The sequence below is a fragment of the Xenopus laevis genome, chromosome 1L (genome assembly GCF_017654675.1).
Source record: "Xenopus laevis strain J_2021 chromosome 1L, Xenopus_laevis_v10.1, whole genome shotgun sequence".
NCBI lineage: Eukaryota > Metazoa > Chordata > Amphibia > Anura > Pipidae > Xenopus > Xenopus laevis.
In genome coordinates this window covers 158983368-159055456 of record NC_054371.1, presented here as the reverse complement: position 1 = coordinate 159055456, position 72089 = coordinate 158983368, and the positions used below count along the sequence as shown (strand labels likewise).

Here is a 72089-nt window from a genome sequence, read left to right as displayed (position 1 = left end):
ATGTGTCACGCTTAACATCTGAGAGGGCTGCCACTCATTCTAGCTCCATAGTTGTCTTCCTACATAAGTCTACCCTTATTCTTAAACATTCATGAGGAGTGTTAAAATAATGTACAAATACCATTTAATAGAATTTACTGTGCTTCCTGCTGCCCACTTAATGGCTGCTATACCCATACAGACAAAAACTGTCCAAGTGCATGAGTATGTGGTCTCCCTCAACTTCTCTGCTTTACTATGAAAACATTCTAGGTTTTGCAGCTTTTGAGCAATGGTGGGCAGAAAGCTTTCAGTGCACTCCCTATTTAGCGGGGCAGCAGATAAAAGCACAACAGTGTAAATCCAGTCAACTCATACATACAGAAGTACCATGCTTTTAGTAATCAGGGTACTGAAAGGTGCAGCTGCCCTCGGCCTTCTGGGGTCTATAGATCAGTAGATGTAGGTAGGAAGAGCAGGGGTGATAGTATTTATAGTAAAGTGGTTAGTATTACTGGTATGGGACCTGTTATCCAGAATGTTCATGACCTGGGGTTTTCCATAATCATATTTTAAAGTAGAAGGAAAGTCGTCTTGCACATGGGGGTGCCAAATGTTATGCCCCCCAAGTGAATATATTGACTTACCTGAAAGCCCGGGACAGTGCTCCTATCAGCAAAAAACTGCACCGGTCCGGGGGTTATTCCAGTGAGCACCACGGAGCAATCCTCTTCCGGTTTCTTCTTTTTTCAAATTTCTCGGTGCAGACACATGCGCAGTAGAACGAAATAGCTGACTTTTTAGGTAAAGTTCGGGCTTTCAGTATACTGCGCATGTGCAGCCGTGTGAAGAAAGAGGAAGACGGAAGGGGATTGCTCCGTGATGCTCACTGGAATAACCCCTGGCCAGTGCAGTTAGAAGTACCGGCCCAGGGTTTCAGTTAAAGAAATAGAAACACTTGGGGGTGCCTAACATTTGGCACCCCAGAGTCCAAGATGACTTTCCTTCTCCTTAAGTATACTAGAAACATTAATTAAAGCCAATAGAATTGTTTTGCTTCCAATAAGGATTAATTATATCTTACTGGGGATCAAGTACAAGGTACTATTTTATTATTAGAGAGAAAAAGGTAATCATTTAAAAAAAATGGATGAAATGGAGTCAGCCTTTACGTAATTCTGAGCTTTCTGGAAAAATGGCTTTTCGGATAATGGATTCCATACCTGAGTGATATTCTAAAACAATTTACAATTTGCTTTAGTTTTTTATTATTTGTGGTTTTTGAGTTAGTTATCTTTTTATTCAGCAGCTCCCCAGTTTGCAATTCAAGCAATCTGATTGCTAGGGTTCAAATTACCCTAGCAACCATGCATTGATTTGAATAAGAGACTGGAATATGAATAGGAGAGGCCTAAATAGAAAGATGAGTACTAAAAAGTAGCAATAACAATAAATGTGCAGCCTTACAGAGAATTTGTTTTTAGATGGGGTCAGTAAACCCCTCACCCATTTGAAATCTGGAAAGCGTCAGAAGAAGAAGGCAAATAATTAAAAAACTATAAAAAAGAAAGAAATTAAGGCCAATTGAAAAGCGTAGAAAAGTAGATTTACATACTGAAAGTTCAATTTAAAGTAAAACACCCTTTAAACTAGAGGTGAACTATCCCTTTATTGCCCATTGACAGCAAAAGGTTGACCATATACGGACCTAAGTGCTGGGCCAAACCGAGCTGATTTGATTATTTGGTCCCTGAGTAAATAATAATAAGTAACATCCTATGGAGCATGTGTGCAGAGCCATCAGGAGAGGCGTGCATGATATGTCCTTGTCCAATGGAATATTTTATTCTTCCTAATCAATATTTATCCAAGCCCTCACTATATATAGGTCATGGAAGTTAACTTGCCAGCAGCCAATATCAGAGCATATATGGTCAGGTTTAGGATGCTGAAAACTGTAGTTTGACATGATCTGGGCCATAAGTGAGACATTTCTAGTATATATATCTATATATATATATATATATATATATATATATATATATATATATATATATATATATCTATATATATATATATATATATATATATATATATACTGAAACCAGGTAAGGTCATGCGCACACCTTAAAGGTGAAGTAACCAGGTGCCGCCGCTGTATCGAATATCCACTTCTATCTTGTTGTAAGCAGCGCACACTGGATGATTTTTTAAAAGGATTAATTTATTTTTCAAAATATTAAAAGCATAAAGCACAGATCAACGTTTCGGTCCTGGTCTTGGACCGTTGTCAAGATCACACCTGTTATTAAAAACAAAGCTTTATACACACATCAAAGCACTAAACAGGAAATGAAATCATTGACATTCAAATTAAGGATATCCTGTGGATCAAGGCAGTCATAGTGAACCATCATGGCAAATATGTAGTAAATAGCAACAATGTTGTTTTAAGCCAAAACAATTGTAGCACTCAGCAGCTATACAAAATTTTTATATACTATGTAACTATCCTGGATCTGACTACTGTGACCGACATGACTTATATCATTGCTCATCTCAGATTGAGAAAACAAGTAAGGGACAATTGTTCATTGAGACCGTGTGGCATAAGCGTATTTAGTTTTTTTATCCAAAAACACTCCCTTTGTAGGAGCATCTTGGATCGGTCCCCTCCCCTCCTAGGGGGTGGTATATGATCAATACCAATATATTTGAAGGTGGGTAAATGATGACCCTTTTCCAAAAAATGCTTTGCCACCGGTTTCGTAGTATGGTTGTCCCTAAAAGCCGTACTGATTGCCGAGCGATGACCATCCATTCGCTGGCGTAGGGTCAAATCTGTTTTGCCCACATACGACAAACCACACGGACAAGTGATCAGATATATTACGTGGGTGGTTGTACAAGTAATATATATATATATATCTACGTATATATATATCTATATCTATATCTATATATATATATCTATATATATATATATATAGATATATATATATAGTAACTAGACAGACAAAATGCTATTTGCTCATTCGTATTTCTTTAAATTCAATCTCTATGACAAAAGTCATATTCAAATTTCAAATGATTCTTTCTGTTGCAATTCAGACTCCTGTCCAATGTCAGAAGCGTATCAATAAATACTTGTTTCCGACCTGACACAGGCTAACACAGAGGAAGACACAGAATGTGAGAGGTTGCAACAAGCATGACAAGGATTTGCAAAGTAGGCCAAGCAGTTACTCGCCATAATGATGCTGCTTTTCACGCCTTTTGGGGCTTTCATGTCTTCCTTGTACTCCCCAATGGCTGCTCTCAAGGGCTAAATGTTGCATTTATTCTCTCCATTGGTATCCCCACAAGGGCACTTTTATTGTGGATGTTGGAGCAGAATCACTGCATTGTCCCACCTCTCCCCACTGCTCAGTGAAAGGATGTTCATCGTTGAACAGCTGGCTGTGTGGGTGGATAGTGGGCGGTTCGTTGGCCGGAATCTCACCGAGCAAACTTTATGGCAGCAATGCTAAATGTGTGATCAATGACTATGCTGACACAGGCACTCCGTGTGCTGTCATTGTGTGCGTGCTGACAGATGAGAAAATTGTGTTAAATAAGGTTGTCTCCTAGAAAAATCTAATTAACTTCCATTCACCCTCAGCCTGCCCACGAGGGGCTTCACTGACACTGAATGACCCTTCTCCTGGTACCAAAAGATTGCTAGGGTGAGAATAGTCTATTAAATAGCTTTACCTTCTATGTAAGAGGAAAGCAACTTTTTTCAGCCCGCTGTTGCTGGACTACAACTCCCAGCATGCCCCCCTAACATTTTCATTCAATAATCTTCACATATCAGACAGTAAGAGGCAGATTTATCAAGGGTCGAATTTCGAAGTGCAAAAAACTTATAAACTCAGCAATCGAATAGGTTATTTCGACGATCGTACTTCGAATCGAACGATTTAATTGTACGATTGTACGATTTCACTTCGACTTCTAAAAACTTAGCCAAATGTTGGCTATATGTTCTAAGAGGTCCCCATAGGCTAACATAGCAATTCGGCAAGTTTAAGGTGGCAAAGTGTCGAAGTCAAAGTTTTTTAAAGAGACAGTACTTCGATTATCGAATGGTCAAATAGTCAAAGTATTTTCACTTCGAATCTAAGTCGAAGTCGAATTTAGGCCTATTCGATGGTCGAAGTACCCAAAAAATAGTTAGAAATTTAAAGTTTTTAACTTCGAAAAATTTACTTCGACCCTTAGTTAATCTGCCCCTAAGAGTGTTGATACCGCTAGGTCTCTCAATGACATTCTTATTATTTGAAAAAGACTGTATCAATGATAAATATAAAGATACATTCCTTTTACGGGGTCAGATGCTAACATTTGTTTTAAAATAATTGTATTAATCTTTTCAACAGGATTAAGGAGGTGGTTCATCTTTAAGTTAACTTTTAATATTCTATAGAAAGGCCGATTCTAAGTCTTCATTGTTTATTTGTTATAGTTTTTTAACTATTGCCTTCTTCTTCTGACTCTTTCCAGCTTTCAAATGGAAGTCAGTGACCCCCATTTGATTTGTTTAACAAATGTTTTGTAACTCTTACAAATGAATTGTTATGACTACGTTTTATTACACATCCTATTCACATTCTAGTCTCTTAATCGATCAATGCATGGTTGCTAGAGTCATTTGAACCCTAGCAGCCAGATTGCTGAAATTGCAGACTAGAGAGCTGCTGAATAAAATCTAAATAACCCAAAAACCACAAGTAATAAAAAATGAAAACCAATTGCAAATTGTCTCAGCATATCACTCTCTTCTTCATACTAAAAGTTAACTCAAAGATGGACGACCCCTTTAAGGAAAGCAGTGTATTGCCGATCGTACGCTTTGGTCAGACATAACTTTCGTATGATTGCTCTCAGGGTACCATGCGGGTTGCGGGCAGGATTTTCATTACTTAAAAAAAAAAAAAATTAAAGCCTATTTCTACTCTGCTCACGCAGGACTCTACAATAAGCATCTGCACTTGGTTGTTTCATTATATTGTTCTTTATACAATAATTTTCTAGGAAACCTACATAAGATTGGTTCACTATGATGTATGTAGATGGCAGGGCCAGATGGTAGGTAAAAGGTAAAAGTGTTGCACATTCAGAAGGGATTAGAACAGGTTAACCCTACAGACAATATTCATATATTATTTGGCAACCAGGAAATGTGTGTTATTCAATTTTTCAGTGATCTCCTAACCCATCGTTTCAGAAATGGTATCTTACAGCATTTATATTTGCTTCATGTAACCTCGGCAGTACATCAGATCTTTGTTCAGCATTTACCTTCCTCCCTCTTTTACATTTAGTTTACTTTATAAAGCTTTTGCCAGTAATTGCCCATGATCTCATATGATCTCATTGTAATTAATACTCAAATACCAGTACAACTATAAATATCCGCGCAAATGGAAAAATACACGTTTCAACACCTGTGCTTTCCAAGTGCATTTAGAACGTCAATTTAATTTTAACCTTCTAAAATGACCTTAAAATAACTTTTTACATGTATACATATTATGTACATGGTATAGGTATTAATGTATGTACACATGAATAAATATTTTTTTTACTGCATTTATATTAAGTATTAAGTAGGATATATATATATATATATATATATATAATATTATCGATTGGCATGACTTAAGTCTCCTTTTACCCATTCATTTAGTCAAACCAATGCTTTCGAAACAGAAAATAGCATATTTCAAAAATTATTTATGCAAAAAGACAAAAACATGACTATAATCACCCTCTCCAGGTATTTTCTAAATGCGCAACAAAATGAAAATGAACTGTGAGCAATAAGTGACAAACATGCCAACAAGGCTCTCGCTGCTGCTTTGCCCTTGGAACGGACAATGACAGACCTACAGGCAATACAAGAATTACAATCCAGGAAGGCAACGAGCACTTAATCACTTTCCATGCCTCAGAGTTGAATTCCCCTGGAAACCTGCCTGAGACCTGAAAATATGTGACACTTCAAGTATTATTCTGCACCCTTTTAATTAGCTAGCACTGTGCACATTATACAGATCTGACCATACATTGGCCAGTAGTATTATCTGTCTGATTTCCCAGCATCTGAATACTAGTGGAAGTTGAACCCACAAACAGAAGACCCTCTCTTAAATAGAAGGAAAGAGGTTGGACAGTGATCTAATACATCATATAGGTTCAAAGGTACAAACTAATAAGATTATCAGGGGGCTCCACATGGCCCATGGGTCTTACAGTTTGCACTGCATCAAAAATATTTTCACGTGTCAATATATTTGCTGCTCCATAGAATGATGAGTCTGTGATAAAGAGTATTTGGTTAACTTGTTATTGAGTGGCAAATGCCTTCTATGTTCCTATAGAATATAATAAAACATATTGAGCCATCCTCAAGCACTAGCTACTAAACTCACAGAGCCTCATTATGTTTAAAGGAGATCTATACTCAGTCATCATTGGTATTGGAAAACAACTTGTTTTATTTATTGGTAGCATGCTTCTGAGAAGGACAAAGAAAATGACACTGTTGCAAAAAAAAGTACTTCTAAAATGTGATACAACTATAGCTTAATAAACCCCAGACCTTTCAAAGGATTGGATGTTAATCCAACTATAACGTTATTTATGAAAGTAGTCCAGTAAGGGGCAGATTGATTACAAATGAACAGGGGAATCCAGAGGGGAAAATCTCCTGCCAGTCACGAATGTTATCGAACTGTTTATCAAACTGCCACATTCATCAAAGCCTTTTTAAAATGTGCCAGTTTGTCTCACCTACTGGGATGTTAGCTGTGCCTCTGAACTGAATGTGATGGTTAACTTATGGCGAGGCATGGTTCAAAAAGGTGCAAAATAAATAGTTGCAAGTCGCCATGTTTTTCCCACTTTACCCGCTGATAGTATTAAAGAATCATCCAATGTATTCCGATATTCTTGCCGTTTTTGCCTGTTAATAACATTGGCATCAAGCATCATTTTTACCGACCCATTGAAATTGATAAATATAGTACAAGTAACAAGTTATTTTTCATGATTTTATGCAAAATAACTTTTTAATGTTTAGGTTTTTTAATAAATAACAAACATTTGAATTTTTTTTTAAAAAAATGAGATTATTCAAAGTAGAAACCCCCAACATTACACATATCCTAATTTTGATAAATAGGCCTTCCCTTTTCATTTATATTGCTCTCCAGTGGAGTTTGTTATTTTACATGATAGATTGCTATAGAAGTGATGCGTCCAAACCGCTGTTAAGCTGGCCATATCCGTTCAGATTTTATTCGCCTCACGGCAAACATTCAGATATCGATGGTACATTTTAGTGCAATGTTTAGTGCAATGTTCTAAAACATCCAGTTTGAAATTGTAGGATTAAATTAGGAAAAATAACAAATCAGACGGTGTTCTGGCCATTAATTCACAAACAGCAATCTTACAAAAGTCCCGGAAATGGTACTGACAGTCACCCATGGAAACCATCATGGAATGCATGCAAAGATATTTTCAGACAGAAAGGTTCTAACCTGTCTGATTGACTAAATGACCATGGTACAAAGATTGTCAGGAAGATTATTTGAAGCCCACATGGTCCAAAAATCTCCGTATGATTATATCCACACGTGTACGCCCAGCTTTGGATGGAGCATGAAAATACTTTAATTTCACAGGAAATTTTGTGGATTATTGTAATACTGAATTGATAAGTATTTGGTAACTATTTCACTTTCTATGAATATCAGTTCTAATTTGGCCAAATCTATGGAAATGTGTATAAACAGAAAATATAAATAGTACTATGGAGAGAGTGCATGCTAGAAAAGGACAGAGGGAAATAATGAGGCAATGGAAGTAACACATCACAGACATCAATTTATCAAATTCTATTTCCATTTTCAAAAAAAAGTCTGACCAAACTAGAATCCACAATTCAACCTTATTTATTATTAAAAAAGCACAACTGAATCAGGGGAAAACTCGATAAAATTGAGCTAAAACCCGAATCGTACAATTTTTTGGAGGGTTTTTCCCAAATCATACGTTTTTTACTGGTGTTTTCCCGAAAAGCTTGAACTTTTCAGATTTTTGCCTGAAAAGCCCAAAATAGTCTGATTTTTGGGCTAATTCCAGAGCAGACCACAGAAACTTCCAAATAGGATAAGGACCTCTCCCATTGACTTATATACAACCTCGGCAGGTCTGAGATGGCGCATTTTCTTCTGACTTTTTTCAGCCTTGGGGTATAATAACCCTCGAAAAATTCAAGGTTTTTTCCCACCAAAAATTCTGATTTTATAGTAAAAAAAATTAAAATGTTTTGAGTTTTTAGCATTCGGACTTTAATAAATAACCGCCAAGTGTCTGAGCAAGTGCCTCCTGCACAGGTTGCTAAGTACACAAAGTGCACTGACTGCAGCTTCTATCACTGTTTGCTTCCAAACTGTGTAAGTAGAATGGACTGTGTGTGTTCAATCCCATTCAAACACAACCAATCTTCATTCTGCCTGGCAGAGGGGGCAGGGGTGTGTGAAATATGCGTTCGGAGACTGCAGTATATTACCAGTGTCAGACTCTGCTGTATAAAACATGACTGTAGTCGGCTTTTGCACTTACTCACCCCCGCTGCCTCTTTCACTTCACCGATTCTATAAATCACCAAGGAAATTGCAGCCTCTTGTTTCTCCCAACCAGCAGAAAGCAGCTGAAACAGCCTAAGTCAGAATTATATCCTCCACTGCTATGGTCAGAATTATTTCCTCCACTGCTATGGGACTAGTACAAGTGTTGTGTGTTTTCTATACACTATACACCAGAGCTGCCATTGGCTGGAATATCTAACCTGGGCCCTCCAGCTATTTATATGAGATACAGCTCTCAACACCTTCAGCTGTCAGGATCAGCCTTAGTTGTCAATTGATTGTAAGCATGGCATTCGTGGGCCCTCTAATCCTACTGTTCTGTTCTGTAACCCATTTTTCATTTAATATAAGATCATTATTTTTTAAATGATTGTAAAAAGCTGCATACCTTGTTGGAGTTCTCTAAATAAAGAATGAGGCTGATGCTGAGAATGGGATTTCAACAAAGAGCTTAGAGGCTAACAGGCTGGATATTTCTGATACTACTACAAAAATAATGAAGATAATTATTATATACAACATAATATGGGTATTGGACTTGTTATCCAGAATGCTCAGGACTTAGGGCTTTCCAGAATATGGATCCTCAAACCTTGTCTGTTGAAAAAAAAATTATTTAAACATTAATTAAAAGTACTGTTTTTTTATTATAGAGAAAAGGGAAATCATTTTTAAAAATCAGAATTATTTTATTATGGGAGTCTATGGGAGATAGCCTTACCTTAATTTGAAGCTTTCTGGATAATGGATCCAGTATCTTTAATAAGACTATTGCTTGGCCAAGGGGTCCAGGATAGCACATGTGCTGTTGTACTCACGTCCATGCATAGAGATATTAAATATATGAAATAAATATATATATTTTGCATACATCTGCCTGCCAATCATTCCTCCCTCTCTGTCTATGAATGTGGATACCTTTGCAAAACAAACAAACAAACAAAAAATCTGTGCTGATTGTTTGTGCACATTACAGATTAATAATACATACGGCAAGACTGCACAATAAGGAAATTATTCGAGAACTGGAATAAGTACAGCTATAATTGTCAAATCCATTTATGGGCTGAGCAATTGTATTCAATGTTAAAAATAAACTGCATGGATACATTCTTCTTGTATGCTTTCATTATGGAAGCACAATCCAGTTTGCAGAGCTGGAGGTAATAGACAGAGCTGGCAGCGGGGGTCTGCAATATAAAATTAGTGAAGTGATTACATTTTCATTGTTAACAAACAATGCCCTCCCGACTTTATAAGTAAAGACAATAGAGAGGTCAAAGAGAGTTAAAGGTCAACAGAGGTCAGTTGTAAAATAGCGTCTTTTTTCCAAAACTCATACATTTCCATGAATATGTAGGGCAGCGATGGTCGCAGTGTATTTCTATTACTAGAAATGCTGTGGAATGATCATGCTCTGTAGTTAAGGCTGAATTATAATATTGAAAGCAAATTCAGTATATGAAGGATTCATAGACTTCTACCCATTTTCAAGGGCACGTTTCTTAACATTTGAACTGGGGAAACCTGAAGGATCCCCAGCAAATCCGATTGTGCTCACATTTATTAACACTTCATTTTTCTGACAGACAGGAGGAAAGTGTTTAATGAATTAACACATCCATCAAAGTAGATCAGAGTGTCAGGTTGTCAGAATGAAATGAACTTTGAGCAGTTGAATTCATATAAACACTTTTTTGGGGGTAAAATTTGCCCTGACATGCAAATACCGTGCCTGTGCATGTGGCAAATTTGAGTGAATTGGTGTTTTTTCCACTTGCAGAGAAGACCATACACAGGCAGATTTAAGTGGTCGATTTAGGTCTTTGGCAATTTGGCATCTTATTTGCCAGTGTATGAGGCCCTCCGACGGACCTCCCCGATCAATATCTGCCCAAAATTCGGTCAAATTAAATCAGCTAGTTAATGCAGTCCTCATCCCTTCTGCTGGTATTCCCATCATTGTAATCCGATCGTTTGGCCATGGGTGGGCGTATCGGGGGAAGATCCACTCGTTTGTCAACCGTGATCCACTCGTTTGGCAACCTCGCCAAACGAGCTGATCTTATAGTATAGCTTAAAGCTGGGCATAAACGCAAAGATCTCATGGTACGAATCGAACGTGTGTGGAGAGTCCCGTCATTTTTCGTCCAGCAGAGATCGGTCGTTTGGTCGGTCGGACAGGTTAGAAAATTTCTGTCGGCTGCGGGTAAAATCTCTGCGTGTATTGCCGATCGTACGATTTTCAGTGGGAGACTGTCACTAGCTTTGTCTATCGTACGATTGCTGTCAGGGGCAGAACATCGGCTGATCTGTTCTTTAACTACGTTATTTTGTCGGAATGGTAAGACTTTGATCTGAATGGTTAGTGGCAGGTCGGGAGATTCGTAAGATCGGATCTTTGCGTCTGTGGCCAGCTTTAGGCTGTATAGCATTCAGGGCCGCCATTAGAAATCACGGGGCCCCGTACAACAAAATTTTTGGGGCCCCCTGGGCCCCGCCCACACTGACGACCAAGCTCCGCCCCATATCCCACCCACATCGCAGTTAAAAGACCACACAGACATCAGCGCTAAAAAAGTAACCCCCCCCCCACACAAGTTGTAAAAAGCTATTGATGGTCAGGGCCCCCTTATAAAAAAATTGGGGCCCCAAAAAAAAAAAAATTAAATTTTTTTTTTTTTTTTTTAAAAACATTGGTGGCAGGGGCCCCCTTATAAGTTAAAAAAAACTTGGGGCCCCAACAAAAAAAAATGTAAAAAAAACTAAAAAATAAACAAACATTGGTGGCAGGGGCCCCCTTATAAGTTAAAAACAAATTGGGGCCCCAAAAAAAATTTGAAAAAAAATTAATTTTTTTTTTGAAAAAAAAAAAAACATTGGCGGCAGGGGCCCCCTTATAAGTTAAAAACAAATTGGGGCCCCAAAAAAAAAATTTGGAAAAAAAAAATTTTTTTGAAAAAAAAAAAACTGGTGGCAGGGGCCCCCTTACAAGTTAAAAACAAATTGGGGCCCCAAAAAAAAATTTAAAAAAAAAATAATTTTTTTTTGAAAAAAAAAAAAAAAAACTGGTGGCAGGGGCCAAAGTTAAAAAAATTTGGGGCCACCAAAAAGAAAATTATTTTTTTTTTAAAAAAAAAAAACCAAAAAAAAACAATGGTGGCAAGGGGCCCCTTACGAGTTAAAAAAAAAATTGGGGCCCCAAAAACAAAAGTTTTAAAAAAAAGATTGGTGGCAGGGGCCTATAGAATATTAAAATAATACATTGGTGGCCAGGGGATTAAAAAAAAAAAACCACAAACTGGTGTTCAGTAGAATTAAACTCATGGCTTCAGTACTTCAACTTCGCCTCCTTTCGTGACTTCGGGTCTTTTCACCGCTTCAGGACTTCAATTTCGGCTGTTTTCGTGACTTCGGGTCTTTGCGCTGCTTCAGGACTTCGGCTTCGGCTGTTTTCGTGACTTCGGGTCTTTTCGGCGATTCGTGACTTCGGCTTTTTCTGTGACTTCGGGTCTTTTCGGCGCATCGGCTTCGGCTTTTCGGCACTTCCGCATTCGGCACTGAAGAGGAATGACGTACGGCTCGGGCGCTCGTAAGGGGGGCCCGGATCTTCAAAAAAATGCAGCGCTGCCGGGCCCCCCTTCATGCCCGGGCCCGGTACGCTTGTCCCCCCTGTCCCCCCCTGATGGCGGCCCTGATAGCATTAGCCCAGAATTGGAAGATCCTCCTCTCACTGGCATAACTAAAGGGGTAGGAGAAAGAAAATGAAAGAATAGTGAAATAAGAAGTATTCTAAATACAATCAATTAAAAATTCTGTACCTTTTCTGAAATAATCAAGTTTATCTTCACTATTCCCTTTTCCAGCATCTGTTTCGCCTCATTCTGTCTTCATTCAGGAGTTGGGTGTCAGATGAATGATCCTATATATCTTATAGGGGGGCTCCTTTTGCCTAGAAGATGTGTTAGCGCTCACTCTATTAAAATCACCAGAAATCCTGTCTCTCTACATGCAAAAGGCAGTGATTTTGTTTGTACTGGAATCAGTTATTTGAGTGACCTCTAATACATCTACTAGGAAAGGAAGCCCCCCTATAAGATATATTGGATCTAACTGTCAATGACTATCTGACAGGGCCGGAAGTAGGGGTAGGCAGAGTAGGCACGTGCCTAGGGCGCAAAGCTGGGGGGGCGCCAGGCAGCCACATTCTCTGCCTCTCCTTCCCCCTAGTCCAGGCCCCTGATTGCCCCTCTGCCCGACTTGTCCCGTCCTTATTTTTGCGCTGCATCTTTTTTTTTCAATCAGGGGGTTTTGCGCATGCGTGCGCGATTCCTAGTGCGTGCGTTCTTCTGCACGCTCACATGCTCGTTTTTTCACGCATGCGCACCATTGTTGGGCGCTCGTACCGGCCAGGCTGCCTGGGGCGCCTGACTGGGCTGGCATGGCACTGCTATCTGACACCCAACTGTTGCAAGAAGACAGAATGAAGAGAAACAGATGCTAAGAGAGGAATTGTGAAGATAAACGTGATTATTTCAGAAACAATGCAGAATATTTAATTGATTGTATTTAGAAAGTTTCTTATTTCAGTACAATGAAGCGTATATTAAATTTTCATTTTGATGATAAATATGAGCTTGTTTCAGTGTGTATCTCAGTGGAGGGGGCCAATAAATACTTATTTAGAGCCCGGAGCCGTGGAATTACATCTCTGCCTCTTCCAGTGTTTTTGTGCCAACTCTAGTGAAGCCACATTGTCCCTGCCTCCTGCCACAGTTCAATTGAACTGTCTGTCACTGTGCACAAGTATGAATTTTAAACTCCAACTTTCGTGCAGTGTGGTGTTTATACAAATGGCGTGTAGATGTCACTGTGCTCAAGACTTATACTGTGCATACTTCCTATAAGCTTAAAAGTGAAAGTTACTGTTGTATAATGGCTGCATGGGTCTCTGCTAATAAAGCACTGTTATATTCTACTCATCCTCGGCTACCCAAAACATACAGTAACATGCAGCTTAACAGGTGGATCCAATTGAATTAAATGGTCAAATCTGCCATTAATGCTAACACTAACAATTTGCAAAGTGCCTGAAAAAGAACGATAATTGCATTAAATGTGAGGCAATGCCCTTCTATGGGCTTCTTCTCAGTCAATCACTTCATAGTAACACAGAAAACAATTTATAAACATGAGCCACTTATTCTTTACCGCTCATAAAAAAAGAACAAGGGTTCATAAATCAGCCACTAAATGTAGGTTCTTATGAGAAAGGCATTTATTGAGTTTATGACACACACAACAATTTTAGGAATTATGTCTGCTACATTTTTTGTACACAGTAAAAACACAGGTTCCCTGAAGTGGCCCCTATTGCACTCTATGTGAAGTACATACACAACTGTCACACAATTCTCTTTTATAAATGTTTTAAAGGAGTGGTTCACCTTTAAATGAACTTTTAGTATGATGTTAGAGATTGATATTCTGAGACAATTTGCACTTGATTTTCATTATTTGTAGTTTTTGGGTTCTTTAGCTTTTTATTCAGCAGCTTTCCAGTTTTCAGGTTTTCTGCTTGCTAGAGACCAAATTCCCCTAGCAACCATGCATTGATTTGAATAAGAGACTGGAATATGAATAGGAGAGGCCTGAAAAGAAAGAGGAGTCATAAAAAGCAACAATAACATAAATGTGTAGCCTTACAGAGCATTTGTTTTTTAGATTGGGTCAGTGGTCCCCATTTGAAAGCTGAAAAGTGTCAGAAGAAATATAATTTAATTAAAAAAAACGATATAAAAGAAAAAATGAAGGTCAATTGAAAAGTTGCTTACAATTAGCCATTCTATAACATACTTAAGGTTAACTAAAAGGTGAACCACCCCTTTAACACAATTCCCAGTGAGGGATATTTGGGACATTTTGATTCTTTGTTTTGAGCCTATCAAAAACTCATTGCAGAAGTATTTGGCATCATTAATATGGAAAACAGCTTAGCTAGTTCATACAATGCAATGTATGTCGATTATAAAACCACTTTTTAATTTATTACACACAGCAGCCAATGTGTCTAGCCTATATCATAAAGTAACACCTCTTCTTATATTTTATTAGTGGTATGAAAATACATACAGGCAATAGTTTGCTTTCCAGGGCACCACATCTGTGTTTACGGCTCCTGTGAAACTGCACCATGAGGACAAACTGTAGTTCCATCTTGTTTATAACTAGCTAGATACTGCCATCTGATGGTAATGAGGAGAACAACGCTGACATGTCATGCAGTGCTTTACAGAGATCACTGCCCCAGTGGAGCTTACAATCTACATTAATAACATTTGATTTACCCAATGAGAGGAGATTTAGCACAAACCACTTCCAATAAAAAGAATTCATAATGATATTGTCCTTTAAATGTAAAGAACTATAACAGCAATTGCTTAATGTCATCAAAGTAAAACATAACTAGAAAAGCCACATCTTTTTGATTGTAAGTTATTGGCTGCTCTGCATGTTAATCTGTATGTAGAATGTACAGCGCTGTGGAATATCTTGATGCTTTATAAATGCATGATAATACAGGTATTGGATCTGTTGTTCAAAATGCTCGGGACATGGGGTTTTCCGGATAACAGATCTTTCTGTAATTTGGATCTTCACACCTTACGTCTACTAGAAAATCATGTAAACATTAAATAAACCCAATAGGCTGGTTCCAGTTAGGATTAATTATATCTTAGTTTGGATCAGGTAAAATGTACTGTTTTATTATTACAGAGAAAAAGGAAATCTTTTTTAAAAAATTGGATAGTTTGGATAAAATAGCGTCTATGTGAGACTGACTTTCTGAGCCTTCTGGATAACACGTTTCCCATACCTGTATATTCTGGTAAAATAGACCAATGATTTGGGGGCATTAAAATGAATTTGCTGTTGTGCCTAATAATTTAGATCCACCACTACCATTACCCGTGGATAGGGTTGCCACCTTTTCTGGAAAAAAATACCAGCCTTCCTATATATTTATCTTTTTTCCCTATTAATAACATTGGGATCAACCATAATTTTTACCGGCCAGGCCGGTAAAATACCGGCCAGGTGGCAACCCTACCCGTGGAATACATTCATTATTTGTTCCTAACTGTAACCAACATTAAGTGGCAATGGATAAAGAAATCTAAGACCCCATACTGATGATAAAGATGAATATAAAAACGTCATGCTAAATATTGATAAGAATGAGTATGAGACCTTAAAAGAGAGCATTTACCACTGGGAAGACAGTGTGCAAAAAACCCTGCCTTCCTGGATAAATGAATTGCCGCAGGTCTCTGCACACTTTGTTTTGGAGCACTGGTGGGCAGGGGGAGGCATATAGGCATCCCCCTCTACCTGCAAGTTAAAGAGACAGGACAGGCCCTGTACTTACAATTTGTCCTATGACAGGCAGTAAGGAAAGCTGCAGAGCTTACCCTGAGTGATATACACTCCCCTTAACCACAGGGAACATATTTATCAGAGTAACTAGAAATTAATAAACCTATATCTAACTACATCCGGCAAGCAAAGCAATGCTTATATGAGTGGATTATATATTTCATAAATTTAGATGTGAGTAGGAACAAGGTCACAGAGAAAAATGTAAAAAGTTTATGCTGGACATCATTAATTAGTATAATAAAGGGATTGGTCTTATTTTGAGTGCAGATAAACTGCAGTTCTGTCTATAGAAAATAATGGAGAATCAATGCCTAAACACGTCTGCTATGCATCAGTAGAACAAGAGTAAAAGGATAATGTCAAACATTGGGAGAATATTTTATTTCTACATATATGATATTTAAAAAGTAGGGATGAATTGAACCATGCTTTTCAGAGTTCAGCCAAATCCCTGAATCCAGGGGTACAGATTTGGCCAGACACCGAACCAAATCCCTTCTTCTGCACCGGAAAAGCCAGCGCATGGGCGGAAATACCCGATGCAATTTTGTTCAGTCAGGCTCTTGGATTCATCCGAATACTGATAAAAAATACCATGAAACAAATCCGGGATTTGGGGCATACCTGCTGTTACATGTAACTGGGTTATCTAAACAGCATTACTGGCAAACTGTATTTGTATTTTACCAGACTATAGTGCATAAAAATCACAATTATTATTCCGATTATTCCCATTATGTTAATTTGTTTCTCAATCCTGCTCTAAATCCAATGGTATCTTGCATTGTGTTGATATTAAAGGTACCTAGTACAACTAACCAGTATTTCCTTTATACCTAAACAGTTGACAGCACATATCAGCTATGGCCTTTGTATGCCTTATATGTTATTTTCCACTGAAAATCCTAGGTATAATCATTCCTTCAGTTTTTTTTTCATTGAAAAATAAGATAAAGTGGTGGCCCTTAAAATAAGTGGTGGCCCTTATATGGGATATTGGATATCTTCCCAGTGGGTTTACTCTGCAGTGGAAGTCTGGGATGGCAGTAGCCTCAGGGTTGGTATCTGGACTGAGAAAGTGTTATAAGACACAGACTTGAATTTATGCGGGAGCCTATTCAGAAGAGGAATGTTCGGCTATGGTATTTGTGAAGACGGGAGTGACTACAAGGTTTTATATGGCTTTGGAAGATTGTTATTTTTGGTGAAAGACAAGGGTAATTATCTGCAATCCACTAGCAGTTTCAGGCCTAATTTCATTACTGCTGTACAATCCTTCCCAAGTTGCTAGTCTATCAATGTCTCACAGAAAGGATTAGCTGGCATTTTCTTGGTCTTGAAATGAATCTCAGCTGTCATGTCCATGATAGATAGCGCCTGGCTAGAGACAGTCACAGGTAGAGCTATTGCAGCGTTTCTTGTACTTATTAACCCATTCTGCTCTGTTTGTGCAACTCTTTTGATAATTATCTTGTTTTTATGCTGTGCCATACTCTTATAAATAACATACGTCTAACTAGTCTGCTAAGGTGCATTTCATTAAATAGAGCTATATGTAGGTCATTCTAGACATGTGTTCACCCTGGTTTAATTAGCTCTTTGTTAAAGTTTGGAAGAAAGGCAGACAGGAAAAATGAAGGACAGCGAATGTATCGGTGTTGTAGCAGGTGCACAGCGTTGGGGTGCCTCCTCCTCCTTCTCCTTCTTTGTAGGGTGTAACCGATTAAGTAAATGACTATGGAAGTGTCATAAATATTTCTGAAAGTCAACTCCCACGCTATGTTCTGTCACTGATTACTGTCAGCGGAATTTTTAATGCTATTTCAAACCACCATGTAAGATGGAAATTTGCCAGAAGAGTGAATCTTAAGTATTTAAAAAGACTAACATTTCCAGGTTGTCTCTCTAATAGGTCCCTTTTTCAGGCCTTCAAAAGTGCAGGTTTTACCAGCCAAGTGCAGAATTCATCACTTTCCGACCTTAAACAAAAGCTCTGTCCCTTTGTCGGCAGCCTTGTACTCATCACATATGCGCACTTCATTCAGAGACTTCTATCTCATTTCAAGTAATGGCTTTGCTATCAATCAAGCATTCACAGAGCATACAACTAAACACAGGAACCTATTTCACAAACAGTCAAATCATGGGGGTGCTTTAGTGGTCTTTGGTTATAGCATAGTGTTTATTGTGAATAGTATAATAAGGAGTACTAATAATGTCACAACAGTAAGGTTCTGGGACAGATGTCTGCAACCAATGTCTGGGGTCAGTCTGTCTGGGTTGGCCTTTCCACAGCTGTTCTCTGATGGGTGGGAAGTTCACGATAGCTTTGAAAAGAAGCCTATCAGCTTTCATTAGTAGTAGGGCAATCAGACCTTAATGATAGGCAAAGTAGTAATTATCTATTCAGTTGAGTGAGAGAGAAAAAATAAATTGTCTCCTATATGTCCCAGATTAGGAAACACCAATTAGCATCCTATGGTCACATCACACGCAAAACTTTAAGCTGCATTCAGCATTAGGTCCAATATTGGCAGCACATTTCATTATACAGCCATGCATATGTGAAATGTACAGGTTGTGTTGCATGGAACTAAGCACGGGTTGAATCAGTCTAGTGTCAGTTTTGCAGCGTCCTAAACTAATCTTCAGAGGCCAGATGGGTCAGGAAGTGTCGAGGTGATGATGGAAGTAGTTGATATTAATATTAAAAATACATGTGCTGACATATAGGTTTGAGCCAGGCAATCCTGGCTGCTATTTTAAAAATGCTAAATTAATATAATTGTACATGATTATTTTTTTTACAGTCTGGACGTGCAGTTGTAAATGAGCCACATATTAGCCATGATGAATTGGGGGCCTCATTAAATACTGATACTGTAGGTCCTTCTAGTTAGTTAGATGGGCACATTCTTTCCTTTAAACTTTAGGTGCTGCACTTTTTTGTGTCAGGCTGCAGAAAGCAAAGTGCCCCCAGACATCAGGACCTCCTGGGGTCAATTGAAATATGTGAAAAACTGTTATGAAGCCTTTGCCCTTTACATGCTGTTAACTCACCTGCGCCTGACCTGGGTACAGTTTAGAACATAGACATTTAACAGCCTCTATTACTGTGCAAAATTCCCTGTACCTACCACCTGCTTTTTTATTTCTTAATTACACTGTTTACACTGCAAATAATTCACGCTACCATATAAAATCTCTAGTGATGGGCAAATAAATTTTCCAGGCATGGATTCACTGTGAATTTCCACGTTTTCGTCACCTGCCAATAAATTCACGAAACTGCAGCGAAAATTTGTTGGCAAAAAAATTCACCACAATAGTTAAGAGAAACATGGTGCTTCGGAATGATTAGTAAATGACTCACCAAATGGTGAATGTGGTCCGGGTGCTCCAGCCCCCGACCCCCAGATTTAAGGAGCAGTACAGCAAAGGATAAATGAAAGCAGGGCCGACTGGCACTCAAACTAATCCACAGGACCAGAGAGGATATATATATGTTATTTATACAAAGTTGAAAAATGTGTATCATCTCCATCTACCCTACGCGTTTCGCACACACTTAGGGCATGGCCAAAAATTCACGACAACAAAAAAAAAGTGTCGCACGTCAAAATTGTCGTACGCATTAAATTTGGATTAATGCATCTGGACAAAATAGTTGCGCGTATAAAAATTGCCACTCGTGTCAAAATTGTTGCGCATCAACATTATTTTGACGCCCATTGGCCTCATTGCGTTTCGTGAATTTTTCAGAGAAGTGATACAGGACAGATTCACCCATCCCTAAAAATGTAATTTCTGAACCAATAAGTGTATTTTTTTAGTTGTAAAAGAGCCAGCACTTTAAGATGGAACTGCTTTCTGACAGGCTGTCGTTTCTCCTACTGTAACTGAATGTGTTGCAGTGGGCCCTGGATTTTTACTACTAAGTGCTGTTCTTAGATCTACCAGGGAGCTGATATTTTGTTTTAGGGAGCTGCTATCTGGTTACCCATTGTCCTGTTGTTAGGCTGCTGGGGGGGGTTGATATCACTCAGATTTGCAGTACAGCAGGAAAGAGTGACTGAAGATTATCAGAGCACATGACTGGGGGACTTCTGGGAAACTGACAATATGTCCAGCTCCATGTCAGATTTCAAAATTAAATATAAAAAAATCAGTTTGCTCTTTTGAAAAATGTATTTCAGTGCAGAAGTCTGCTGGGAAAACGTGTTTTCCCATGACAGTATCCCTTTAAAGACGCAAGACCAGGGTGCAAATGTATTCTTGTACGCAAGACCTGCTTGAGTGCAGATAATAGTTATAAATAACTATACACTTCAATTTGTGGGGAAAGTGAGGGACGGTGAGTCACTAATCTTTCTTGTGGTGTTAGGTAGCAGATCTCTTGTAAATGAAGATAGTTACATCATGGTATCGTGAGTTATTGAGCCATTCCAGGGAAGGTGTCAGCACTGAAGAGTAATGTTTATGTTTCCTTCACATCTGTAGCTAAAAATGAAAACCTGCTCAGGAACCTAGAGGTCGCCATGCCTGGCACACACCTTTGGAGGTGTTTAATGATCCTTCCAGGCACTAATGAGATTAAAAACGCATTTCCTTTCTACAAGAAGTGGATATCAGCACCTTCATATTTCATATCAGACATCTGCCATTGATTGCATTATATTTAACTAAAATTAGATGATACTCGCCGAATGAACGTGGTCTCTGCCAAATCATCCTCAGCAGATCCTTGCAGGGCTGGTTAAGACCTAATTTGTAATTAGGAGCAATTTTTTAAGCTTAGAAATTAGCTGTTCGTATTAATCATCTAGAGAAACGGGGAATATTGCCAGAGTTTTTCTCCCATTTTTTATGAAATATCAATCAATATAACAGGATTTTTTTTTTTTTTTTAAAAGTATGGATTTTTTCCATAGGCATTTTATGAAGGTTGATGAGAAAAAAGAGTAATTACCATGCTTCTATTACATATTAACAGAACTTCAGATATTTATCATTGTATTTTTATGGATAAAGTAAAATACCGGAGGGAGCTTTTTTTTTGCTACCCATCACTTGCAGGTTCTCCAGAACAGAAAGCTGCTCACAGCATAATATTCAAACTGATAGATACAGTATGGATGTACACCAATGAAACATATATGAAGCCTTAATAAAAGGGGAAATATTTAAGGGGAAATTCATCTAAGGCAACAACCTAATTAGAAAAATTAATTTTCTAATATATTAATTCAAAAATGCATGAAGTTCATATAAGCCATACAAACTGGAAGAACTTATTAAAAACATGAATTCCATCAGCTGGGATGTTATTAAAAACAGTGAAAGTTTATTCTGCATTATGATTGCCAGACAACATTAGCTCATCTCTATCATTACTTTTACCTTCTATCTCATTGCCTTCCCAGAAGCTGCAAACAGGACCTCCCCAGGGACAACAGCCAAGTAACTAGTTCCTTCTTCTGTACAGAAATTAATGTCTGCCCATTCATTCTTTTATATATATATATATATACAAACACCCAGATAAATAAGGCTTCCTGTGTAGGAAACTAGGGAATATAAGAGAGAATACTATATATTCAGACACAATTGTACATACAGTATCTACTAGTGTGAGGACCTTCTCCATACTTTATTTCAGATGACAAACTCTTGTTTTTGCACTCTACAAATCCTAGCATCCTTACCCTCTTATCTTCAGCACTAATATATATATAGTTCAAAAGGACCCGCACTCCAAGGTTAGTGAACCATCAGTGTTTATTTTTCAAACTTGTGTGTCCCAAAAAATAAACACTGATGGTTCACTAACCTTGGCTTGAGGGTCCTTTTGAACTATACATAACGCTTTAACCCTCCACTCTCATTAACAGAAGACTGGCTCAGTGCAAACGTTTGAAAATACACGTATAACTAATGAGGCAGATTTATCAAGGGTCAAAGTGAATTTGAGCGAATTTTCAAAGTAAAAAAATTCGAAATTCAAAGAGATTTTTTGGATACTTCGACCATCGAATAGGATACTACGACTTCGACTCGAAGTAAAATCGTTCGAATATTTGACCATTCGAAGTACTGTCTCTTTAAAAAACTTCGATTTCAATACTTCGCCAAATTAAACCTGCCGAAGTGCTATGTTAGCCTATGGGGACCTTCTAGAGCATTTTTTGGAAGTCGAAGTAAAATCATTCGATCCTTTGAATCGTTTGATTCGAACGATTTAATCGTTTGATCAAACGATTTTACTTCGACCGCAGGATATCCAAATTCAATGAAAAAAACTTCGACTTTGATATTCGAAGTATTTCAATTCGATGGTCGAATTTCGAAGTATTTTTAACTTCGAAATTCGACCCTTGATAAATCTGCCCCCATATGTGTACTTTCAATGTAACCATGTATAATAAATATATTTATTTTTGCAGCTGGGACACTTTGATGAACGACCTTGTACATGGCTGCAAAAGGACAGAATATTAAATAATTGATGAGCGACAGTGTGCTTTAGCAGAGTGCTTGATACATAGCCCATCCTTTGTTTGGTTTAAGATGGTCCTTCGTGCTCCTGGGATGTACAAGCTTCTATAAAGAAGACTGGTTTTCATTTATCCAACAAAGAGTGGCCTTTGTTTCAGCTGAAACATGATTCAATGATAACTCCTTTCCTCTTGAAACCCAAATCCCAGCAGATCAGTCTTGTGCTAGTGTGAGTTCTGAACTGACACTGCAGAGATAATTTAGGAATTTGCAAGCACAAAGCCTGGCTTACTGTGAAACAGTCACTGGGCAGCTTTTTAGTCAGGAACAAAAGCAGGGCTCTGACTTCTGTTTCACACAGGTCTGTTCCTTGTCATTCAAATCAATTGCCTATTTTGGATTCATTATTAGCAATTACTCTATTAAAAGGATTAAGTCTTATTTCCCAAATCTACCCCCAGCTACCTGATTAGGCTGGAGTCACCAGGGGCTTAATGGCAATGGCACACATGGCCATCCTGAGCATTTTGTCACCAGGCAAATTTGAAAACGGCCAGTGGAACTTGAAATTGACCGCACCAATCTTGTGCAAGCGGCAGGTGACCATTACTTAGAAAACGGAGCAGTTGCATGAGAAGAAAAAAAAACACTCCAGCACCCTTGTTCTTTATCATTCAAGTCACTAGTTGGGATTTGTCAAAGTTATAATTTAATGGGCAACAAAAGACTGGGAATTAATTTGTGTACCCAGAAGGGTACTAGCTAACAGGGAAATGTAGTTCCGTATTGTAGAAGTTTTGCAGCAGCTGTGGGGGGCTGTGATATTACTAAATATTTATATTTAATAGTAATATAAGCCCCATTTAAATTTTTTTCTTTTTACAAAGCACTTGTTATTAAATGAAATGCTGCCCTTATACAGCAACTGTATGTCCAACACAATTCTAACTGACCGTTCAGCAGGATTTTCAAAATGATCTAGAAGAGAACAAAAGCCTAACTACTCAGCCACTGCTCCAGGCTGACCAAATGGGTCCAGGTCCACAGTTTAGGAACCATTGGACATTCTTGTAGTGTTGTATAAACGTTTGTACTATCGGTTGCTTTCCATTAACACTAATCGCCATAATTTACAGACCCGTTACAACAAACAGTCACGATCAAGTTTTCAGACTAGTAAAACTGGAAGCTTTGTTTCCATCATCAAGTCGAAGATTCTGCTGGCGAGATGAGATTTTCAGTAATGACATTTTTTTTTATAACTCAAATTTGGATGGTTTCTCCAACTTTAATTTTTTCCAGACTACTTTTCTCAGTAATAATTAACCTGTAATACAGTTTATGTTTACTTACTGCAGACTTTTTATTTATACATATAGGAGGTTATGCTATCAAATATAATCAACGCCCCCTTTTTGAGCCATTTATTGCGAATGAAATCAACCCTGATGAAGTTTGTTGATGTAGATGCAAGTGGTGATAGCTGAACTATATGAGATTTTTGAAGGCTTGACAACTAGTTCTCAGTTTCAATGTAATACTATTACTTGTCTAGTTAAGGGGACACTTTAGTTAATACCTTCTTATCCACAACACCCCAGGCCCAAACATTCTGGATAAAAGATCATATACCTGAATAACTATTTACTAGTGCATCTGTATCTTATATACCTTCTTATCCACAACAGCCCAGGCCCAAGCTTTCCAGATAAAAGATCCTATGGGGTAAATTTACTTACCTCCAAAAATCCGCCAGTGCTGGCTTCGTGCTCATCGCAACACTTCGCCAGGCGTAAATTCACCAGGACAACACTAATTCACGAAGATCCGAAGTTGCGCACAGGGTACTGAATGCTTGCATAGTTGCACTAGCAATAATACGATCAGCAGTTCGAAGTTACGCTAGTGATGGCTAATTTGCATACGGGGTGCAGATAAGGTACAATGGACGTATATGTTGCAGCAAATACATTACACTACAGAAGGCCAGGGAACCTTAATAAAATAAAATAGAGTTGTTATATTGCCCTACTCATATGCCCACTGTATAGTTTATGGGCCATATGTAAGGAAATGTAGGGGGGAAGCTGGGTACCCTAAAAAAATTTATGCACTTTTGCAGGCTATCACCCTGAAAAAAGGAAGACGCCATAGTTTTTTAGGAATTAGAAATTTTTTCAACAAAATTTCAAGTAAGTCCTATCTACTCCATTGCACTTCGCCTGGTCTGAGGTGTCGAAGGCAAGTCTGGCAATAGAGGTAACGGCCAGTAAAATCAAAAACTTAGTGAATTTGCGTAACGCTCTTTCGCCAGAGTGAAAATTCGCCTGGCGTTAAGAGTGCGAAGTTGTGCCAGAGTCTATCTCCTTCACTAGTGAAATTACGCCTGTTAGTAAATCACAGAAGTGCTGAAATGAAGTCATGCTGGCGAGTTAGCCACTTCGCCCCTTTAGTAAATTTGCCCCTATGCCTGTATAACTATTTACTGGCGCACCTGTATCTTCTATAAACATTTATGTAATGTTTGTACATGATTTGATGCACATAGACTGGTCTCAATCAGGACTCTGCTCTGTCCCCTTGTAGCTGCCATGTTCACTGACCAGAGCTTATGCTTTTCCACAGTTTTTACTAACTCCAGCTGAATATATTACGGATTGCCCTTTGTCCCATCCACTGAACAGTTATAGTGGGGCTGCCCACAAACAGATAACTGCTAATACAGAACTGTGGCTTGCACTCCAGATATTGTTTATGGTGCTTTTCATTTAGATTTCAGGTTTATTTTCTGAACAATAAGCTAAAGATGGAGCAGAAGTTATTTCAGCACCAGCCATGATACTGAGTGAATAATTCAATGAAGAATGTCTTGCACACAGTGGATATTGGGGATTGCACTGCTTCCTGCTTGGATAATTATCTATCCCTGCACTGTACGTGCTTGGGGCTGACATGGGAACATTTAGCCATCATTTTCTGATTGTAGAGGGGCTATGGGACAAGCAGTGTTCTGACTAACACTTCAGAGTAGCAGCAAGTTAAGTTTGTCAGTGGTTGCTACCCATCAATGGCAATGTATATACAAATGTGTGTCAGTTCAGCTGCTAATCTAGGCTAGCCCAGACATAAGCAAATAACAGGATAAATACACACACTTAAAGAGGCTTGGTGTTTTTACAACATTCAGCTCTCTCTGTTATAAATGGCATATGCAAATTCATATCACAATAAGCAGGGTCTATGAGAGAAACAAAGAACAATAATAAAACAGCCAAAAGCTGTAGAGCTTACAGAGAAAAGCAGTGTGAGTTTAGTGCAAGGGAAACAATGAAAAGTTTTGTGCTATAAACAAAAGGAACGTGGTGTCTAGACTGGTTTGCTGGGGTTTGTACCTTTCCAGCTTACTGCAAATTCATTTTAGTTCCATGTGACTCCCTTTTTATTTTGTCGTTCTAATTGTCACGTTGTTGTTCTCCGTCATTTCTCTCCCCATTTATCTGCTTCCCCTGACATTTTCCCCCTGGCCCCAGCCCTGCTGCTGTCTATCTTATCTCACATAATGTCACTGCCTCTTTAGAATCAATTCATCAGAGCAGAAATTAACAAGTGCTGACGGCCATGGCAAAAGAAAATATGCCATCTGTGCATAGGCAAAGAAACTGCATTGGTGCAAACAACGGCAGTAGCTGAATCAAACACTAATAAATCCCTGTTAGAAAAAAATAGAATTAGTAGGGCTTTGATGCTTTTTTTTATTCCAAAGATATGCAACAATGGGTTCTTTGTTTTATTTGAAAAAAGCAGGAATAAAAGGAGGATATGGTGCCATAAATGTAGCCATGATGTCATCATGTTTCAATACTCATACTGAAATGTCCATAGTGGATTGGGAAAGTACAGACAGCACATTGCATGTGAGCTCATCCATATCTATTATAAAGCCAATGAGTAACGGGAAATAATGAAGTGCTCCGAACTTCATGTAACACCAGTTATGATGTCAATCGAAATCTGCACCATAACTAATTACATTTTGCATTTGGACCATGCAACAATGAAATTGAATGGGAGCGAAAACAACAGATGGAATGGGAGACTCTACTACAAACCAAAATTCATATATAGACAAAAACAAGAGAGTAAAGGATTTTCATTCTGTATCTATAAACTTTTTAAATTGTGACCCAGCATTATTATTTGCAGTAATGTTCTTGGTTTTCTTCACACTAGTGTTTTTGTCTTTAAATTTAAGAGTGAAATGTTATTCTGTTAAATGTACCACTACCTGTGCAGCGGTGACTGACATTGTTATTAACCAGCTGGCACATCTGTTTTTTGGAAGAACATAAATGACCTTTTAAATCTATGAGGTCAGCAAAAAGAGCCTCATGAATATCCAAGGGCTGAAGTAGCAGCATTTTGTAAATTCTCTTGCAGCAGTCATCTTGTCGATCATAAATTACTGAACGCTTCTCTAACATCCTCAGTCAGAGATGAGGGCAAATGTACAGATACCCCCAGGGCCCCAATACTTGTCTCCCAGCACTGGAATCCATAGTTTGTGAGTTCCTGTTTGACTGTTTCCACCACTGCGTGATCCGTATCTAACGGGGCACAAAAAGGTTAATTGAGTCAGAACATGGAATTTTCCTATTTTCCACTAAGTAGCAAAAAAATGTAATTCTTTAAAAGGGTTGTTCACTTTCCAAGCACTTTTTTTAGTTCTGGTGTTTTCAGATAGTACACCAGAAATAAAGGCTTTTTTTTACAACTGCTTTCTATTTTCTATTTTTACATTTTTGATCTTTAAAATGGTACAATCTAGTGAAATGAACGCACTAAGGGGCAGCTTTATCAAAATGTGAGATTAGAGTTCCCCACAGTAAAGCTCAACCACTCTCTATCCATTCCTATGGGATTTTTAGAAGCTTATGTATCAAATGACGAACTCTAATTTTCACTCATTGATAAATATTCTTCTAAATAGCCCATAGGAATGAATAAATCTGCCACTTAATGTATCAAATGGAAATTATTTAAGGGTCAGGGCACACACTCAGATTTGGGGAGATTAGTCACCCGGAAATCAAATGTCCTCTTCTTCGGGACGACTTATCTCCCTGAACTGCCTCCTGCCGACTAGAATGTAAATCACCGGTGGGATGGCACTTAGAGCTCTTCGTTTTCTGAAGTCGCTTAAAGTTTCCTCGTGAAGCGACTAATCTCCCCGAATCTGCCTGTGTGCCCTGACCCTTATAGTACTTTAACACATCGTATGTGCATTGCGCTACAACAGTGATGTCATAGTTTTACAGTTCAAACCAATTATAAATAGGCTGTAGCTCACCTTTAGTATATGTAGGTGGATTCTCCTGCAAGGTGTCCTGTGTCCACACCCAAATTGATACAGTCAGTATTATAATAGAAAGCAGGACAAATCCAAGGCAGTAGCTATGACTGCAAAGTGTTTTTATTGGGGAAAGGTGCTCCCAATAAAAGCACTTTACAGTTCAAACCCACATTGGAATTCCATTTCTGGGTCAGGGCCCCAATTGGTTCATAACAAGGTTACAGATACAGTATAGGGAGACATTGATTTGACCAGCCATAGTTCCAAGAATATATAGAGCAGCAATTTCCCCCCACTCCCAAATATCACCATTATTGACAGCTGAGCTGGGCTTTTTTTGATGTGAGGGAGCAAAAAGACACACTCACAGTTTCTACCCATAACTGTCATTTAGGCTGAGCACCCCTTGCCACGCCCCCCTCCCACTGCTCTATACCCCCCTCTACATGGAAGACAGACTCTCAGTCTGGGAACCAGTGCACTACAGGGTTTGTAAAGCAAGTTCTATTATTGCAGTTTATATTTCTGGCTTAGTGTGCAGTGAACACAAGTGAATAGCTGTTCAACTTTTCTGATATATACAATTTTGCACTTCAGTGAACAGAACTCTCAGCAATTACCCTGTATAGGACAGTACAGTGCCTGTTTTGCAAAATCTCAGATTTCATTGGTCATTTTATAGTTTTTCAGATTTTCTCTTTTTTTTTATTGCAAATTACAGGATTGGCCTTTACCCTTTTTTCCCCATTTCCAATAGAAATTTCTAGTGCCCTGTTTTGAAATCAAATACTAACATAATACAGCTTCCTTAACCAAAATTGTATACTGCGCTTACCAGTCCGAAGCAAAGTTATTGCACAACCCCCTCCTCCAGCTCCAGTTAATTTACTGTGCAGTCCATGTGATTTTGTTACTTGGCATATCGTCTCCAATGATGAGTGCCCAACACCTATCACATTTAAGTGATGTTGGTTGATATCAATTAGTTCCTGCAGAAGGTAGTAAATGATACTTGTTAAAATAAAAAAATAATTAAAGGTCAAATCCACTCCAAGCAAAACACAAAATGCAGAGAAAAGAGTAACAGAGTACTGGCCCCAAACCATCTTGCAAATATAATGCTACAGTAAATATAATGCTAAAGTAAATATAATGCTAAAGCTAAAGGAGCATTAAAGACATATAATAAACTGCAGAAACATGGCGGTTGACATCAACATGGTGGAGACGACTGAAGGCATAAAAAAATGGGAGTTCTGTTATCACCTCCTGCGTCAATAGAATCCAGCCCACAACATTGTATGTTGAAGGTGATGGGATATAGTGACCTTCTTGGTGGTGATGGGTTTAAAAAGGGTGCTACTAGTGCTTTAATAAGCCAAGTGAATCATGGTTTGTCTTAATATCAATCTAAATTCTGTATCCTAAATTAAATAATAAGATTGGAGGGCAATCATCAAACTGTTGCTGTCCCTGAACAATGGGTGGATGCATGTACTGACCTTAATACAGGATGGTTTAATACAAAAGCAACAGTGAAACACATATAGAAATATGAAAGCAACAGCAGTTCTAGGCAGAACTTTACATATAAGAAATATGCATGGAACAGGCGGGGGCAGAGGCAACTAAATGTACTACCTCTAAAACAGTGTAATGGTCCATTGACAACCCAGCAGTCATCTCTTTCAGAACTCGCTGGCACTCTTGGGAAACAGCATGAATGGATGAGAGGACAGGTTCCATGATATCTGGAAACTGCAAGACAAGAAGGGTTTCACTTCAGCCCACGCAGCTTTTATATTCCTTAGTGTCATTAATTCAAGATGCCAGACCTGCTTTCTGTTTGGAGAAGGAAATGAATGTCATATCTATGTACATAACCCCTGGGCACAGAACTCTGGAACGAATGGCACTTTATACATGAATAGGGAAATTAATCTCAGTGCTTGCCAAGTCACCAGAACACATTAAATGAAATTTAGTGCTTTGCAACACACCCAGAACTGAATAGTAAGAATGAACCAAGTAGAGTCTCTCATTAAAGGGGATGTAAAGGCAAAAAAATAATAATCCCATTCTTATTTTCTTGAAAGGGGTGGTTCACCTTTAAAGTAACTTTTAGTACGTTACAGAATGGCCAATTCTAAGCAACTTTTCAACTGGTTTTAATTATTTATAGTTTTATAATTATTTGCCTTTTTCTTCTGACTTTTTGCAGCTTTCAAACGGGCGTCGCTGACCCCTTCTAAAAAGCAAACGCTCTGTAAGGCTACATATGTATTGTTATTCTTGTTATTCTGAATTTTTATTACTCATCTTTCTATTCTGGCCTCTCCCATTCATATTCCAGTCTCTTATTCAAATCAATGCATGGTTGCTAGGGTAATTTGAATCCTAGCAGCCACATTTGCTGAAATTGCAAACTGGAAAGAGGCTGAAGAAAAAGCTAAATAACTCAAAAACCACAAATAATAAAAAATGAAAACCAATTGCAAATTGTCTACATCATACTAAAAGTTAATTCAAAGGTGAACCACCCCTTTAATGAAAAAAAAAATCTATCTCCAACATACTTTAAAAATGTGTAGGGTTTTTATAATAAACCTGACTGTATGCAGGCGTATTACTTGCTCTGACAGTTGCAGATAGGAAACTTCAGACGGTCCCTAACTGCTCTGTAGGGAAACAATCATACTCTCAAATGGCAGGGGGGAGCCCCCCCACCTTACTTCCCAGAACTCGCGCAGCTTGGTTTGTTTCCCTGTATAGCAGCCTGCGACCTGTAGAGATTCGTACCCACAGACCCAGTGCAGTCTGCATATTCTGTTTATTAATCAGTCTTGCTGTATCGGCTTCTATGGCAGATATGATTTGCCTTGTGCTGTTTTGATAATTTATGATGATCCCTAAGTTTAACATCCTAACTGAAGCCCAGACCACACTCTACATGTGCGTAGTCTTGCAAAGATGTTTAACAAAGTTACAAGATGACAGCCCCCTGCGGCCAACTTTGAAAGCATAAATCATTTGTTTGATTAGGTTTCTGTTACAGTAAGTTCATGTTCATGTTTAGAATACAAAATACAGCATTTCCAGCATTATTCTATTTTAGACTTTAGTTCCCCTTTAATATTAAACCATCATTCTTAAAAGATAATAGGGTAGTAGGGCTTATTAAAGGCAAAGTGTGGACATCTTCCAATCTGCACTTTATGTACAGTAGCTGCTGCACTGCTTGCTCTAATGAGGAATATAAAACCTCATAATCACCAAACAAGCAGTGACTTCCAGTGGTCAAGTCCATGACAAACTGTAGCCTATTTAACTGAGATATAACTTATTTTGAAAGATAATCTATCCATAATAAAAGCTATTCGTAAAGTAATTAAAACTTGTTTTACTCTGCTTAAGCTAACCTTAGGTTGCACACCTGGCAATTTAAAGGCAAAATACACCCCATTTCCATTTGAGGTATTTATTACAGGTCTGACAATGCTTTACATGATTCCCTAGGGGTGCTGTCGTCTGCAGAAGGCATATTATGACATCTCTCACTCCTATATATCAATGCAAAGAGGATCACCTGTGCACACAGTAATACATACATCTATATTCCTTTAATAAAGCATGACTGATATCATTTTGACAGGAAGGAAATAAAGCATTTTAATGACTAACAGGAATTACACTTCTTTGAGCAAGCAGAATAAGTTACTGTGACAGTTACTGTGACTTTAAAGCAATTAAAGCAAACTCCTTTTTAAAGAGCAACTACATTTTCCTTTAGTTGACATAACCACATCCAGTGTTTCCTCGCACCTTAGTACATATCCTTATCATGCTAGAATAGAATAGTGCTAGAATGTATGTATATACATAATAACCACCTTTTATAAACCATTCAAATAATAATAATAATAATGATGATGATGAAATATGGGGAAAAGTGTAACTATCAATGTCATTGTTAAATTTCTCCGAAACATCAAACCTTTAGAAGCTTTTCCTTTACTCCTGCCACAAGTACTTTTGTACTGCGGGGAACCTTTGTGTTGGTGAGCAAGATGTGCAGTACTGGTATCCTATAAGGAAACAACATGTACATGGAGATGAGTGGTTTCTGTAAGTTCATTTCATCAGTAATAAAATTACTAACCAGATAAATGGGCCAAACAAAGTAACATCTAATAATATATTTATATCAAGCATTATAGCTTTTAGATTATGTTAAAATGTTTGGCTATAGGAAAAAGGATATTTTCTATACATTGGCTTTGGATACAAGACCTGTCAAAACAGCAGCCGTGATATATTTCAAGGTGAAACAACTTCATAGGAGGCTCGGTGTTTAGGACAAAATAACAGATATACTTCCCATACTATCTTTCTGATTAACATATTTCTGTATAGGGGATATAATATTGTCTCACTGTCTGACACTATTGCTTAAAGTCTGTTAAGTAAATGCCCCTCCCCCAAGAGTCTGCCTTCAAAGAGATGTACAATATGTAGAGAGATTTCCTAATATGTATTATAACATAGCACACAGTGGGTATCACTGGAAAACCCTGGAGCTACAACCACCTCAAAGTTTGCAATAACTCCAGGGTCTCCACAGCAGATGTAGCATACTTGCCCCTAAAGAATCCTGCATAGATGTAATTTTGTTGTTGAGTGTGAAGATTTATAATAGCACTTGCGGGTGCTGGAACAAATCTTCTTATTCAATTATTCACATAGACCCGCACTCCAAATTTTTTGTGTAAATCACATCTCCTTTATTGCATAAATGTTGTGTGATAAACAAGTGATATAGATTATATATATATATATATTGTAGCATGGTTGGGAAAATCATGGATGGAAAGTATATCCCTCCCAGAATCCTCTATGAAGCAGTGCAGAGGGATGTGAAAATGAGGCTCTGAGTAGCAGGGAGGTGATTAGCCTCACCTGGAGTAAAAAGGTGGGGGCTCAATTAAGGCTGCTCTCTGCCCTGGACAGAGAGAGAAGGGAGAGCTACTGGTGGGCTGTGTTAAAAGTTTGCTTAGTAACTGCATGTTACCTGTGTTTAAAGCATAAGGACTTTTATTGCTGGGCACAAGTTTCCAGAAAGAGACAACTTATCTGCCTTAAGTGTTTGGGGAGCGGCTGCTTCCAGGAGAAAAGCACAACTCACAGTCCTTTGGAGATTCCTTAACAGTTCATTTTGTTTGCTGGACTTATATTGCCCAAGTGGGAGACTGTGGGACCTTTGGGAAAAGGACATTTTCATTTATCAGTACAGCTGGATTATTTTTGTTTACTGCCTTCCCAAAGGGTATGAACTGTTATGTTGGTGTTTAAGCTGCTGTGTTAAATAAATACATACGTGAGATCAGCTGGAAACCTGTGTACTGTCTACTGTCTGTGTGAAAGGAGTTGCTGCTGCTACTACCTAAAGAGCCATTCCCCCACAATATATATACACATACACATATAGTACCTTCAGTTATAAGGGCCAACACTGTTATTCACACATACAATACATATCCATTACCTCTCCATTGGAGTTATGCTTCCAGACTGGTACTGTAAAGCACCACCTTGAAAAAAGCAAATTAAATATTTATTGAGCAAATTAATGTGAAATTAACATTTACCTTTTGCTATTGTACAAAATGTAAATGCTATGAATTTAATGTAAATGAGTCAATGAATTTATGAAAAAAAAAGGAAGATATATTATTTTTTGAAAGACAGAAGTAAAGACCGTGTACATAAACCAGTGCAGACATCCTAATTAGCTAGGCACCAAGAAAAACATTTTAGGAGCTGCAGAAAACTAGCAGTGTGATTGTACTGAAAATGTTGCATGCCTAACCTCCTTATGAATAAGGAACGCCAAAACAAACATTGGGAGGTCCATTAACTAAATGTCAAATAATAGTGATAATTGAGCTGTTTGAAACCACGATTAAACTCTATTTGTGTAAAATCAAGAGTGCCATGAAAGTTATTAAAAGATCCTAAAAAAAAAATGGAAAAAACTCTGACAAATATGGAAAAAAATGTAATATCTTCAATACCTCGAGTTAAATATCAATATCAAATAGCAAAAAAATATCTGAAAACCTCAAAGTCTGAATGGTTAAAAAAAAAAAAAGTCCAATAACAATAGCGCAGCTTACTTCTATGGGAGCTCGACTACTTTTACTTGGGCCGGTTTTCTACTGGAGTTTTTCGTGGTTTTTACACTTAGTAAATATTGAATTTTTAGAGTGTTACCAAAAAAAAAAAACATTTTTAGAGAAAAATAAAATTCATGAAAAAAAGGAACTTCCAATTTTAATAAATTGGCCCCTAACATCAAGTACGGAGCTTAAAAGCTTCCCTGCATTTTGAGGCTACAGAATGTTTTTATACTGTAGGTGTGTATACAGACTGCATGCTTTATAAGGGTAGAACTACAAAGACGTTTTCGGCGCGATCCGACGCACTGCGACAAAACGCATGCAACAAAAATAAGGTAAATTAATGCATTGTAGGATGAAGTCGCTGCATTGTTCCGATGTGACACGACTGTTGGATGCAGACGCTGCGTCTGCATCCGACAGTCGTGTCGCATTGGATCAACGCTGCGACTTCATCCGACAATGCATTCACTTACCTAATTTTTGTCGCAGCACGTCAGATCATGCCGAAAACATCAGTGGAGTCCTACCCTAAAGGGGGAACAACAGGCTTGTAAAAATACAGGTATGGGACCTGTTATCCAAAATGCTAGGGACCTGGTGTTTGCCAGATAACGGATATTTCCTTAATTTGGATATCCATACATTTGGGGGCACATTTACTAAGGGTCGAAGTAAAATCCTTCGAAGGAAAAATCGTTCGATCGAAATTGCTTAGAAAGCTTATGGGGAAGGCCCCCATAGGCTAACATTGGTGCTCGGTAGGTTTTAAGTGGCAAAGTAGGTAGTAGAAGTTTTTTTTAAAGAGACAGTACTTCGACTATCGAATGGTCAAATAGTCGAACGATTTTTAGTTTGAATCGTTCGTTTCGAAGGTCGAAATAGTTTTTTTTACTTCGAATTCTTCACTTGAGCTTAGTAAATGTGCTCCTAAGTCTATTAGAAATTCATGTAAACATTAAATAAACCCAATAATCAAATTTTGCTTCCAATAAGGATTAATTATATCTTAGTTTGAATAAAGTACAAGGTACTGTTTTATTACTACAGAGAAAAAGGTAATAATTTTTACAAATTAATATTATTTGATTATAATGGAATCTGTGGGGGCAGCCTTTCTGTAATGCGGAGCTTTCTGGATAATGGTTTTCCGGATAATGGATCCCATACCTCTATAAACAAGCATAAGTAAATATGCAGAAAGGGCTCCCTGTGTAATTTGGCAATTTGTTTATATTTTTAAATGAGACATATTTGAGAATGGGATCCTTTAAAAGACTATTTTTCTGCCACCTCCTAAAAAAAATCCCTGTGCATCAGAAGTCTCCTTCACAGCTTTTTCAGGTCACTATGATGGGCAACATCTACCCCGGTCCCTCCTTTTTTGTTATTTGTCATTCTTTGCTATTCTCCGCTGTCTTTTTTCTTTAATAGTGCATTATACACATTGTTCAACATGATTACTATAAACAGGGAAGTTGAATCTACTCCATGTTTGGTCCTTGTGAGGTAGATAGATTATGAGAGCACAGATAATCCTCTGTATAATGTACTTCTGTCCACAGTATGCTTTGAATCGAATTATCCACTAAGGACCAAACATGGAGTAGTTTTAATTTCCCCATATGCCCTGTTAAGATCAAGAAATAACAAAAATCATGGAACTATTGGCGAAACTTGTGATCAGCAGAAACCATATTCAGTATACTGAAGTTTTCTTCTCTTTTCTTTTTTCTCTCTTATTATATTATATACAGTATGATTCAATAACCTTCATTTTCTTGTCCTATTATTCATACTCCATTCCTTTTTGTCCTTCTCTCTTTTGCTGCTCAGTTCTTTTTTCCTCTTCCTGTTTTGCTCACCTCTTTGTCTTTCTAATTTTCTTTCCTTTCCTGTATATTATTTCCCTTGTTTATTTTATATTGTGGCCTTTTTTCTGCCCCTTTTCACTCTTCTTTCTGTAATTTAATTGATATATATAAATCGACCTCTTCCTACACCCCTTTTACTCTGCCACAAATGGTTTTCTCGATCACATATTCAAAGAGATATGGCAAAGTGGTGCTATGTGAACAGCACAAAGAGAAGCCAAATTGGCATTGGTCTTTGACAGCCATTTGAATTTCCCACAAGCCCCCCTTGGGTTCTGTTTGCAGAGTATCAATGTGATCTGGCTGTTGTTCCTTACAGAGCAACCTTGAAGGAGGAGTGGAGTGAAGAGATGTTCAGGGCTGTGGGACATCAGTTGGAAAAATGTCACATTGTACAGTTATTTAATGGCTGAATCCTATTTAACTTATAAATAAAAAAAAAAAGTGTTACTTAAAGAATAAAAACATATGTTTTACAAGAAATGTGCCTATAGTTTAATATTAAGTATAGCAGATCACATAACCTCTACAATATGTCAGTGACTTACCCCATGTTCCTACAGCATTATCAACTCCTGATGGGTTTCCATGGATAACCTTTTCACCTTGAAAAGCCAACTGGTTAATGAGGTCAAGTTCTGTTTGGGACCACCTATTAACAACAAAACAACTGCACTTTAATGATGAGAGCAGGGCTGGCCAGAAAACTGTAAATACACTGTACTATGATGGAAAAGAAAGTAGAAGGTTACATAATAAGTCACAAATATCTGACAGATGCCACTATCATTAATATGATATAGTTATACAGTTATAAGATCTATATTATATAGTTATCTATGATATATGATATCTATATGATATAGTTATACAGTTATAGGATCTATTATTTAGAGGCTCCTTTTACAAAAGTTCTGAAAAACATAATTTTGCATTAAGTCCTATTTAAACAAGCAATTCTTAAAGGAGGTAAGCAAACATTTTGACCCCCACTGGTAATTTGCAGCATAGGAAGAACATAAATACTAAACTTTCCTGTTTATCTCCATGTCAGGTGAAAAGTCTTATAATGGCATTCTTGCTCAAGAATATTTTACCTATAATTGTAATACATCAAAAACAAACAGTTTTTCTTTTACAAGTAGTCACAAAAGTCAAGTTATTTTTAAATTGTTTTAATAACTTGCCTTGTAGAGACAACAAAATACTGTAAGTGGCTTAGACTCTGGCTCCTTGGTGAATGCATATAGTAATTTTGGGAAAGAAGGTATGTTGGGGATCTCAGGTAGGATTCCTTCTCAAATAAATAAATATTGCAGTTCAAACTTAGTATATATGAATAATATTAATCTCCATTCCAAACCAAAATATAGTTCTACTGGTAGGTTACCTTAAAATTGTAGTTTCGTCACACATGGGATCGTCAATTCTGCCACAGTATGTTAACAATGCAGCAGCTAGACAGACACAATATGCAGCACTAGATCCTAGACCTGCTCCTGTTGGCAGCTGGGACCAAACAACAATATCCACACTTGGCAAGTCTCTGGAATAAACAACATATTGCAAGCTGTTAGAAAGACATAATAGCACCAAATAATACTGAAAGAAGTATTTATATGACTTAACTCACCAATGCTATTACCAGATACAATATATGGTTCTAAACAAAATAACCAAGAATTGTCTTGATTCTACACCTATAAAAATGTCAGTATTTTGGAACAAGCAAAAAATGAACATGTCAAAATGATAGTCACCACCAAAGTTAATTTTATGGAACTGGACAAGTGACAATTCCTGGTTGCCAATAAAAAACCCCCAAGAAAACAGCACGTGCCACTATTCTCACAAATAGGTCTGAATATTATTAGGGACAAATATTATATGTTGATTTTATCATTTTAAAAAGAAATGTATCTTTTTTAATTGGACAGCTCATTGGTTTTCTCAAAGTACTTGTGAAGAAATTACAGGTCATTTTCCCTAAAGCTCTTAAAATATTTTAAAGGAAAAAAGTTTTATAGATGATACAGGTATGGGACCTGTTATCCAGAATGCTCAGGACCTGGGGTTTTCCGGATAATGGATCTTTCTGTAATTTGAATCATCATCATCATTTATTTATATAGCGCCGTTAAGATATGCAGTGCTTTACCTTTATATAACAAACAGGGAATAAACGGTGGATAACAAACAAGTACAATAGGATTTGAGGGCCCTACAAATTTGAGTTTACAAACTAAAGGTTAGGGTATAATTTAAACATTAGGATTTTAGAAACAATTTTGTGATTTATGATACAGCAATGATTAATTAATTAAGGTACGTTGAATAAGCTTCTTTAAACAGGTGGGTCTTTAGGGGCGTTTGAAAGTTTGGAAAGAAGGAGAAAGTCTGACAGCTCGAAGCAGAGAGTTCCAGGGATAAGTAGAAGCCCGAGAGAAGTCTTGTAGACGAGGATGGACAGAAGTGATGAGAGGAGAAGCGAGGTGAAGAGCAGAAGCAGAGCGAAGGTTGAGTGAATGAGTGTATTTGGAGATTAGAGATGAAATATAGGGAGGGGCTTCATTGTAAAGGGCCATGAATGTGAGTGTAAGTAATTTGAATTTGATTCTAGAGGAGATTGGGAGCCAGTGAAGGGACATGCATATGGGAGCAGCTGATGCTGCGGTGAGATAGATGAATGAGTCTAGCAGCCACATTTAGAACAGATTGGAGTTGTGAAAGGTGACTTGTTGGAATACCTGCGAGGAGTATGTTGCAGTAATCAAGGTGGGAGATAAGAGACTGAATAAGTGTTTTAGTTGATTCTAAATTGAGATATGGTCGTATTCGGACAATGTTGTGCAGTTGAATAAGACAAGATTTTGCAAGTATTTGGATGTGTGGTGAAAAAGACAGATGTGAGTCTCTAGTATAACTTGAAGGCAGCGTGCCTGTGTGGTGGAATGAAAGGTGGTGTTGTTTACTGTGAGTGATAGGGGAAGATCTTGGAGGAAATATGAGTTTTTGAAAGGTTCGGTTTCAGGTGGCGTTGTGACATCCAGGAGGAGACAGCAGAGAGGCAGTCTGTAACAGTCTGACAGAATTAGAAAGATCGGGAGTAGACAAGTAGAGTTGTGTCATCAGCATAAAGGTGATACTGAAGTCCAAACGACTGAATACGTTTTCCTAGCAAAGTAGTATAGAGTGAGAACAGCAGGGGCCTAGAACAGAGCCTTGAGGAACTCCAACAGAGAGAGGGAACGTAGTAGAAGTAGAGTTAGAGAAGGCAACTTCAAAGGAACTATCAGACACATTAGATGTAAACCAAGAGCAGTGTCACGAATGCCAGCTGAGTATAGAATGTCTAGGAGGAGTGGGTGATCAACTGTGTCAAAGGCTGCAGAGAGATCTTCATACCTTAAGTCTACCAGAAAATCGTGACAATTAATAAACCTATTAGGCTGGTTTTGCTTCCAATAAGGATTAATTAAATCTTAGTTAGGATAAAGTACTGTACAAGGTACTTTTTTATTATTACAGGGAAAAAGGAAATCATTTTTCAAAATTCAGATTACTTTAATATAATGGAGTCTATGGGTGATGGCCTTTCCATAATTCAAAGCAATCTGGGTAACGGGTTTCCAGAAAACAGATCTCATACCTTTATATACACACAAGTAGAAATGCAAATAAATTGTGTATTGTTTGTTGCAGGTCTTGTAACCAAAAGCAACTAGTCAGCAATTGTTGTTTACTGGTCAGCTGTTTAGAAGTTTCTTTTACTACTTAACCCCATAAATAAACTTACTATGGTCAGCTTCATAAGGTGACAGTTAATCGGTCAACTGATTATTGAGGGAATGTGGGAAGAAACCAGAGTACCTGAAGACACAAGGAGAACATGCATTCCCCTTGCAGGTAGTATCCACGCTGGAACTGAACCTATGACCCTAGTGCTGTAAGGCAGCAATGCTAACCATTGTAACACTGTGCTAAACATGTCCACTCACCTACCACAGATGGAAAGGTACAGATATAGGAAAGCCAAAACAGCAAGGCTTTCTGTGTCTTTGCACCCCTCTATAATCCCTGCAAAATTCTTCAGAATTTCCAACTTCTGTGGGTCATCTAAAGGCAGAGAAAGTCAGAATGTCACAATGTTAAATTCGTTCATTGTGTCAGCTTCTATAACACCTTAGACAACTACTTATTCTAATACAAAGCCAGAACTGCAAATGTAGACTAAAGACCGCCTTAGAATGCTTTGTCATTCACTGTACCCCTTTCACCAATGACATTTTTTTATTAAAGATTTCAGTCTTGAACATACAGTACATGGTTATTGCAATCTAAGATAGAAAATTGCATATATAAACACACACACACATAAAGTTTACTAGAAAGGTGGACAAAATAATAAAATAAAATTGTGTTGTTTAAATCACAATTACAAAAGCATACAAGCTAATTGCAAATTAGCAGATTGTCAGATATTAAACAGGTGTAACAGTAGTTACAAATAACCATTCACTGCCAGGGATATATAATGGCAATATATATATAGGAACCCCAAAATTTTCAAAAGACCGCCTGTTTCACATACATACTGTATATCTAAATGTCACATCAGTCAGACAGTATTACACTTCTGGATTCCCTAGAGTTGCACAGTTTGCTTCTCCTACATTTATAAAAGCTCACCTTGAAATGAAGGTAGTAAGGTCTGGAGTTGGGCAATATCCCATCTTAGCTTGGTACCAATATTTGGCAAATTTATTAAAACAGTATCGTCCTTACGAGGTCGCATCCTAATAAAGGTTCTTAAATTTAGACCTACTGCCAAAGCCATCTGAACAAAAGCCAAAAAAAAAAAAAAAAAATGATGTTAATACCATACAAAAGCTATAACTTGTTCCATATTATTTGTCAACACAGTGTTTCTTAACCTTTTTCTGAGTTTGGAAGTAAAGGACTGGTACGAAAATGTGTTTTGTATGCATTTGAATATAGCTCTTACCCTGCATGATAAAAATAAATGCATGCCACAAGGTAACCTGAAAGAGGTTTGTTTCTCAGCTACCATATATATCTGACAATGAATACACACTCAAAACTAATTGTTCTTCCTCTGTCTTCATGGGAACTGCTTGATATCACTGGTACAGATAGTTGTTTGGCTGATAATGTTGGAGCATTTTTGTTTTGAATCCTACCTGTACCATGCTGTTTCCATTAAAATTGATTGGAGGTCGTAAAAGCTGTTTTAAAAAATTGCCTCATGTGACATAGACACAGATTTTTAATTTACACAAATTGTAGTCAAAATATCTGAATATATAATACAGCCGACCACTGCTGTCCAGGCATGTGGCAAGTGGTGTCATTTACAACTCATCAGTGATTAGCTTTGTTCAACTAGCCGCAAGTAAAACAATAAAAGCAAACATTTGATTGGTTGCAACTAACCTGATGGGATAACAAACAGAACACTAGCTAATCCATCTTTAAATCCCTTCCCACTCATCTGGAACTTTTTTTGCAATATATGTAATTGGTTTATGAGTGTGTTTTCAGGCAGTGATATGAAAAAAACAGGCTTGGTGATCATGAGCTTATTGACATGGTAAAAATCGCCTTAGTAGCAAAGTTTAGATCTAATAATTTGCATTATAATAAGAAGATGCCCATTTAATACATATGGGTACCTCTATGACAGATATTTTAAGGCAGATATTTTAAGGCATGGGGTGGTTCATTGAAAGCTGCAAAGTTAGGCTGGAGGTATGGATCAGCTTCAACTCACTGAACCATACCTAACTTATATCTAAGTTAAACCTTTAGTTGAAAAAAAGGGTATTACTGCTGGAACTTAGCACTTAGAAAGGTTAAGTCAGTAGTTGTGCTAAAGGGGTGCTTCTATCAGTCAGAGCAAAATAAAACACCCTACCCAGATAATGAAATATTTATGTGCCTCCATGTTTCACAGAAACCCCTGTAAGTGATAAATACTGTATTAGGCAGACAAATGAGGATGATACAAATGTCACCTCCAGCCTGCAGACGGCAGTGTTAGCCAATCCGGTAACAGTAAGGCTGATGCCATGTGACTGTGTAGGGAATGCTGGGAAAGAAGAAGGCAAGGCAGCTAGGCTAGGAGACAGCATGCACAGATTCGGCAGCAGGGAGACAGAGATCCCCTGTTATGTAAAGTTGGTAAAGTGCTGGTAAAGCTGCACCAACTGCAGATTCCACTTAGTGATATTCTTTATATTATTTGCTTGTTCATGGTTCTGATTTACATGTTCTAGTAAAACAGAGTTCAGTATTCACTCTTATTATAAATACAGCAAGTGTGGCATTTTGACTTTGTACCAGGCTGTTAAAGGAACACATACCTTGCCAGGCTACCCAGAAGGTAACAGGTAATTTGATACAATACATAAAAAATAAATACAAATGTAGATTTATTTTTTATTAAACTACATATAAGTATAAACACTGTGTTGATGTGGTAATTATACCTATATTTACACATAATTAGACTATAATGAATCCAGAATATTTAAATAAGGTCCATCTCAAGTGTTTTTACTAAGCTGGGTACTAATGACACAGGTTAGGAACTTACAAGTAAACGTGGCCAATGCCTGCCTTTTTGTTTCTCTTTAAACTGGGAAAAGGCTCTGATCAGAATCTGTTTGGATCTAGCAGATTAAAATGGTTTATTGTTGAAGGGGCCATTTGCCTATTGACTGAATTTCAGGTAAACAACTATTGTCAAAATGATTAACTGACTGCCTTGCCAGCTTGGTAACTGATAAAAGGACAAATGTGTGCCTATATTGGCCATTATCGGCAAGTGTATATGTAGTAAAAGTGGTCAATAATCTATAGTAAGTCTGGCAGGCAGCCTTTGTGTACCCATCTTAACAATTAAGGCAGGAATGTCAAGAAGGGCTGTATTAAGCAGGCTTGACAAAGGGGCGTGACCCCGAAACGTTGCTCACTTCCGCATTAAACGTGCAAGGGGTTCCTTGCTTGCAGCAGCCTGTGTGCCGTGGATTTTTTTCTTTATCGATTCAATTGTGAGGTGGCTGAACCTCTAAGAGATTCCTTTATCCAAAGATAACTGTCCCAAGGCTTTTTTTCAATAAAAAAATGTCATTTTATTTAAATTAGCATTAAAATTCAGTTAAAAACAAACCCCACCAGGCCGAACCTCTACCACTGAGCACCAGACTTCGTATCTTACACTGGGTGTGCGAGAGCCAGCTTTTGTTTTACTGTATTAAGCAGGCGACATTCAGCAAATACCAAGCTGTCTCTCAGTCAGGTACCCAAATACACACTGCATAAGAAATACTAATAGTATACAAAGTAATGGCAAGCCAATTTACTCTCAGTTTAATTTAAAGGGATTCTGTCATGCTTTTTATGGTGTCGTTTTTATTTGTAAAATACACTGTTTACATTGCAAATAACTACCATTTAAAATGTTATTCCTGAACCAACCAGTATATATATTTTTGTATTTGTAATATTGGTGTGTAGATAGCCATATCAGGTCATTTTGTCTGATCCTGTGCTTTTAGAAGGAGCCAGCACTTCATGATGGAACTGCTTTCCGATAAGCTATTGTTTCTCCTACTCAATGTAACTGAAGGGGTTGCAGTGGGACTTGAATTTTTACTATTGAGTGCTATTCTCATATACTGTATACCATGTATTTTGTAATTTAAATCTGTTTTCTGTTCAGCCTAGTTTTGTAGCTTTTCATGAACCCCCCCCGTGCCTTAAAATATCTGTCATAGAGGTACCCATATGTAAGAAATGGGCATAAAAAATACACATGCACACATTAAGATTCTCCTCTTGTTATAATGTTGTTGCAGTGGGACTTGAATTTTAACTCTTGAGTAGTATTCTCATATGTGCCATTTATTTTGTAATTAAAATCTGTTTTCAACAGAGACTGACGTTCATACATACAAAATGTGAGGACTGTACCTTGCCATGTACCACAGCATGTTCTCCGTGCAGAATGACTTTCCCTGGAGCAGACACGAACAGCTCCCGCTCTATAGTCATGCTGTAAGTTAGTTACTCTTAATAACAAAAGAAAATGAGCTGTTTTTTAATATTAGGGCATAGAACAACCTATGAGGAATAAGACAGAGAGCTGGAGAAATGGAAAAAGGAGGTGTATAGACTATAAGAGAGAGGCAGCTACATATTATATCAGATAACTATATAACAAGTGAGTCAAAACGTGTATCTGATGGAAAGCAAAGTTGTCAGAACTGTAACACAACTGGCAGAAAGTACATAACAAGAGAACCCTGCAGAGGTGACTATAATTCACAAGGTGACATTAGAAAAGCCACAGTATACACAAAGGGACTCATTTATTAATGAGGATACAAGAAAGTGATAGTAGGGTATTTTCTGACACAAACAGCAAGCCTGACAGAGCAATTGTGCATTAAATGCAATTAGAGACAAATGAACGCTGGTAGTAGCAGTAGTAGGTGTGACTGAGGGGGTAACAGGACAGGAGAGAACAGAGATAATGCAGCAACGCACTATTATGTTAAGCGGATGAACACTAGTAAGAAGAAACAGGGATACAGTGCCAGGCGCAGGACAGTACAACACTCACCTTCGACTCCCAGTTACTCACTGACAGTTCCATTCAAGCAACCAAACATCACAAAACAAGCTCCAGCAGCCAATTAAATCCGACGAAGCATTCCACCTACTCATTGCTAAAAAGGCGGTAGACTGAGAGAGCTAACCACCAATAGGATGATAGAACGGGAGTCGAACGTTTCCCACCAATTGCGTCGCAGTTCCGCCTACACCTATTCGCCAATCAGCTGGAAGTAGGAGCCCTCATTCCACTGTAAAACAAGACAATAAGCACCGTGGGCGGGGCCTAACTTGGCTCAGCAAACCAATCTCAGGTTGTGATGCAGAGTGGCGAGAGCAGGAGGAGGAAATACTGACTATGGCCTGTTGCCGGCTTTTGGTACAAAGAGCTTTGCGAGCAGTTTCTGCTGGGAGGCGACTGCATAGTGAAAAGTGTACGGAGGGACGGTGAGTACAGAGAGTCACGGGGTCCGCCGCCTAGTGGACAACTGTACCCACACTGTTATACAGTCCTCCGACGTTATAAAGAGCTTTTTCTTATAAAAACTGGTGGTAAATTCCAGTGACTGTATGTGTATTAAGGCCTATGACACACAGGACTTGGAGCTGTATAGAATAGGTTCGCGGGGAGGGTATTAAAAATTAGCCACATGGAAATCACAGGGGGTTTCTTTTTAATTGCAGCTGATCTATTTTATTGAAGAAATAGGACGTTATGTAATAAAGCACTACGTTTGCCCAGGAACAGTAACCCATAGCAACCAATTAACTGGTATCATTTACTGGTCACCTGTTTAAAAGCAAACATTTTATTGGTTGCCATAGGTTACTACTCCTGGGCAAATTAAGTGCCTTATAATACATTTTGGGGGATATACTCTATTATTTGCGCTACTGATCTTGTATGGCTTAAAGGGCACCTATCACTTGAAATTTGCTTCCCCTAGCGGAGTGTGTGGAACACAGTGAAGCCTTGCAGAGCCCACACACATCTGGTAGGGGAAACAATAGTATTTTTGAAGAAATGCTTGTAGTAAGCATTCAGGCACATGTCCTGGAAGGGAACACACACATACACACATGTATCTAATGAGTGAGTCACCCAAATCTGTCTGACATTTGTCTGATGTAAGATCTGTCAATGAATGTGTTTACCCTCCTATGTCTCCAGCATGCCCATCCTGAGCGAGCCAGGGCACTCCTTCATTATGCACATGCGTGTGCCCCAACATGAAAAAAAACAAATTCAAAATATGGGGATGTAGGTATCAGCACTGGCCTAGCCACACACCAGCAATGTACTCGTCAAACAAATGGAGAGCCAATAGCTTTGTCATACAGAAAAATGTGGCGATTCCAACATTATTACTTTATTATCACTGAGGAAGGGACGTGTGGTCCCAAATCTTTTGATCTTGTGTGAAGTTTCTTGAGCACCATGTTATAAAGTTGGGATCACCTTGTTTTTCTGCCTCACAAAGGTATTGGATTTCCATTTGTCTTATGTGCCCCAATAAGGACACTTGTACTGGAAACAACCACCCAGTGTGGAGGCAAGAGCACTTGCTAAGGGCAGTGTCTTACAAAAATATTTTTGTATCCCCATTGAGTGTGGGGTCTGGCTGCACCCCTGGTACCGTCTTGAAGGCATAGGTGTCCTGTAAGACTAAAGTTCACAGGTCTCAGCAAGCAGCTGTTGGTGAGGGTATGCCTGCAAAGCTTTTGGCACATGATCTGTGACCTTTCCTGTGGGAAAATGCATAGCCAATTCATTGAATTAATAAACAAAGAGGTCTGTTTACATAACTTGTCTATAGCATGGCCACCTTTTCCAGAAAAAAATACCAGCTTTCCTATGTGTGCTATATTTCCTCCTGATTTGGCTGGTGAATTAAACGACTTCTCTGAATCAAAGCTCAAGTTAAACTTATTGGGGTTTCTTGGCCTTCAAGCTTGTTACACAGACTTCCTTTACCTGGCATATTAAAGATGATAAAAAAACACTTGTGCAACATTGAATATATTTAAAATAAAACAACATAAGTGTTATGGGGCATTAAATCCAAAGAATTCAGTAATCTTTTTTTCTTCTTTTTTTTTTTTAAGCATCCAAGATGGACCAAAGACGACAAAGGTTCCAAAGATCTATACAAAAACAGGAGACAAAGGTTTGTGAAGTGGTTTAACATGGATGTAGTGGCATCTGCCCCTAATTCTGAAACATTGAGTCAGGCAGTGCAGTAACCTCTTCAATTCTATTTCAGGTTTCTCCAGTACATACACTGGAGAGAGGAGGCCCAAAGATGATCTGCTGTTTAAAGCACTGGGAGATACAGATGAACTAAGCTCAGCTATAGGGTAATTATATTCTGTATAAAAAACACACTATTATAAAGGCTACTATAACCTAAAGTTTACCAGTTATGCTTAACATGGGGGAGTATGTATTTGAACATGGACTTGTGGTTATTGTCTATACTGGCTGAGAAAACTACAGCTATGAGAAAAGCCATTACTCCAGTGACATCACATGCCTGTGGACACAATATGAGACCTAACTGATATGAGAAGGAGCTTGTGACCAGCCTACCAGTAAAGCCATAGATGGGCTGATATAAGCGGCTGCCTCGGCCCCTCCATACTGAGTCAGCAGCTTATTGGCCTGTGTATAAAAGCCTCCTGATGGCCTGCTTGACCAAAATGTGCTCAACTGGATTCACCAGAATCCTAAAACAAATCCTCATCACAGGCAGAATAAATGACGGAGCACATGCAATGTGAACAACAAATATTTTGCATTTTGTAGGGTTTGGATTCAGTTCAGCCAGGCTCTTTGATTCAGCCGAACCCTGCTGAAAAAGGTTCTGATTTATCTGAATCCTGAACCAAATCCTGAATTCGTGCATCCCTAATTGATACCTGGTAAAATATCCGGTTTGCAATTCCAACTAGGTAAGGGGCACATCATTGGACAGGCAGGAATTGTGTGATTATGTGAATCTTACCTAACTCTTGTATTGAATATAGTAGATGCTATTGCAGGTTTTAATTATATAGGTACTGTATATCTGCACATAAAATCACACAAATTCTGTGCTTCCACTTGTAACCTCAGGAGAATGAACCTAAAGGACAATCAATTGTCAAAATACCTGATCACTTTCTCTTTTTATAGGCTTGCAAGAGAATTCAGTCTAGAGGCCAATCACGTATTTGTGTCTGAACTTGAAAAGGTAATTGCTTTAAATCACAGAAATGTTGACTTTTAAAACTGTTGATGTAATGTAATTTCTGAGATCTAAATTGCAGGATCAGTGATAATGTGCATTTTCAGTTACCATTCAGTTTTCAGTATTCTCAGCCAAATTAAGGATAAACACCATCTTAGCTAAAGAAACATCAATATCTACCGTTACAGAGGATGAGCAGACAAACAAACCCTTCTTTCACAGTGTACAACCATTTACAAATAATAAAACCACCTATGAAACTTTCATCATCTAGCTACCCCAACTTTTAGTTTGTTGGTCAGAGAATCTTGCTCTCAATAGTGATGAGAGGTTATTATTGCTTCAACAATTATTTTTTGGCTAAGAAGCTCGTACAATTGCACTGGAAGCCATTTAGGACTCCAAAATCAGAGATTGGTAACAGTCTGTAAATAATTATGTGGTTCACATTAAGGCAGTTTAATGTAGTAGAATGTTGATTAAGTGCCTGGCTTCAGACAATACCCTTATGCAATAATGAATTATGCGCTGTATAATTAATTACCAAGCACAAAATGTTGTAGGTAGAAATTCAAAGGCATACCAGCCCTGTTATTCTGGTACAATACCATTCATTTTATTATTAACTGAATTGGGCTTAGTTTTGTGTGGAGTTGTAGCTTTCACAACACCCCACCCCCAATAACGGATACAGAGCTGAATCATCCTATTCCTACTAAAACTTAATGGCCTCTAGCCATATGCAATGCTGTGGATTTATGGATTCTTTCTGTTGCAAAAAGGTTCCCACATTAGAGCCTACTGTCAGATACTGGAACATGTTCCAATATACTATCCTTCAGCCTCAGTACCTTTTTAATGAGGCAATATCCCAGCAATAGACCTAATGTTTGAGTCAGCTGAGGTATCATACAGGTATTGGATCAATTATCCAGAATGTTTGGGGTTTTCCAGTTAAGGGTTTTTGTACTTTGAGTCACCATACACTTTAATAAAACCAATGGAACGGTTTTGCCACCAATATGGATTTATTCAGCCCAAGTACAAGTTTCTGTTGTATATTACAGTGAAAAAGGATAATAATTTAAAAAAAAATCACTATTTGCTTAAAATTGAGTCATTTAATATTATTCCTATAATTCAGAGATGTCTGCTTAAGAGTTCTCATACCTGTACTACGTCTTTAATTCAGGTTTTATATTGTTTGCAACAGATCCAGTGTATGCTGCAGGATGTTGGATCAAACATTGCAACTCCACTGTCTTCTGCTAGAGAAAGCCACAAAGGTATCCGCCTCATTATAGTGAAACGATATATATATATATATATATATATATATCTATATCTATATATCTATATAGATATATATATCTAGATAGATATATATATCTAGATATATCTATATAGATATATCTATATAGATATATATATATCTATAGATATATATATATATATATACACATACACACACACACACACACACACATACATTACAATGCAGACTAGCTTTTCAAACATTTGTTTTATTCAGAGATGCAGAGTAATGCAGTGATTAAATGTTTTTACATTAAAAATTTGTCCCCAATCAACACATGAAGGCACGTGTAAAGTCCACACCAAGATGCGATGTCTAGGGTTTTTTTTCTCTCTTTCCCAACAGTGAGAACATCATTCAGTGCAGAACCTGTTCGGGAGCTGGAGGAATGGATTGATAAATACTCCTCTCAACTACCTCCACTTACTAACTTTATTTTGCCTGTACGTATAGCATGCTACAAAACTTCAAAACTGTATTCATGTTTCCATTTAATGCTTTGTTGAAAATGTCATTCTAGTTGATCTCAATCAGTCTTAAGCTGGCCATAGATGTGCAGATTTTATTTTTTGTGCAACAAATGTTAGTTTCAGTCTAACCATTAACCATTATTACTATTAAAATAAGTAGGAAAAATAAATCAGACTATGTTCTGGCCATTATTTGACAGGAAGCAATTGAACAAAAGTTATGTCCCACAAATAGTAGTGACAGTCACCCACTGATAGTAGCTGATAAAAATCTTTTAACCTGTCCGATCGACTGAACAAACGATTGCCATTGTACAAAAAACACTCCACACATCGAAATTCATACAAAACTTTGTTTTCTACAACAATATCTTTGTGTCTATGGCCTGCTTTGGTCTCACTGTTTCTAAGATACAGTTTTACTACACTAAAATTAAAATGAGATGCATAATTAATTCTGAACTTAATCCATGTCCCCTGAGAAAAAGGCTTTAAACCCCTGTCCTGTTCAGTTTGGGTCCTAAAGTAGAAGATATACAAATAGTGTTGGTTTTGTAACACACAACACTTTTTTTTTTTTTTTTATTGAACTGCTTGTTCATCCTTGGATGTGTTGTGGTATACGCTGCATGTCAAACCGATCTATGATTGTATATCATGACTGATGAGTGTGAGATTTTATCTGGTTGCATGTGGCCTACATTTTCTTTAAAGAGTTTAAAAGTTATGGTGTAGTTTTTATTTTTAAATTACACTGATACTGCAAATAATTCATTCTGCCACATACAATGTTATTCCTGACCCAACAATTGTATATTTTTTTAGTTGTAATATTGGTGTGTAAGGCAGCCATCTCAGGTCATTTTGCCTGGTCATGTGCTTTCAGAAAGAGCCAGTGCTGCACTTTTGAACTGCTTTCTGACAGGCTATTGTTTCTCCTACTCAATGTAACTGGAGGAGTAGCAGTGGGACTTGGATTTTTGCTATTCTCAAATCTATCAGAGAGCTGTTATCTTGTGTCAGGGACCGGTTATCTTGTTACCTACTCCTTGTTCTGGTGATAGGCTGCTGGGGAAAAAAGAGGCGGGTGGCATCATTCCAACTTGCAGTAAAGAGTGACTGAAGTTTATCAGAACACAAGCCCCATGTCGGGTTTCAAAATTGACAAAAAAAATAGTTTGCTATTTTAGATTCAGTGTATGTAGATTCAAATTTCAGTGCCAAATTCTGCTGAAGCAGCACTATTAACTGATGGGTTTTGGGGAAAAAAACATTTTCCTGGGACAGAATCCCGTTAAGATTCTCTTGTATCCCACTGATTTTTCTTTGAAATGCCAGTATACTTACACTGTACCTGTTGTTAAATGCCCCCAATTTAACCCATTTAATAATTTTTTTGGATTCTGATTTTTTTTTTCCAGTCTGGAGGTAAAACCAGCGCTGCCCTTCATGTTGCCCGAGCAGTGTGTCGCAGAGCAGAAAGGAAGTAAGGATTTACAGTATATGTGTATATATCAAAGCATCGATTCCTGTTCGTGCCATGGTTATGGATGTTCTCATGGGTGATGGTCATCAGCCAATTTAAGCAAGGGCAAATTCCATTGTGAATTTCTCTATTGCAAAAGTAAAAGATTTTGGTAAAAAAAAAAAATCATGGGTTATGCACGGTCATCCGTTATGCAGACTGAAAGAGACAGAGCAGTGTAACCTTCTACTATTTCTTGTGGCTCATCTGTTCCTAAACCATTAACACAGGATTATTCTTAATTGCTGACAATAGTGTTGAAACTATATGCATATAGCATTGATCATGATGCCCTGTGAAAGGAGGGAGGAGCTGCTGTAAAATTCTATATACAGTCGCTATTTGTAGGATGGTGGGGGCTGGCTGGGCCTCTGATCTTGAAATGGCAGTGCCTATTTTGAATTTCAGTCTGGGCTATTCCAGAGTTGGATATATGCATGTTTATTATTTGACTCTTGTTTTGCAGAGTATTTAAAATCATACAGACGGGAGAGGCAGATGAAAATGTTGGAAAATACTTAAACAGGTAAAAGGGTTACATCCAAATAAAAAGTAAACTAGTAATAGTCTTTAGCTTTCATATACTGGATATGAATCCCCCAAAAACTGCCGCAGTGTGCCTAGTAATGAGATAGAACTACCCTTTTTGATGTATGCTCTGAGATGCAAATTACATTCAGGTACTTATTTTAGAGCAGCGATCCCCAACCAATGGCTCCTGAGCATTGTGTTGCTCACCAACCCCTTGGATGTTGCTCCCAGTGGCCTCAAAGCAGAAGTTTATTTTTGAATTCCTGGTTTGTGGCAAGTTTTGGTTGCATACAAAAAACAGTTGTACTGCCAAACAGAGCCTCCTGTAGGCAGCCAGTAAACGTAGGGGCTATTAATAGTCACAACCCCCAGGAACTTTTTGCATGCTTGTGTTGCTCTCCAAATTTTTTTTACATTTGAATGTGGCTCATGGGTAAAAAAGAAAAAATTCTTTCCACATATTAGATTAGATACACAGAGTAATGGGACAGAGCCATACAAAAAAAATTCCCAGAAAGTGTCTGTGGAGCCTATGTAGCGCTACACAATTTTACAGTATAGAACAGCACACACAGGGAGGACAAGCATTGTAATAACATGAGATTGTCTTGTGGTAAGAGACACAGTAGATAGTGGGTCGATACACTTTGAAAAGTTTTGATACTTGTCCTTTTAAGTGGCAATATTGGGTTAGATAATCATACCCTTGAGGGGTTGAATACTGTCTGCTTGCCTAATGTTGGACAGTACTTGCATATAATATCTAAGAAATGCTATATCATTTGTAATCTATTTATCCCTGTTTCAGGCTAAGCGATTGTCTGTTCACATTAGCGAGATATGCCGCACAAGCAGAAGGCAGGAAAGAGACAGTCTATACACGAACACCCTGAAGCTTCCATACCTGTTGTGTAACATCTTCAGGTGCAAATAGCATTGTATTTCAATATTCCATCTGGCAGCTAAAAGTCTGTCTGAGTTTGCCGTATGGACAGCGAGATTGGTACTGATTTGGACTCCCACATCCAAGACCTGCATAACTTATTCTCCACAAGAGAATTCAATGTGCGTGTGACAATGTGACAGCAAATAAAGAAGCAATCATTTTATCTTGTTTAAGTGAATTTGTCACAGAAAAGTAGAAGCTTGTTTGACATTGGGCATCTGGGGCCGAAACATACTGTAGTACCGTATATTTTACTAGGCCTTAATATACCTCTCAGAAGTTCATGTTGATCTAGTTCAGTTCACTGCATGAGGTTAGCTTTTGCTGCCCCAGTGATTTTAAGTGTTTCTTGCCCTTGTATCTGGCATTTGCACCTGTAAGATGATAAACTGGGGCTGGGAGCCCAATTAACCCTGACCTGTCTGTGGCTTCTGCTGTATGACCACCTACCTTTATAATGGACCAACAAATGCATAGGAGGTATGGGCCTCCAGACTTTGACTGTACATTGGCCTTCAGGTGTCGGCAATTCAAAGTGATTTGGTACCGCACTTGATAGCTGGAGGCCCATTCACTATCAAAAAAATGAAAGGCAAAGGTACAATAGCCAGTTCCACAAGCAGTCAAAGTACAAGAGACCCATGCAAAGTCACAAAGGAGCCAAAAACCCAGGCAGAGTAAGGCTTGCGAAAACCAGGAATGCATGCAATCTTGTCCTGCTTGTAATGGAGGTCCAGCACAGTCACATTGTATAGTCTGATATGGTAATATCCAGAGGTCTGTGTACAAAGTCTCCAACTTTAGTCAGTCTGACTGTTGTAATCCCCTCACTGTACATATGCCTCCAACTATAAGCAATTGTGTGGAGCTTTGGATTTAAGCTATCTTAATGGGAATCTGATTTTTATGGTGTACTTTTTATTTCTAAATTACACTGCATATAATTCACTCTACCATATAAAATTTTATTCCTGAGCTAACATGTATTTTGTTTTCACTTGTTTAGTTGTAATATTGGTGTGTAGGCAGTCATCTCAAATCACTGTGCCTGATCATGTGCTTTCAGAAAAAGAGCTAGCACTTAATGATGGAACTGCTTTCAGATAAGCTATTGATTCTCCAAGGCCACACTTGCCTCACGAGGAAACTTCGGAAAATGAATCACCGTGTGTGATTAGAGCCAGCGATTTTTCATTTTAGCCAGCGCAGAGTGAGGGAAGGCGTTTGGGGAGATTGGTCGCCGCAAAGACATCACCAGGCGACTAAATCTCCCCAAAACGCCCAATGTTACTGGAGGAGTTGTGGTGGGGCTTGGGTGTTTTATTATTGCATGCTATTCTATATCTAGCGCTAGGTGGGGGCATGAGAGCATTTTTAGCAATTCAGTTGTTAGGGAGCTGTTATCTGTTTACCTTCCCATTGTTGTGTCGATGGGCTGCTGGGGGGGGGGGGTGATATCACTCCAATTTGCAGTGTAGCAAGGAGTGACTAAAGTTTCAGAGCACATGACTCAGGGCAGCTGGGAAACTAAGAACATCTAGACTGGTCAAGATTTCAGAATGAAATAAGAAATTTGGTTTGTTCTTTTCAAAAGCAGATTCCTGTACAGGATTCTGCTGGAGCAACACCGTTGCTGGTGGCTTATCTTTGTTAGAATGACTAATTCAAAGCAAATATTAAATTGCCCTTCATTTTTTCTTTTTTCATAGTTTTTGAATTATTTGCCTTTTTCTTCTGACCTGTTCCAGCTTCCAAATGGGGGTGACTTGACACCATCTAAAAACAAGTTCTCTACGGCTACACATTTATTTTGCTACTTTTTATTACTTCTCTTTTCTATTCAGACTCTCTTTCATATTTCAGTCTTATTTAAATCAATGCATGGTTGCTAGAATAATTTGGACCCTGGCACCCAGATTGCTGAAAGTGCAAACTGGAGAGCTGCTAAATAACTCAAACTACAAATAAAAAATGAAAACCAGTTGCCTCAGAATGTCACTCTCTACATCATGCCAAAAGTTAACTCAGATGGAAATCAGAAGACCCACCCACATTTAGAGAGTGGCTGATAAAAACAGAGGAAATAAGACAAATGGAGGAGATCACATTGTTAATACACAATCAAAGTGAAAAATATTGGGAAATATGGTCACCTTGGGAGAATTTCATTAAAACATTAATAATTGTAAGGTACAATAAGGTGTATGGAATGATTGTAAACAGAAGAATAGCTTGTTTTTATCTGTATTGTAATTTTGACGATATCTTCAGTTGAATGAGAATTTTCTTCACCTTTTTTTTTTCTGTATCCTTTCTTAAAAAAAAAAAATTATATAAAGAAAGATTTAGAAAAAAAAAAAAAAAAAGTGGTAACTCAGATGAACCACCCTTTTAACTGATTCGGCAACTTATCTGCCCGTGTATGGCAAGTGTTTTCCATTAAATTAACAACAGGCTTTTCAGTCAGGGGCTACTCTACCAGCTGAGAATACACCCCCCATGTGCCTTAGCATAAACATATTCCATTAACTGCCCCCAAAAAACCGAAAGTTCAGCTTTGTTCATATACAAAAACAATACTTTCTAGAAATGATGCTCAACTTTAAAGTGTTCAACACATGCTCATACCTTCAATTTCCTTGTCATTTGCCCTTTCTATAAATGTATTATGAATGATTCTATTTCACAACCCAAAAGGCAGTGCAAGTAATGCATGTATATTATTGACATTTTGCCCATACTGCAAGGTGACAATTAGTGGTGGGTGCAACTAGTTTATTTTATAGATTGAAATACTTTTATTTATAAAAAGAATAAATATACAGTATTAGGGTGTGCAGAAAAAAAGTCAGATCTCAGCTACCAGAAGCTCTCTCTCTAGCTTGAGAATTATGTTGGCAATTTAGAAGAATTCTTAAAAGAACTGGTTGAATTTTGTAGCACTTTGTGTTGAGTTCAGGTTTTAGACGCAATAAGGGTTTTTGAACCCAAAGTTGTTACTAGCCTGTGGGCATCCAGCCATTTTTGTCCTCTCTCTCACAATGCTTGTGGTAATAGCAAAAGGCCACATCATGGAGATCCTGGTTTGAAATGCAAAGATCACCACAAGCATTGCATTAGTTAATCAGTCTTCACTTACCAAGAGTGAGACTTATGTGTAGGCATTCTGGGCGAGCAGGTGAAATACCTGCCGTTTCATTAGGTTTGAGGTTGCTAAACACTTCCTGGCAGAGAAAGTCAAGCTTTTTTAAAAGAAGTCTTATAAGATGTGGCACAACCTTTTCTTCCTTGAGATGGAGCAAGCCCAAAGCAGAAGACTAAGAGGTTTCTCAGCATATGGTGGGTACCGCAGGTAAGTTACACATTCCACAGCAGTGTTGCGAAGAAGACATGCACGACCCTGAGAGAAGGCATCAAAGCTGTGCTTGCCCCTGTAGATTCCTACTCCACTGTTTCCTGCAAGGGGAAGGTTTATAGATTCTTTATTTGAAATATTTCTAAACATACAGAATACAAATTTCACAATACTTGGCAGCATTTCCCTCTAAACGTTCCAATAACTAAGCACAAATCTATAACTTTCTATGGTGTCTCCACCTTTCCTAAAACCACTGGTTTCTGACTGACGTACGCACATATCACCCGAATACCTGTCTTTCCTTTAAATGACAAGTGTTTTTGAATGTATGTGAATCTATATGCTGAGAATTTAAAGCAGAGACACAACTGATAAAAGATAACGGTAAGAAAAGTGCAGTTTAAAGCTGCAAGAGGTGAGAAAGGTGGTTTGAGCTTACCTATACTTCCACAGGGCATGCTAGTATAAATGCTCTGTATCATGCTGTCGTTGGAACAAAAACTCCCACTAGATGTTCTAGACAAGATATCGGATATTACCTAGAATCAAGAGTTTAGTAGACCAAAATTACTTTAATATTTTACACACAAATTGATCATCAAGTGTAATATTTACAGTACCTGTTCGTTTTCAGAGTATACATATACAGCCAGTGGTCTGTCCTTCCTGTTTATGAGTTGTATGGCTTCATCAAGATTTGGTACTGTTAAAATAGGTAAAACTGGCCCCAAAATCTCTGTTTGCATGATAGGATCTGCCTCTTGCACATCAGTCAGTACTGTAGGGGCTGTAAACAAAAAAAATCAAATCTAGAAGCTTGATAATGCAAGCTTGATCATCATTTAACACAAATCAAAGCGAGTCGACACAAATAGAAATGTTTTGTATGTGTAGCCAACTGTCCCTTTATTGCTACTGCACAATAGAACATGTGTTACATTAGTGCTTGCACCCAGTGTTGACCTTTGGAGCTGTATGTTTATTGTCCAAGTGCTGGGCACCCATGGTTTAACAGTGCCCTTTAATTAAAATAGGCAAGTAGTATCTTAGCAATGTTAATTATTGTAATGAATGCAACTTTCAAGTGATTAAAATGTTTTCATTGAGTTTTTCCAGGAGAAAAATCTCAGGTTACACAGCAGATAAGCTCTGTAGAACATAATAGTGTTATCGGTTATCCACTATTTAAGGTATGAAGATACAAAAAGATCCATGATCAGGAAAACCCCAGGTCCCAAGCATTCTGGATACAGGTTCCATACCTGTACTGAAATCCGCTGTACCTCTTTTGGTTTATATCTGCGGTTAGATATAGTGGAGCATCTTTGACGTGGACAGTCATTTCATTAGGTAGAATGGCAGAATAAAATAGCAATGAAAGCAGTTGCAAAATTTTATGAAAATCTATATTCATTAAGGTACCCAACAAAACTTGGTACAAATACATATGGAGCAGAACCCTTTTACCTCTTGTATTTGTTATAAGTTGTATTTTTATATGGTCAAAAATATACCCGTTTACGGTAAGGCCACACGAGGAGATTCGAGGAGATTTTGTTGCCTGGCGACTAATCGCCTCGTCTTTTGAGCGACTATCTCGCCGCGTGTGCATTAGCGCAGGCGACTTTTCATTGTAACCTATGGGGAAAAACGCTGAGTTCGGGGAGATAGTCACTCAAAAGACGAGGCAATTAGTCGCCAGGTGACACAATTTTAATTTTTTTATTGTGCAACGCTGTGACAACAATGAGAGCACTGGACAGAGGCAAAAAATTATTGGCTCAACATATGGTTACGTATTTGCATAAGCAATTAACTTTTAAAACTTAACACAGCTCATGCAAATACATAACACATATACCTTAATGTCTGCCTGTTAAATTCATAGATAGGAAAAAAAAAAAAAAACACACATTTCCCTCTTGCTTTATTTACCCATAATTTCTGTAAAGCGGTACTGCTTCAGCCAGCAGTGTAAGCTTGATGTTGCATGCTAATTTAGCCTATTTTTGTATTACTAAAAAAAAAAAAAAAAAAAAAAAACCTTTATCAACTTTACAAGGGCCAAGCATGGAGTAGCTTCCATCCTAGTTAGTCCTGTTCACCACTAAATTAACTTTTAGTATGATGTAGAGATATTCTTTGTGGTTTTTGAGTTATTTAGCCATTTATTCAGCAACTTTCCAGTTTGCATTTACAGCATTCTGGTTTCTAGGGCCCACACTAGCAACCATGCATTGATTTAAACGAGAAATTGGAATTTGAATAGGAGAGGCCCTGAATAGAAAGATGCAATAAATTTGTAGCCTTACAGAGCTTTTGTATTTTTTAGATGGGGTCAGTGACCCCTATTTGAAAGCATCAGATAAACACAAATAATTCAAAAACTATATAAAAAAAAATAACGAAGGCCAATTTGAGTTGCTTAAAAATGAGCCGTTCTATAACATTAAAATTTAACTTTAAAGGTAAGCCATCCCTTTAAATATGAATGAAACTACGTTATTTGTGAACAACAGGCAACAAGTATGATCAGAAGAAGCCCTATTAAATTGTAGTCATGTTTAATAAGGGGTACATTGCAACTTTCAGTAGGAGTCTTCTCTGGACATAAAACCTAAAAACAAAAATGTGCCCTATTTAAATGTTACATGAAAGCTGAGGCTTATTTATCACATTTGAGAAAGCACGCAGCACAGATAGAGAGGGAGAACATGTAATATACAGCGATGTATAGATATGTGTTAACAGCAGAATTTTGGTGCATTCTTACCTATGTATCTTTCAGTGTCATCAGTTTCGCCCCCAAAAGCCACCTGTCCGCATGACAGAAGATCCTTGACTCGAATGTATTGCTCCATGCATGCCAGGCGCCCATAATTTGGAGACTCTCGTGGGTTTTTCCCATAGAACTCCTCCACACAAGTTTTCAGTTCATGGATAAGAGCGTTTCTTATTTCTGGCTGGCAAAGGATATAGTCTGGAGCCAAAGAACTCTGTCCGGCATTTACGAAACGAGCCCAAGCAATTCTGTGGCTAGCCATTTTAATGTCACATGACTGGTCGACATAGCAGGGATTCTTGCCACCCAGAACCAGAGATACGGGAGTGATGTATCTGGCTGCAGCTAGCATCACTGCTCTGCCAGTTACACGGTCACCTGTGCCATGAAGAGTAATAGCAAATTACAGAGTGGCATGCAAAGCCACATAAAAAAAAATACAGCTTATTTCTAACTGTTAGGGAGCTATACAATAATTTTAATGTAGTGCTCGATAACTTCTAGTTACACTTAAATGTTCTAGGGTGTGAGGGTAGGGAAGAATGTCTTGGGGGTTGTTCACCTTGGCTTTTAGTATGATACACAGAGTAATTATCCCGAGACAATTTGTAACGGTTTTATTTGTGGTTTGACCGTTGTATTAGGCAGCTCTTCAGTAAGCAATCTGGTTGATATAATCCGATGTACCCTAGCAACCATGCAATGATTTGAATAAGAGACTAATATAATTAGGAGAGGAACATAATAAAAAGGTAAGTATTAAACATTAGGGATATAAATAACTTTGTAGCCTTACTGAGCATTTTTGTTTTTTTAAATGGTCAGTGACCCCCCCCCCCCCCCAATTTAAAAGCTGGAAAGACTTAGAACAAGATGGCAAATAATTCAAAAACTCCAAATTCAAAAAAGCCAGCTGAAAAGTTGCTTAGAATTAGCTACTCTTTAACATGCTAAGCAAGTCACCCCTTTAGGGACACACAGTAATGCAGGTTCTGAACTATCATCGACCACATTGGGAAATGACAGGTGGTTGTACCTGTGAAGAGAGCTAGGCCTGCAATAAAGAAATTAAAAATAAAAAAAAAAATGTGGTGCCTAAATTTGTTGCGGTTGCAGTGAATTAGGGGGTTGTATTAAAAAAAAAAACATTTTTTTTGTAAGTTGAAAACAACTTGCAATTTCCCAAACACAAGTCAAAATAAATAAATGATATAGATATATACTCAACAGGCTCAGTTAGATTTTAATAGAAAAACAAAAGAAAGTCGCACATCATAGTGATCTTCCTCAGGGAAAAAAAAAAAACTAACAAGAGTGTAATGCAGTGCAAACTCTTAAGAACCCTCCCCCTGTGCAAAACATGGCACCAAAATCCTGTTATATATATTCATTGTATGACAGAACATGGCTGATCCAATAAACTTTAAGTAAGAACACTGGAGTAGGTTGCATTAATCATGGTTGCCATTCAGTTCAATAAACTGCCATGGAAAATAAAGGCTTGAGTAAGTTACCTGTGTAAAGGATGTGGTCAAACTTGTTCTCTAGAAGTTTCATCAGGTCATTCTGCCCACCAGAGACCACATGGAAGCAGCTCTGCAAAGAATGAAGGGTCTCAGTAGCTGTGAGCAACACACACATGGGTTTCTATCATCAGTTTAGTCTATAGCTGTGAATAAGCCCAGCTGAATTATAAATCAGTTACCGATCTCCCAACTCACATTATCTAAATATAGAGGGATTAGTTTTTGCAGCAGGTTTGCCGCGTGGGTGCAGGTTCCTGAAGGCTGCAGTACTACACAGTTACCTGGAAGAAAAAGGACACTGATCACGTCATATTATACCAGCTTTACAGGGAAAGTATATCCTCTACTAAAAGTGTTATCTATAGTGAGAGATATTTTCATTGATTTACACTTATGCGTTTTATGCTTCAAAAAGCCTCTATACCCTCAATGTGTCAAATGTGTATACATGACATATGATTTGTGACTCCACATTCTGCTAGGTATACTCTCACCAATGTCATATTTTCCCCATTATGGCTTCTAGTAGTAGAACTAGAACACAACAGGAGGCCTCAGGAAGGCAACATTTGTAGCCAAATTTTTTTTATTTATTTATTTTTAAGTGTGATGTAGAGTTCAGTATTCTAAGAAAATATTTAAACTACTAAGCAAAACAAAAAACACACATGTACAAACACACCTGCAGCCACCGCTCCAACTAAAGGAATTAGAGACAACTGGACAGGGAAACTCCAGCCACCAATTATCAAAACTACACCAACTGGTTCCATCTGAATAAAACAGCTGTCTAGCAGGTTACTCTGGGGAGAGATAATAGAAAGTAATATTTCACTGTTTGCAGGGAATGGATGAAGGAAATTGCACAATAATGGATATTTACCGAGAAAGAGCTAAGCATTTGTGTCTCTTTCTATGCAAATACTACACAGCAGTCTGGGAGCACCTCAGTGGAGAGCAACAACTCTCTATTCTTAGCCATGAACAAAAGAGACATGTGCTACAGCCTCGCAAAAAGTGCCATGCAGCGGTGAACAGTTGCAACTTACCATGCTCTTCTGGCCCGGCAGTGGTTGCATCCACTTCTCTAGGTTGTTTACTGCATAAAGTGCTTCATTCTTCACTGAAGTAATTTCTGATAAAACGGTTTCAAATCTGGGCTAGAAAATATACCATTATGAGTATCTGAAGTATGGGTTTATAAAATTAGTGAATATAAAATTGACGAGAGTGTGATTCTAATGGTCAGAAACTGCCCAGCTGAACAATAATTTATATTAACAGCACATGTATCCCTGAATATATTGGAATTAAAAATAATGAATGTAAATTGCAAAAGTGCTTTGAATAGCACACTCGTCAATTTTACATTCACTTACTTTAAAGTTTACTTACCCTTTAAGTACAATTTCCCAAAGGAATAATACATTTTGCTCAAACCAAAAAGCTCTGCATTCAAATTCTGTTCCATTTTATTTATTTATTTATTTGAAACAGGATATAAATACAGAGAAGGCAAAATGGAAATTGTTTGACTGCAGATAGTAGTAACGATAACATCTCATATCCTACAGCACTAGTTAAGAATACATCTATGAAATACATGAGACATGGTGGGATACTGACCCTGTGCATGTCCTGCTCCAGTGCGCCAACAATCTCTTCCTCATGTTTGTCCAGCATATTTAAGATGGCTTCCAGCTGCAACAGCCTAAACGAGTAAGGCCTAGTCTTTCCACAAGAGAAGGCTTCTCTGCATTTCCTCAGGGCATCTTCACACACAGAGGGGGTTGCAGGTTTCTTTTGTTGACATTCACCAGACACTGTTCTTTTGGAAGCAAGACATAACTCCAGTTAACAGTAAATATATTTAGATACATTCGGAGGTACATTGAAAAGCTTGGGTTCTTGGACCAAAGATGATGATGTACACATTGCACATAGGCTAGACCCTCGAGAGGGGTCTATATCAACAAGTGAATATAGATGTCTATGAAGATTCTCATGTAGCCAGGTCAGGATATACAGTACAGTATCCACAATTAAGTCAACTGGCCATTTAGAGGTTTTTCTTGAAAATGTTTCACCACTTATACCAGTGGCTTCTTCAGTTCAGCTGAAGTGATAGGGAAGTGCCTGGCATTGAAACCCTTGAGGGTAGTAAGTTACAGACATATACATAAAGTGTTGTTGTGGATATGCAAAATCTTGTTTTGGCACAATGGGAGCAACGTGTAAGCAAAAAAAAAAAAAAAAAAGGGGGGGGGGGGAAGTACCTTTTCAAAACTCTGAACCATCGAGCAGGGGAAGGGGAAGATTTGACATTATCCATGGTTCCTTTGATGTCTGCAAATAAACAGGTCTACATACATGAGAGAGGCAATAGCAAAAATGTAACATAGTATGGCTCCTAGAAACATATGGGGGTAACAATAGAAATTAATTACTTTACTGCAAGTGATTTTCTAACAAGGAAACCCCGTTTATTATGTTAATAGGAAAGAGGAACACCAACACTTCAGAAAAGCTTATTCTATGAAAAATGTGGTGTACCCTTAACTATAATGGAATAAACTGGGTTACAAAGCATTTCAATAAACACCCTATTATCTATGCTCAGGGCCTCATTTAACATATTTCACCAGTTCCTAAAAGCAGCACACAAACGTTAGTCAATACTCAGAAAATGCTTTATGTCCATGGGTGTCTCAATATGTATCTTTTCCCTGGACACAAAGGGCACAACATAGAAATGCTGGGTACAGATCTTTCTACATATATGTAACCCCAGATAAATGTTGCACTGCATGTTCTAGTAACTCCCTCAGAAACAAATTTGTGAAGCATGTGACTCTTGATTGGCCCTCACAGAGTTAGTGGAGGAAGGGTGTTGAACTGTAACACTCAGGAATAATAAATCAGTTGGGCGTCCGTGGTTCTTTCAATTATATTTATTGGCATTTTGAAAATAAACAGTGTGACAAAATTAACAAGATATTACAGGTATGGGACCTGTTATCCAGAATGCTCGGGACCTGGGATTTTCCGGATAACGGGTCTTTCCGTAATTTGGGTCTTCATGCCTTATGTCTACTAGAAATTCATTTAAACATTAAATAAACCCAATAGGCTGGTTTTGCTTCCAATAAGGATTAATTATATCTTAGTTGGGATCAAGTACAAATTACTATTTTATTATTACAGAGAAAAAAGGAAATCATTTTTAAAAATTTGGATTATTTGGATAAAATGGAGTCTATGGGAGACATTCCGTAATTTGGAGCTTTCTGGATATCAGGTTTCCGGATAAGGGATCCTATACCTGTACCAATAGTTCTAATAATATAACCAACGGGTTAATATTGATATGCTGGCCTTTTGATATTACTATAATAAAATTGCCACCAACAAATCGTCGAACTACTGCCCAAGATAAGTATACCCAAAAATGATTTACGGATGGAATAAGGATTTCAACGTGAGAGGTCAGCTCTAAATAACGATTAATCACAACACCCAAAATCTTAAAATTACACAATCACTAATTCTATGCTTCCTTATGAGGTACCTAGTTCACTGCATGCAAAAATTTACTATTAATGTATACATATGCATAAAAAACAAATTACTCAACCCAACAATTTATATACATGTAGTCATTAGATATGATTATATTTACCTGCCAGCAGGTCCAATGTATCTCAGACCTTCATGTTCCTTCTTTCCCTCCTCTATTGACTCCCTCCAATCTGGTTGCTTCTTAAATACTATGCCCGACCCTTTGTTAAGAGATAGTTACCTGACAGTATTTGTTTGATTGAGAGTATGTCATAATTATCTACAGTAAGTGACAGAACTGGAACTTAAATGTTTCATTATATTAAATAGCTTTTGTTGTGAAAATCTTAAATCCTCCTAACATTTAGGACTGCCCCCAGGATCTCCTTGCCAGGTGTGTGCTACTCTCCCAAAAGGCCTAAGGACGATAGAAACCTGTTCTAGTGTGATGGTTATCAGGACTTTCTATTGGCATCCTAAGGTGTCATAAATCATACTCAAAGGTGTTATTTAGTTTCTAACCAAGACATTCAGGAACTCCTGGCCCTACATCTCTACAAAGATTATATATTTATATACACACACATACATACCCATATATACATACACACACCCATATAGGAAAGGATCATGTAGATGCCTAGTTGGTGAGGTCCTTATCAGATAGCAGTACTAGTTTTGCCCCCGAGAAATTAGTATTATTACTCAACTACTACTTTATTAATAGCCTCACAGGTGGTTACTGTAGGGAAAGTATGCCAAACTAAAACCAGTTTTGACCAAACCAAGGTCAAAAAGTACATTTGAAATCAAACTCCTATGATTTATCCACACGATATACCTGAACACGTAAACTATGCATAATAGATATCTGTACCATACCTCAATATTATTAATCATTGGAGGAGGCAATATACAAGCAATTATGTGCCAGGTAACAAAGCAATTAAATTGCATGAAAAGACTGTCAGCTTATGAGATAAAAGGAAAGAAAGTTACATTGCAGACCAATGTAAAATAGAACAGAAGAGCAAATTACACAGCTAGCTGTAAATGTAGATAAATCAAGAACAATGAACAATCATTCAGAAAGAACAACATTTCCCTCTCTAACATTACCAACTAATTAAATCAATGTTTAAACAATTGATAACTTTATTACAGGGATGTATAATATAGTAAGTCAGCAATTACTCACATACAAAGCTTCTAGCAATGCATGCCCAAATCAGGCATCAGTCTGTGAATTTAGTCACTCAAACGTGTCCAGCCCTAATTACCGGCCCTCCAAGTGGAACCTCTGAGAATAATACAGTCCTACCTAGGTATGTATACTAGAGTCCCTGCAAAATTAAGTTATTATTAAAAAAAAAACAAAAAAAAAAAAACAATAAAAAAATGCAGCCTCGTTAGAGCAATATGTTTTTGGCTTCCAGGGAGAATGACCCTCATTTGAAAGCTGGAAAGAGTGTTAGAAGAACTCAAAAAAATAAATAAATAAAAAACCGACAACAATGCACTAAAGAAAATATGAAGACAAATTGAAGACTTGCATACAAAAGGCCATTTTTACAGCATACTAAAAGTTAAAACTACAGTAGCAAACAAACAGGTCAATATATTGGATTTTGCAGCTTGTTTAACACAACCTAAAGGTTTGCAGGAAATTCCACGTAGGCACTTAGCAATATTATGGACAAGCTATGGACTCCCTCAATGTAGTTACCTCTGGATCAATTACAATGTGTGGGCTGTTACTTAGGTTTTAATAACAGATTTGTTTACACTGTGTGACACTTCATACAAAGCCACAGCTTTATGTTAACTATATAACAAGTGTGCAGCACAGATAATACAGCTTCAGTTGGGACAAAAAGCTGTGGTAAAAATACAGGGCCAATAAGGGCCTGATCCAGACCTTCTGTATACATCACATGGTATTAAGGATAGTGGCAGAGAGAGATATATATATATCTATATCTATATCTATATCTATATCTATATCTATATATCTATATCTATATATCTATATCTATATCTATATCTATCTATATCTATCTATATATATCTATATATATATATATATATATCTAGAGATATAGATATACACACTTTTTTTAATAGCATTTAGATTTTATAAACTGTCTCATAACTGGGGCAGTCAGAAATGATTGATATTGATAACTATGCAAACCATTGCTGCAGCATAAACAATGTAATAAAGAGAAAATATATTGTAGCCTAAGTTTTACTCCAGCAATGCAAACTGTGCTGTAAAAGGGGAAGTTCACTATTAAATTAACCTTCATTATGCTGCAGATTACAGTTTCCTATAGCCTGTGCATTCATGCCTGTGTAACAAACACAGCCCTCAGTACTTAACATCAGAACCATTACTCTGTGCAGGATAAAGTGTGGGCGCAAAAGAACATTTTGTTTATGGCCAAGATGAAACATTGATGCAGATAATTCAAGCAATTCTAAAACTAGTCTTCATATCTTATATAAACACAGGTATGGGATCAGTTATCTGGAAACCCGCTATCCTGAAAGCTCAGAATTATGGGATGGTCTCCCATAGACTCCATTTTATCCAACTTTTAAAAAATGATTTTCTTTTACTCTGTAATAAAACAGTATCTTGTACTTAATCCAAACAAAGATATCAATTAATCCTTATTGGAAGCAAAACCAGCCTATCGGGTTTATTTCATGTTTAAAATGATTTTCTAGTAGACTTAGGTATGAAGATCCAAATAACCCCAGGTCCCAAGCATTCTGGATAATAGGACCTATACCTGTATATAATGCATCTTACTAGTATTTTGTTCTGATATACAAGCAAATTCTTAGCCTATTTTCCCTTTTAACCCACCCAAAATGTGTCCCCCCAACAGATCTTAAAGCCAACTTATGATTTAGGGTGCCACTTTTATGACAGCTTGTCAATGAAAGAGTAAAACTGGTCAGATAGGGTTACTACAATTTACCATTTGAAAAATTAAAAGTTTATATTTTATTATTATTATTAATGGTTTTCCAGCGTAAAACAAACATTTGTAGATTTCCCCAAACACCAAAGCAGAACAGTAAGCTAATTAGCACAGAGTGAGCTTTCACACATACTTCGCTTGATCCCTGTTGTAATGGCTCATTAGAAAAGAAATAGCCATACTAGGGTTAACTTTCTTGCAAGTTAAAACCTTGAAGAGAGCAATAGAAAGAAACAAAAACTGAGCAGCAAAAACTGACCTGTTTTATTCAAATGTAACCTCCAGTTAAAGAAAAACTTTATTTTGGGATGATTAAATGGTAATTATAAATATCCCAAGCATTACAAAAGTAAATATGTAAACTCACCTTTGCCCAATTGTTGCCACTGCAAACAAATTCAAACCTTTCTTTTCAAGCCTCCTCAGCCCTGTCATGCCTGGTCCAATGACTCCAATCTCAATGGCTCTTGTTCAATCCTCAGCAGCTACAACATGCAAATAAGCTTCAGCTTCCCCTGTTAAGAACTTGATTATCCAATTAAGCTTGCTCAGGTGACCACTTGAAATTTTCTGATGTAAGGGAACCTTGATGCAGCTTTCTTATTTCTATTTATGTAAGTACCTTCCCCTCTTGCAGCCCTTTTTAATAACCTACCCCCCCTTCAATGTGCATTCCTCTAGTTGGTTCTGAACAGCAAATCTCAGCATAACTCAAGAGTCCCTCATTTTTTTTACTTTCTGTTCTAGAGGGTACAATATGTCAAGTAGGAGTGTAACAATAAATACAGAATACATAGCTGCTGATGAGGGCGAGGAGTTACAAAAAAACTGAATTACATTTGGTTTGGAGGGGCCTCCATATGTTTCTACTCCCTTAAATTTAAACCCTCTACTGGTGTGTACATATGGTTTAGATCCAATTTTAATAAAAACATAGAGGAAGGTTAATTAGCTCCTCCATAGTGTGAGTGAATGTGATAGATGGCAAGTTCAACTGTGCAGAGAATGATGTGAATATGCTGTATAAATAAAGGACAATAGGAAGTTCATAATGTTCCTTGCCCACAAGGAACCTGTTCTGCAGACATTGTAATATTGATTAAATCTCAGCAACATTTACCTGCTGCCATGATGTAACTGATGTTACCATGGCCCTGGTGCAAGGCCCTCACCTTATTGTACTCAAATGGCTGTACATGTACTCTGACCTGAGTATTTATGGTCCCATGGCCAAATGAAGTCACAAACCCTTAAACAGGCAGTAGCTTTGCTCTAGATCAGTGATCCCCAAAGAGTGGCTCGAAAACAACATTTTGCTTACCAACCACTTGGATGTTGCTCCCAATGGCCTCAAAACAGGTGCTTATTTTTGAATTCCAGGCTTGGAGGCAACTTTTGGTTGCATAAAATCAGGTATATTAACAAACAGACTCCCTGTAGGCTGCCAGTCCACAAAGAGGCTACCAAATAGCCAATTACAACCTTATTTGGCACCCCAGGGGACTTTTTAGAATTACATTCTTGTTTTGCTCCCTAAAGGTGGCCATACACAGGCAGATAAAGCTGCCAATATCGGTCGTTTGGACCAATTTGACAGCTTATCTGCCGTGTATGGGGGCTTCCAACGGGTCTTCCCGATCGATATCTGGCCACGATATCGATCGGGAAGGTTTGATTTTTGACCGACCCGTCGGAGCCCCTTGGCGCATCGTAACTCGATCATTCGGCCATATATATAGATATATAGCCATGCCTTTAGTGGCATATCGGGGAAAGATTCGATCGCAGAACTTTGAGTCTATGGCCAGCTTTACTCTTTTTACATTTGAGTGTGGCTCATGTGAAAAAAAAGGTTGGGGGGCCCCTGCTCTAGATGTTACTGCACTTCCAAGTATGTCAAACAACACTTCTTTGGTTACTGTACAGTTGGTGAAAGATGGCTGCAGGTCAGTTTTCCCTGCAATTTCGCCCTTATTGGCCACTCAGCATTCTTGGGTTTGATTTCTGTCAAATGAAATATTATATCTATGCACTGCAATTATCCATAAAATATTCTGTTGCGGATGGTTATAAAAAAAGTTGGGACCATAGGAGATGAATTTACCCTGTTATGCATTATTAAGGGCATGTGAGTATAAAGAATTCTATGAAACAATTAGAACTAAGGAGCCTTCTTTGGAGAAAAAACACATGGCTCTTGTATTAAGCAGTCATGAATGGCTTAGGTAATGACACATTATTCACACACATTTGTACACAGTTTTACTTGGCACAAGTAGTAAAATGTAGCATGCAACATTTTAGAAATAATTGAAGCAGCATGACTGACATGTTTGGGCAGTAGTTAACTGCAATCATGGCCGTTTACATGACTTTGAGTTGGATGCAGTCCAAACTACCCAAAATATCCATACATGTCTATGTATGACATCATATACCTGAGATCATCACATGCAATGCCACAACCCCCCCCATGTGGCAGTCTGAGGAATGAACCAGGGTTTGTCACATACCTGGTTATCAGGGCCCTCTACCCAGAGAGGTCCATTGCGTTAATAATTGGGACCACCTAGAAGGGTAGGTCCTATTAACTTACATATTATGGAGCCCCATGATTCCTGATGTGGCCCTGGATGGAAGAATAATGGTCTGCTGCTTTTGTGTTTGAGGTAGGCCCCTTAATTCCAGTGAATGGAAATATTGATGATACAATATAAAATGACACTCTACGTGACTATGTGCTCTTAACAAGGTGAAAGGCCCTTTTATGTTTCTGCAAAATAATGCACAAAGCGAGGTCTATGTACAAATGCTTTATAGAGTATATAGTGTGGCACAATGGTCTGGAGAGACCCCAGACCTGAACCCAATCAAAACCATTTGGGGAGAATAGAAATGATGACTGTGAGCCAGGCCCCAACATTTGTTTCTAACCTCACTAATGCTCTTCTGTCTGAGTAATTAAAAATTACATATATTCATTATATACACATTCATTTGAGGAGTTTTGAAAGAGTTATACGAGTTATAATTTCCTACTAAAGAGACCATAGCTATAATTTACTATTATTTTACCATATTTTACTTTTTTATAACAGGAAGAAATTGCATAATTATATGAGCCTGAGTTTAGTTCCCCTTCTGAGGAATGTTAAATTATTATTCTTATGAAACAAAGAACAAAGGAGCCTTCTCCCTAGAGTAAACACAACCCCCAAGGATTAACGAATAATGATAATTCATCCCTCCACACTCCAATCAATGTTTCATGTGGATAATGAGGCAGCGTCAGAGCAGATTTTACTACAATCAGTACGAAGCAACAATTTCTAAATTTTCCCAAGAATTTTGACAATATGGGGGATCATATGCCAAAATAAAGCCTGATTCTTTATTCTTGCCATTCAAGAAAGCATAGATCAGTTGTTTAAAGACTGTTGTGGTAATTTAAATGGCATCGTAGGTGGGTCATTTTGTTTTTGGGGAAAAAAATATAGCCTAATTTCTTACATTCTACAACACATGGCAGGACAACAGTGTCATGTACATGTTTGTTTTTTTGTTGTTTTATGCATAATAACCCCAACACATGTGGCAGTATAAAGTGCTAATTTTCATGTACCCCTGAATAAACAGCAATGTAAATGCAATAGTGACTTTATGGATAGTATAATACTTCCATCCTATATGCCATGGGAAATTTATTTGTGTTGGTTTGGGGAGGCTAATCCTTCCCAATCCCTCTTATAATCAGCCCATGTTTAATGTCACACAGTGTCAAATGCACTTCAAGCCATTGTTGCATCCCCTGAAATTCTGTTCCCACCCTACTTAATACAGACATCAGTAATGCTAATTTCAGAGACTGTGATTTACTGCATTCTAAATCTTCTAAAAAAATGTGATTAACTAAATAAACAGAATACCCTTTCTGAATAAGTACAGTTTTTTTAGTACCAACCACTGTGATCGTTTAAGACTTGTTATAAAGAAGAGAGCAAGACCTTATTTAAAAAAATATAAAATATATATTATATTAAATCCATTCTTGCATTGCCTACTGAGACTAATTCCATGTCATTAGGGATAACTTGATCCAATCTTAGTATTTCATGTCACCATTTGAAGTGCAATACAACATAGTCTTGAACGGGACCACACAGGAAAGGATTATGAAGTGCATGAGAACACATAATGAGTTGATATCACTACTGGATTATATAGGCTCAGTATTTATTTTCCATCTGATAAGCAAACCTTTCATCACATGCTATGGCTTACACGTATTTCTATACATAAAAAAGTGACCTACAGTATCTACTTAAACTGCAGTGAAGAGCTAAAATGTGTGACTATATTAAACAGCGATGTCACAAACTTTTTATCTGCCTTGCTCCAAAAGCCACTACTTTTATCTAGTAGAATTGGTGTAGCTTCTTTAGAACTGGGATAACATTGAGTTATCACCATATGATTGTTGTACACAAAGACATTGGAGTATGAGCTTGATAGATATATGTCCAGAAGAAGTGGTGTCAAAGAAGCAGTGAAGAAAGCCAACCAGGGCAACAGTGAGAGTGGTGTGGCTCCAGGCAGGAACTAGGGGTAGGCAGAAGAGGCACATGTCTAGGGCACAAAGGTAAAGTGGCACCAAGCAGTACATCTTCTACCACACTCCAACTGGGCAGCTCTTATTTCATCGATATGATCAGTGGAACATGAATATGTTCTTCCACGCATATTACGGTGCATGCACTGGAGGGAGGGATCTGCGTGGATCTGGCAAGTGCTAAGTCTAGGAGGGGAGGAGCCATATGGGGAAATGTATGATAAGTTTTCAAAATGAAATGGCAACCTTGACCTTAATAATCGAAAGAAAGCATTTTCTATAATAATTTAACGATTGATGGCTGGTTGCTAAATAGATCACATTCACTGCCACCCCAATGTCTAGGTCTGTACTCTCCTCATAAAATACAAGTGGGGGAATGTAATATGTTTCACTAGTGCAAAAAAACTGCAAAAAGACGATTGTGAACATTAGCAGCCATGTTTGCATCCTTTTTGACTGATTAAAGACTAATTTTTTTTGCAAACAAATAGCTTTTGTGAACATTCACTGCGTATGTAATTAACTAAGAAACATTGAACGAAACTCCAGAGATGGTGTTAATGCTAAACCTATGCACAATGTAATATTCC

General features: G+C 37.8%; 3 protein-coding genes across 6 annotated transcripts; 1 reads left to right on the top strand and 2 right to left on the bottom strand.

Moving 5' to 3' along the window:
• Window positions 1-26350: 26350 nt before the first annotated feature.
• On the bottom strand, window positions 26351-44818 carry mvk.L (mevalonate kinase L homeolog). Its single transcript, XM_018260964.2, has 11 exons — window positions 44664-44818; window positions 44012-44109; window positions 40706-40853; window positions 40015-40132; window positions 37407-37562; window positions 36565-36668; window positions 33509-33554; window positions 31961-32051; window positions 29608-29724; window positions 28802-28955; window positions 26351-27220 (listed from the first exon to the last, which is right to left on the bottom strand). The coding sequence occupies exons 2-11, from the start codon at window positions 44090-44092 to the stop codon at window positions 27069-27071; spliced, it is 1167 nt and encodes a 388-aa protein (XP_018116453.1). The 5' UTR covers window positions 44093-44109; window positions 44664-44818; the 3' UTR covers window positions 26351-27068.
• Window positions 44819-44926: 108 nt separating this feature from the next.
• mmab.L (metabolism of cobalamin associated B L homeolog) lies at window positions 44927-52833 on the top strand. Its single transcript, NM_001096295.1, is given in 9 exon segments — window positions 44927-45100; window positions 46760-46821; window positions 46918-47011; window positions 47829-47886; window positions 49097-49169; window positions 49544-49641; window positions 51090-51154; window positions 51660-51719; window positions 52533-52833. Coding segments are annotated over 9 exon segments (684 nt in total). The 5' UTR covers window positions 44927-45011; the 3' UTR covers window positions 52618-52833.
• A 2597-nt stretch (window positions 52834-55430) lies between these two features.
• On the bottom strand, window positions 55431-67423 carry aldh3b1.L (aldehyde dehydrogenase 3 family member B1 L homeolog). Of its 4 annotated transcripts, none has more exons than XM_018247158.2 (12): window positions 67255-67423; window positions 64016-64135; window positions 62613-62682; window positions 61963-62164; window positions 61386-61496; window positions 61019-61139; window positions 60532-60617; window positions 60325-60406; window positions 58802-59188; window positions 56649-56815; window positions 56468-56567; window positions 55431-56126 (listed from the first exon to the last, which is right to left on the bottom strand). In XM_018247158.2, exons 3-12 carry the CDS (start codon window positions 62666-62668, stop codon window positions 55930-55932), a joined length of 1509 nt encoding a protein of 502 aa, XP_018102647.1. In that variant the 5' UTR covers window positions 62669-62682; window positions 64016-64135; window positions 67255-67423; the 3' UTR covers window positions 55431-55929.
• Between the last annotated feature and the right edge of the window lie 4666 nt (window positions 67424-72089).

Bases quoted from the DNA above. Each gene is read 5' to 3' on its own strand.
- mvk.L (XM_018260964.2), bottom strand. From the start codon at position 44,092: ATGACTATAGAGCGGGAGCTGTTCGTGTCTGCTCCAGGGAAAGTCATT. The intron at 37,563-40,014 runs GTGAGTGGACAT...TGTTTATTCCAG, and splicing joins TACCTTTCCATCTGTGGTAG to AGACTTGCCAAGTGTGGATA. The intron at 28,956-29,607 runs GTAGTACATTTA...TACCTTCTGCAG, and splicing joins ACCATTACACTGTTTTAGAG to GAACTAATTGATATCAACCA.
- aldh3b1.L (XM_018247158.2), bottom strand. From the start codon at position 62,668: ATGGATAATGTCAAATCTTCCCCTTCCCCTGCTCGATGGTTCAGAGTT. The intron at 62,165-62,612 runs GTACTTCCCCCC...TGCTTCCAAAAG, and splicing joins TGGTTCAGAGTTTTGAAAAG to AACAGTGTCTGGTGAATGTC. The intron at 56,568-56,648 runs GTACTGTAAATA...TCTTGATTCTAG, and splicing joins TATACTCTGAAAACGAACAG to GTAATATCCGATATCTTGTC.